Source organism: Vicia villosa, unplaced genomic scaffold (assembly GCF_029867415.1).
Source record: "Vicia villosa cultivar HV-30 ecotype Madison, WI unplaced genomic scaffold, Vvil1.0 ctg.000024F_1_1, whole genome shotgun sequence".
Taxonomy (NCBI): domain Eukaryota; kingdom Viridiplantae; phylum Streptophyta; class Magnoliopsida; order Fabales; family Fabaceae; genus Vicia; species Vicia villosa.
The window spans coordinates 2,268,732-2,327,008 of NW_026704956.1; the positions used below are offsets into that span (position 1 = coordinate 2,268,732).

Sequence of the window (58,277 nt, forward strand, 5' to 3'; positions counted from 1 at the left end):
AACCAATGTCTCTTTTCCTTGGTACTTTTCTTACCAATGTGAAGCCCCAAAAGTATTTCATGTTTGCTTGTTTGGTTTCTTCATCCTTAATTCTTACCACTTCAACTCGCGATATTTCTTCCTTCATTTGTTTTTTCCTCTCCTCAAAAGAGATAACCTCCTTATCCGTTAATTTCTTCTTCTGTGAGAACCTATCCTTAATGAATTTGATACATTTTGGCTTTAACTCCAAACCTTCTAAAAATGGGATGGTGATTTGCAAACGGCTAAACGTTTCCATTGGTCGAAAGCAATGACTCTCCTTCCCTTCTTTATTAGGAACTAGTGGAGGAAGTAATTCCAATGAGAGTTTATGCTCATTTGCATTACTACTCTTCTTCAACTCTAAGTCCATCATATTCTCTTTTGAAAAAGTTTCAGCTTTTGAAGTTTCTAACTCATTCAGGACTTCTTTGATTATATCCTCCTTTTTTGTTCCTTCGACTAACACATCATCTACTTTTTTTTGGAGATCTTGGATAAGGTAGCTTCATTGAGAGCTCATACTCAACTTCTATATTTTTCTTGATGTTTACATACTCTATGTTATCCTTTTCAACAACATCTTCCTTGTCATCAACTTCCTCCTCCACTCTCTTCTTTCCAACATCCTCACCAATCACTTTTACACTCCTTATAGAAGTAGCATTGCAAGTTTCTACATAAGTCGTAGGGTTTTGAAAAGTTGAGACTTGACTTACGTTTTGCTCGGTGAAGAATTTGGTAAGTTGAATATCTTGCGTTTCCCGGTTTTGTTGAATGGTTAAAGAGAATTGCATGAATTCATTCATGGTTTCCTCTAACTCAGATGGTTCACTTTGATAACCTTGGTTATAATGTGAAAGCCCTTGTTGTTGATTTGTCATTGACATTTGTATGAACTGATTCATGGTCTCTTCCAACTTAGATTGTCCTCCTTGTTGTTGTGGCGACGGTTGAGTGTAAGGTTGAAAGGCTTGTTGTTGATATTCATGGTTAGCCATATGATACTCCATCGTATCTTCCGGTGTGCCCCATCCGCTATCATAAAACTCATTAACTTGAGGTGTGAACTGTGACACACTTTGAAGGAGATACTCCATTTGTTGGAATAGGATCTCGTTTTGAGCATGAAGTGCAGCATTTATATTTGGGTCGAACATTCCGACACCAAAAATCTACACAACTTAGCAAACAAGTGAAATAACAGGATAAAAAAAAAAAAAAAACAATTAAAAGACTATTGCAATAACAAAATCTAAAATAAAGTAGCTAACTAAAAATCTAAAAAAAAGGAACTAAACTAAAAATCTAAAATTAAGTGACTAAACAAAAAATCTAAAAATAAGTAAATAACTAAAATTAATATAACTAAAAATAAGGAAATAACTCAAAATAAAAAACTATTGCAATGCGTGCAATATTGACACCAATCCCCGGCAACGGCGCCAATTTGTTGAAAGTATTTATGGGTAAATATTTTCGGTAATATATCGTATCCACAGGGATTGGTTAATATCACTGCCGTTCTATAGTTGTTTATTTTGAGTTAAGAAATTTGGTTTGGTTTGTTTTATACTAATAGTAATATCAAAAGCAAATAATAAAATAAAAGCAAGTAAAGGACTTTGTGTTAACAATTAAAGAAAGATGTTGAGTCTTTAGGGTTCATCAACCTAATCCTATACAATTATCAATTAATTCTCAATAGAACAATCCTTTGAATCATTATCTTCACTTATCCTCAAATAAGATTCCATGTCTGCAAATCAAATTAGATAACTTTTACCGGTATGAGATTCGATCTCTCCAAATCACAATAACGATAATAGTAATTAAGAACGATAATTATGAAAACCCAATTACAATTCCATCTCTGCAAATTGCAATTGAATCAATATAGTAACCTAGGGCAAAAGTTAAATCCTTTCTTTCGATCAAAGATTCAACAATGATGTAAATTAAAAGCAAGGTTTCTTATTGATAATAAATTCAAACAATTGTTCACAGGAATTAATCAATGGTAATGTATATTCATAGGTTAACTACTACCTTAGACTCAACAAGAGGGATTTAGCTCTCCATAGACATGAAGAACATACAAGAATCAATGGAGGAATTCATCTTCATCAATAGAATGTCTTCGATTGGTAAAGAATCCACCTTCAATTGTTGTTCTCAGCTTCAGAATCAGATAGCTCTCCTAATTTCGCTCCCACACAAGTCTCTCTCACCACTTGGAAAACTAGGGCTTTAAAACAGAACTTTTGGGCTTTTAACGCCGAGGCCGCGGCGCGGCAACGGGCTGGCGCGGCGCGCCCCTCAAACAGAAGTATTTTCGCGGCGCGCCTAGGAACTCTCGCGGCGCGCCCTTTGTACTTTCCATCTTTTTCTTCAGCCTTTGAGACTTCCAGCTTTCTTTCCTCCTCATGTTCTTCTTAAGTTCTTATTCAGCTCAAAACCTGCAACAATAACACCCACAAGTGATTCGATTTGCTTTACGCACGAACTAAACTTATTCAGTTCAATTCTTAATAAAAACCTATGGATTCATCACATTTTTGCATTGGTTTAGATAAGAAATCACTTATATTAACACATGAATTTACCATTAATTTACTCCTATCACAGATCTCTTGAGAAACCAGAGATATGGACGACGAAGAAACAAGGCGGAAACGATGGTTAACTAATTCGACCGTTAGAGATTTTTTCTTTTTTTCTCTCAGTTATAAATAAGAGAGGGTAGAGGACGATGAAATTGAAAAGAGAGCGTAGATTTGTGGAAACTGTTGGAATTAGAAGTTGAGTGCATTTCCTATTTGGTAGTATAAGGAGGTTACAACTTGTTAAATTGAGAACTTGATATGAAATTATGAGAATTGTAGGAATCAGAAGTCAATTCTTACAGACGGCGCTACTGTTCTGCTCGGGAACATGAAATGATTGTATCAGCTTCACAAAGGAACCATATATGATGAGAATTTGATGATAATGGTCTTGAGCGGTGACCTCGGTCTCTTTTACGACGGCGCAGGTTAGACCTGCATGGTTAGCACTTTAACGCCTAAATCAGGTCAATATTCAATAAGGGTAAAGAGAAATTGGAGATCGGAGATTATGTACCTTCTCATTGCATGTGAAATATTTTTATATTTAGGCCGAGTAGATTGAGGCTTTGATGTATTGAGCCTTGGGTTATTAGGATTTTGGCGGTCCAAATACATCCTATTAAGCATCATGTATCCTCCTCAATATGGTTTCTTTTAAAATATGTTTTGAATTATATTCAAGATCATGTACATGTGAAAAATAGGAAATGGCAAAGTCATTTCTTTCTAGTATGACAATTGATTATGTTATAAAATCAAAGACTCTATATCCTTTTGGATCGACTAATGTACCAGAAAACTAATACTATCCTAGTTCTAATTCAAGGAAATACTTAAACATTCATGAGAACTTCAACTTTTGCACTAAAGATAACATAGGATATTCTCAAAATCACTTAATCTCTTTATAAAACTGATGAAGACAAGTAGAAAAGTTTAAATAATGGAACACTAGAATTCAAAGATGCATATGATTGCTATAGTAATGAACATAAAAAAGTTAGTTGGTCCAACACCATTTGGAAACCTTATATTTTGCATGTAAAATCTACCATCTTTTGGAGACTCGTACATAATATTATTTTCACATATGATAATCTTAGAAGGATAGGAATTACTTCGGCTTTTAGATGTTCCATATGCACTTAAGACTTGGAACTTCCTTAACACCTCTTCTTGAACTGCAGTCATACATTGAAATTCTAGACATGGTTGGAATCCTTGTTATACATGCATCTTGATTGAACTACCTTTGTGAGCGCGTACAATATTTCTAACCGAGGATGAAGTCCACAACTCAAGAATCTTATTGTTGCAATCATCGCTTTTATCATGTGGAAAATTCGGTATACAAGAAATCAATTGAGATTCAATGATGCTTAGATAAACTTTGGCATGGAACTGAGAGATTTTTAAATTTTAATTTATAGTGTAACTACCTCACTCAAAGGACATATGTAGTCATTGGTGCATGAATTCACTACACTTTGATGTAAAATTATGGTCCTCCAGCCCCATTAAGCAATCAATTGAAAATGTCCACAACTTCGTTAGGTTAAATGTAACACATATGTGGTGTCTCGAGGGAATCATGAACTTGTAACCTTTGGAGAAGTTTTTCTTGATTCATTGGGCACATGCGTAGGCGCATTCTCAAAAAACTTGGGTATTACTATCTCTTTTTCAGCTGAATTTTCAAGTATCATTCTGGTTATAAAGCATGCTTCTAAGAGAAGGTGTAATCAACTTTAGCTTGAAAGTGATTTTCTTCTTACCATGCGAGTATTCACCGATTCTACCATTGTCCTCCAGAGGCTTTTATCAAAATGAAAAAAAAAAGTCTTCATACTATTAGATCCTTTCACTTTAAGACGTCTCACATGTAATAGTGGCGCTGATTGTATAAAAAAGTTAAGAGGTGTAAATTGGGTGTGGTTTGGCTAGCGGTTACGTGGTGTCTTTGGTTAGTTAGAAACGGTGTGTGCTTCCGGAATGATGGTTGGAGCGTTAACAATATTGTTTGGAACATAAAACTAACGATGTGGAGATGGTCTTTTTGTGGGAATATTACTAATTCCAATTATAATTTTTACGATTTTTGTAAGGATCCATTGTTGTTCCTTTCGTAAGGGTAATTGGTTTGTAATTTTCCTTTTTGTCGGGGTTTCCCGTTATCCATTATAATCGGGTTTGAGAATCCCTAGTTCTCCATTATATATATTCCTTGTTTATGAAAAAAAAAACATTAAATATGAGATTTGGTAGAACTCCATTGAATGATGGTTCAGGTTTCTTGTCACTCATATTTTCCTTTATATTTTTCTTTCTTTCATTTATGCAATGTTATCTTAAAATATAATAATATTTTGATAATTTTACTCATTTATTAACATGCATGAATATCTACAAGTAAAATTATTATTATAGACTCCTTTGCTTTTCAATCTCTTAATTTAATTGTTTGTCCTTTCCTTCCTAAAGATTGAGTTGCCCTTTACTCTATTTCAAACTCATTAACTTTGATTATAAAAGAGGAAAAAGAAAAAGATATCCATCAATATCGAAAAATATTATAATTTAAACCAATCACAATTATATATTTTATCAAATTACATTGATATTTTGAAATTAGTTATATGACATAATTAAATCATAATTTTTTATTGGATGATATTGTAAAATTATTTTACACATTAGTAATTAACGACACAATTTTATATGTTTTACGTAAATTTTCTTTTAATTATTTTTCCATATTATTCTTATTATAAAAAAGACAAAAAAAATATTACTAGAATATAAAAAAAGAAATATGTACACATACAATGTTTTTAAAGAATACCTATATAAAATAAAATAAACACATTCAATAATATTTCTATTATTATTATTACTATTATTATTTGTTTTTAGTTTCACTGAAAATATATATATATATATATATATATATATATATATATATATATATATATATATATATATATATATATATATATATATATATATATATATATATATATATATATATATATATATATATATATATATATATATGATGCATACGTCAATGAATTTAAAAAAAAAAAAATCATATTTTGAGATAGAATAATTTGAAATAAACTATATATTTAAATATTTCACATAAATAAATAAAAAATAATAATAATATTATTGTTATAAAATTAATCTATCAAATATTACCATATTCCCATTACCATAAATATAAATCAAAAGTATTAATTAAAAAATAATACAAATACTATTTATTAAATGATAAAATCTTAAAAAATATTGTATTAAAAGTTTAAAAGATTCTTTCTAGTTTTCTTTTTTTAAAATGAAATTACTTATTGTGTAGCAGAAAAAGAGTAATTAATACTTTAATATTATTACATTCCAACTTTTCTAATACTATGGATTCCATAGAAATGGTATATCGTTTTGAGTTGAGGTGGAGAAAACATCTTATATTCTTTTATTTTATTTTTTTATTATTAGTATTATCTGAGAGATAATTCAGCAAGATAGGATGACACATTGACACTACCAATCTCAAGAGATTTGTTACTAATCCTTCTGTCCAAATTCATTAATTAACCATAAATTATAATTAATTAACCAAAAAATATCATTAATTACCAAGTAATAAAGAACCGGTCAACCTAAGAAAAAACAAACAACTGCAAACGACAGCTATAGCCACTTAGAGCCACAGCTCAACAACAATAATAACAATCTCAATATAAAAACCAAACACTACTCAGATCACAATTCACGTAACCACATACATCGCGTAACTTTCATTCATCTTTCATTTTTCAACGTTACTTTGTCAACAACAAATGACCACCCAACCCCACCGGCGCGTCGTCTCCGGCGACGTTGAAGGTCGCGAGGACATTGCCATGTCCAGCGACGAGCATGAGGAGGTTTCAGTTGAGAAAGGGTTTGAGGGAAAATCAGTGCCTGCATGGCAGAGACAGGTTACGGTTAGGGCTGTGTTCGTGAGTTTGGTTTTGTCGGTGATGTTTACGTTCATTGTGATGAAGCTTAATCTTACCACTGGGATTATTCCTTCTCTCAATGTTTCCGCTGGGTTGTTGGGATTCTTCTTTGTGAAAACTTGGACTAAATTGCTTGGGAAAGCTGGTATGCTTAATCAGCCGTTTACCAGACAGGAGAATACTGTTATTCAGACTTGTGTTGTTGCTTCAAGTGGCATTGCTTTTAGTGGTAATTACCTGATCTAAAGTTTTCATTTTTATTCATCGTCTTTGAATTCAATTCAATTGAGGTTACTGGATTTCTGTTTTTTCGGATTTGCATGTGTTTGTTTCTGGTTTTTTGGGATTTGCATGTGTTTGTTTCTGGTTTTTTTGGGATTTGCATGTGTTTGATTACTTGTTCAGTGTATCACAGGGTGGGTCCCACTCTGAGGATAGTGACCATCATCAAATTCAAATCGTGTGTTTGTGCTTGGTGGTCCCTTTACTTTTCTGCTGCTTGTTGAAAAGTGTATAATATATGTTAATTTACTGTTTTGCCTCTGAGGAATGTTTGCAAATTTAACCTTATACTAGTACGAGCAAGCATGTTTTTAAATTGCGGATGTTTCGATTACGGGAACTGTTGTTGCTGCGATGCGTATTGCTGCTATTGTGGCGTGAATTTTTCTAAGAAAAGTGTTTGAAATACAATGTTAAGGTTTTTTGAAATAAATTGAGTGTTGGGGTTCAGAAATTTTGAGATGAAAATGTGTGATGTGAATTCTAATGCGGTTGCACATGTGGTCCACCGCAATTGCGCTTGCGGGGCGCAAGTACTAGCTTGGTGGACGGTGATTTTTCATGATTTTAAAATGACAATTATTTTAGTTCAATGTGGATTTTCTTCATTAGAATTAGTAGAGCCTTCGTTTTTACTTGAACTGCTGACCTTATTTGATTTGTTTGTGTAGGTGGGTTTGGTAGCTACTTGTTTGCAATGAGTCCAACTATTGCAAAACAAATTCCAGAATCAGGAAGTCCTATTGATACTAAAATTCCTGGCTTAGGATGGATGATTGCATTTCTATTTGTTGTTAGCTTTCTTGGCCTCTTTTCGGTGGTTCCACTCCGAAAGGTACACTAACTAGTTGCATCAAATAAGTATAATGTAAAGAACAATTATTGTAGCTGACTTTGTGATATCTTACGGTTCGATCAAATTAAGCTATTTGGTTATTATATGTTGAATTGACATTTTGTTTTTACGTTGGTTGTTGTAGATTATGATTATTGACTTCAAATTGACGTATCCAAGTGGTACTGCAACCGCTCATCTTATCAATAGTTTCCATACATCAGAAGGTGCCAAACTAGCAAAGAAACAAGTACAAGCACTTGGAAAATTCTTCTCATTTAGCTTTGCATGGGGTTTCTTCCAATGGTTTTTCACTGCCGGCGAGGCTTGTGGATTTGCAAGCTTCCCTACGTTTGGCTTAGAAGCCTATCAAAATATGTATGTCACTCTCCTTTATTTTAACATTCATAACGAAGCAACAAAAAAGGACTTAATTCTGTTACTTGAATAATACGCTATAAGATATAAAAATTGGCCAAAACTGAAACTTCTTGCTTCTTAACAGGTTTTATTTTGATTTTTCTGCAACCTATGTGGGGGTTGGGATGATATGTCCGTATATAATCAATATATCTCTTCTGGTTGGCGGAATTCTTTCATGGGCTGTCATGTGGCCTCTCATTGATGCTAAGAAAGGAGATTGGTACGCTGCCGATCTCAAAAAAAGCAGCTTACATGGTCTTCAAGGTTACAAAGTAAGTTCACTTAGACATTTCTATTTCTATTTTATTTTAAATTGTAGGCTTACACTGTCAATCAATAAAAATCTACTATATTGCAACATTATCTACGTTTGTAAGTGCGTTTTGAAATGATGTTATGATGTGGAAAAATGATGATTTTTCATTGGATATTAGCTCAAAATTGATTTACATTGACAATTTATTCCTTCGGTTTTCTAATTTGAATATCCTTTGAACAACAGGTTTTCATTGCCATAGCAATGATTCTTGGTGATGGTTTATACAATTTTGTGAAAGTTCTAGGCCGCACTCTTATGGGTTTGTATAATCAGTGGAACGTAAAAGACAAAGGAGTACAATCCAATGATCCAAATGATCTTCTCTCTCAAATAGTTTCGTACGACGACAGGCGAAGAACCGAGATGTTTCTCCGAGATCAAATTCCATCATGGTTTGCAATCACAGGCTATGTCATAGTTGCAATCGTCTCAGTCGTCACTATCCCCCACATTTTCTATCAACTAAAGTGGTATTACATAATTTGCATTTACATCGTTGCACCAGCACTAGCCTTTTGCAATGCCTATGGTTGCGGACTAACAGATTGGTCCCTTGCGTCGACCTACGGAAAATTGGCCATCTTCACTATCGGTGCTTGGGCTGGGGCTAATAACGGCGGAGTCCTAGCAGGTTTAGCAGCATGTGGTGTCATGATGAACATTGTTTCCACCGCTTCCGATCTTATGCAAGACTTCAAAACAGGTTACATGACACTGGCTTCCCCAAGATCCATGTTTGTGAGCCAAGTTATTGGAACGACTATGGGATGTGTTGTTTCACCATGTGTTTTCTGGCTTTTCTACAAAGCTTTTCCTTCTCTTGGTCAACCAGGTTCAACATACCCTGCACCTTACGCTCAAGTTTACCGAAACATGGCAATATTAGGTGTTGACGGATTCTCAGCATTACCCAAAAACTGCCTCTCAATTTGCTATGGATTTTTCGCTGCAGCCATACTGATTAATCTTGCCCGTGACTTAGTTGGAAAGAAATATGCCAAGTTCATTCCTGTACCTATGGCCATGGCTATACCGTTTTACATTGGAAGCTATTTCGCAATTGACATGTGTGTTGGAAGCTTGATATTGTTCATTTGGCAGAAACTCGATAGGGCTAAAGCCGATGCATTTGGATCCGCTGTTGCTTCGGGGTTGATTTGTGGAGACGGAATTTGGACACTTCCTAGCTCTTTTCTTGCTCTTGCTGGAGTGCAGCCACCTATTTGCATGAAATTCTTGTCTAGAGCAGAGAATGTTAAGGTTGATGGATTCTTAACTGGTTGAAGATGAAATCATTCATGCTGGTGTTTTTTATTTAAAAGTAAGATCTTCATGGAAATATTTTGTACAAAGTTATTTTTATTTCAACATGTTTTTACTTTGTACTTATACCTCACTATGCTCCCTTGAACTATGGTAATTTATATGCATGGAGTTGGGTGATAATCACTTTTACTGAAAGCTCTTATGTTGTCTCTATATACACTGTTCAGAAATCGTAATTTAAAGAGTCAATTATAAATTTGATGCAAAATGTGTGATAAGTTAATTAAGGGTTTGTGTGATTTCAATGTCTCAAAAGCAATAGAAGAAGACAGACGGTGACATAACAAGAAATTGTAGTAATTATTTTTTAAATTAGTCATGATTATTAGAAAAACAGTTACATGTTCAAACAAAATTATACATTTGATTTGGTGTAATTTCCTTAGGGAAGAAGAACGCTTAGAAATGAGTTAGTATACAAGATATAGTAATAAGAAATTAAATATCAACCAAGAGAAGCAAGATTGTTGTGAAAGTATTTAATTAAAGGAATGATATTGAATTTGAATAAATTTTATCATCTGTGATGAAAATGACTTCAATTTGACTTATGTTTGGATTAACAACAATTAGCTTAAATCCATAAATTAGACAACTTGATGTGAAAATAATATTAAATTATAGTGATAGGAGGAAAAGATCTATATCTATTAAATTATGGTGATAGGAGGAAAAGATCTCTATCGAGAAATTGGTAGCTTCAAAGTTCAAGAAAAAAACTCCGCAACAACGGTATAATTTTTTTTAAGGTAATACTAATAAGTTAAAGAATCCATTTATAAAAAATTTGTATTAAAAAAAATAAAAAATAATTTTTATATTTTATTTAAATTAATGAACAATTTTCAAGATAATATTGCTAACATTACCTTCTTTTTTTTTTTTAATTCATTTATGGAAAAGAATGATTATAGTAAGTACTAGTAAAACTATTGCAAGCCATTGTGTGTTTGTGAAAAAATTCCAAGATTATTTTTTTTTTTTGTTATATGTTCACAACATGTTGATTGTTTGTCAGAAGATTCAAAGATTATTGAAAGAGTTAAGTATATCATTTCCAAAGGACTTTTATCATGCACATCAAATATTTGGCATGAGAATTTCTTGTGACAGAAAGAATGCTAAAATGTGTTGACCAATTGACTCTAAATAAAAAATTGGGGTGAATTGTGATATTTAAATTTTGATTTTTATTTTAAAAACCTTAGATTTTTAAAAATAGATAAATGGTAACGAATACATGAGATAAAGAGAGAAATGCAACGAAAAGAAAATAAAAGAATGAAAGTAAAAGCAATAAGGGATAAAAAGAATGCACCAAAAATTTATATAGATTTGACTTAATCACTTGACCTACTCTTGTTTCCAAGAGTTTCCTCTTGAAAATTCCATTAAAATCAACTTTGAGATTTTACAGGATCAACTCAAACAATCTTCAATAAGACATGGAGATTTTGCATAGGATCAACTCACAAACGTTCTAGCAATAAACATAACTTTTACACATTCTTAGATAAAAAACCTTCTAACAATAACTATAACTTTTACTTATGCTAAACTCAAGAACCTTCACCCAAATCTTTTTTTTTTTTTTAAATTTACCTTGTAACTTTCAAGTCTTTTACTAAATATATTACACAGGATAATCACACTCTTGAATTAAACAAATTTTAGCACCACACCTATACAACACAACTCTCTAAAAGAACGTTTTACACTTTTGCCACTAAGACAACTCTAGTGAAAAAAAGTTTTTTAGAAAAAAAAAAGATAGTAGAAAGAATGATATAAATGTTTGTATTCAAAAAGTTGTTATGAAATGAGGAGAACCCTTTTGACAATTGTCACCAATAATTTTTTGAGTCATTAACACCAAATGTCATTTGACTTTTGGAATTGTGATCTTTTATATTGTTCAACAATTGTCATCATCAAAATCAAATATCATTTATACCTTCACAACACATACATCCACAAACTATGATTGTCTCAACATAATTACATTGAGAAGGAGTTAGAGAGGATTTACATGAGCTATTCAAAACCTCTAAATACTCCACTTGCTAGTCATTTCAAATTGAGTTTTGAACAATGTCCTACAAGTGAAGAATACAAATAAAATATGAAGAAGTTTTCTTATGCATTTGTAGTTAGTAGATTCTTGTATATTATTGTATGCACAATGACAAATATGGCTCATGTTGTTGGCGTTGTTAGTTGGTTTCTCTTTAATCCTGGTAAAGATTATTGACAAGCAGTAAAGTGGATTTTAAAATACCTTAAAGGTACTTCTAGATGGATGGATACACAAATATATGTTTCTTTTGGTTGAAAATATATATGCTGAAGAAGTCTCACATCGCTTATTTTTTTGAAGGAAGAGAGAGTCCAAGGCTATATAAAGGATTCAAGTTTTTCTTTACAAGATGCACCAGTCAAAAGCAATTTAGGCTTGTATTTGACTTCCTTTGTTCTCTTATGTTCTTGGAGGGTGTGGGTGTACTGGGGGCCTGGGGTATTTGAGGGTATATTATGTGCTGTAACAATTTCCACATAGTTTTATTCTCTGGTTTTCTATTGACAACGGTCGTGGTTTTTTCTCCGGGTTTGGAGTTTCCACGTTAATCTATTGTGTTGTTATTCTGTTCCTCTTTTTTGTCTATGTTTGTTATTTTTCCCGACAACTGGTATCATAGATTTTGGTTCGATCTAGAGATAGGAGTTCTTAGTATGCTATGTGGTTGCAGCTTTGTCTGATCTTCCACATCAGAAAAGAAGGGTGGTGTTGTGAAAGAGTTGTTGAACTGCAGTCGTAAGTTCCGCTGTGCAGTTTGGATTCGAGAAAATTGATGGACAAATTATTTTTTGACTTGTGGAAAGTTCAAGTCAAAGATGCCTCGATAAAATCAAGATTCCACAAGGTGCAAGATTATGCCGGTGGTTGAAAAGCTTTCTGCAAACAACGAATTTACACCATAAAGTTTCAACCTAGTTTTCGGCATGTTAAATTCTTGGAGTGGTTTAACTTCAAGTGGAATTTATTCTTCATGATAAAGTATATGATTGTCTGCGATGACAATGTGAAATTCTTGGAGTGGTTTAGCTTCAAGTGAAATATATTTTTCATGAGAGAGTATGATAGTTTTCAAAACTTTGATCGTCGGTCAAGACAATGTGAAAATTCTTGGAGTGATGTAGCTTCAAGTAACTATACTCTTTATGGTGAAGTATGATTGTCGGTGAAGACAATAAAAGTTGTATTATTTTTAATCAAGGTGGAGATTGTTAAGATTGATTAAAAATATACATGTTGATAATCTTTATGGTGGAGTATGATTGTCGGTAAAGACAATGAAAGTTAATGTATTATTTTCAATCAAGGTGGAGATTGTTGGGTTTTGTTGAAAATATAAATGTTGAAGAAGTCCCCCATTGCTTATTTTTATGAAGGAAGAGGGAGTCCAAGGCTATATAAAGGATTCAAGTTTTTCCTTACAAGATGCACCAGTAAAAAGCACTTTAAGCTTATATTTGACTTTCTTTGTTCTCTTATGCTCTTGTATTAGAGTGTTATGAGATGTAGTTAAATATTTGTTTTGGAGGGTGTGGGTGTACTGGGGGCCTAAGGTATTTGAGGGTATATTATGTGTTGTAACAATTTTCACATAGTGTTATTCTCTGGTTGTCTATTGACAACCGTCATGGTTGTTTTCTCCGATTTTGGAGTTTCCACGTTAATCTCTTGTGTTGTTATCGTGTATCTCTTGTGACAATAACTCCAAGAAATCTACTTCTAGTTGCATGATGACTTTTGTACGGTAAAAGTGTCTTGACAATCAAGACTACAAAAGTGTGTTGCTTTATCTACTATTGAGACTGAGAAGATTGTGGTATTTTGTAACAGTCAGAGTGTATTTCCTCTTGGTAGGATACCAACGTTTCATTCCATGATCAAAACATAATGAAGTTTGATAAGTGCCAAATTGTACATGTTGCATATTATTTAATTTATGCGTAAATGCATACGTTTTCTTTATATTTGTATATGTTACGTATTATTTGAGTTTCCAATACATTTATGCACCGTTTGAATATTTTCAATTATTTTAGAGGTAATGATGCATATTGGATTTGGGGATTTTTGCTCATTTCAATCTTTATATTTCTCATTTCAACACATTTTAAGTTATGGTTTTGGGGATTTTTGCTCCCAATTCCATCACTAACTTTCTTAGGCTAGATTAGGCTTAGGAAATCAACAATGAATGATGTATCTTGATGATTAGGAGTGGGATGTGCATTTTTGTTGGAGAAATCGACATTTATGTTTATTTCTCTTCTCTCTTATCTTTGTATTTTTCATTTGTTGAGGATTGTATGTAGTTTATTTGTCTTGTAAGTATATGTATTGATTATGGCATTGTATAAAATCTCTTTTACAAATCTTTATCGATGTTTATCCTTATTTTGGTTTTATTGCTAGGATTTGAGTTGTTATAGACATATAATTCTCTAATCTTGTTCTTGGATGAATATCTGTTAGGTTCTAAACTCTAGACGTAGATTTAGGCTTAATATTCATCGAGAGTATCGACGCTTAAGGCTCTGTGTTGTTTAGTTGTGTGAGACATCCACAAGGAAATAATACGACTGTTATCTCAACTCTGTTTTAGACATAACCTCTATTGTGAGCGATACGTGATGATATTGATGAGTAATTTAGGTTGCGTACAATTGATCAGTAGGTGTAAGTATTTGACAGGTATATGAACTTCAATCCCGAGATTTCTCTTCTCTCCGAAGAATGTATTTATTTTGCGTTTCCGCATTCTACTTTTATATCATTTAAACCCAAAATGGTGTCGTTGCTAGGGATTGGTGTTTTGTGTTAGAATTGCATCGCAATGGTTTCTATGATTTTGAGCTTTGTATATATTGTATATTGTATATGTTCACTTGTATATTTTCACTTGTATATGTTTGCTTGTATATGTTTACACATGAGTATACATTGTTGGTGAATATTAGCTAAACAAATTGAAATTGGACCAGTTCTTAAATTCAAATCTTCACTTTTCAACTTGCGTATCAAACATTCACCAAATCTTTAAGTATGTTTATAGTTGTATTTGTTTCATATTTGTATATATGTGTTTGTTTTCATAATTGTATATTTATGTTTTTCTTTTATATCCGTGCAAGTGTTTTATATATTTGTACCTGTAACGTTTGTTAAGTGTGTGGCTATGACACTTTCTTTAGGTTTGCGTGGTGAAACATCACCATGGCATGACGCGAGGAAGTTAGTTTTCGTGCACAATAAAGACGTCGAGCTAATGACGTAAAACAAACGCTTATTAGAAGGCAAGTTTGTCGGCACAATGAATTCCTTCTTTGTGAATGTGAGTTACTAATATTATACCTATCATATCTTTAGTTAGAGCTAAACAATTGTGACTCTACTGTGAATTTGCCAATGAACCATACTTTATAATTTTATAGGCGAATGTAACTCACGTGAAATCAATTTCAATTCAAAGGAATCTTCAATGTCTTTCGTGAAGATATCCAATAGTAAAAATTATGTTTTATTTGAATATAGATTATTGACTTAAATAATCTTTTAGTTTCCGTAAGTTGATGAATTTTTGTTTTTCGTCGTTGTATTTTTTTTGGATAAATTTTTTAAATGTTAAATTTTATTTGATTTTAATCTCTAAAATTAAAATTCGTAAAAAAAAAATACACATATTTTTGTTTAAATTTTCCTACAAATTTTAACAGACTAAAAAAAATTAAACTAATATTAACAAAAATTAAAAATTCACCAACTTACATAAACAAATGATTATTTAAGTCTAGATTATTTATTTAACTAAAAAATCCAAAATTAAAAATTGTGAGATGTGGGTCATTCGTTATTTAGTATTGGGACATTCCTCTGGAAGCTGATTTTCAATGGTTTTTCTCACGTTCTCCTCCATGATATATAGGAGTAACTAAAGAGACACGTTTTCAAGTGCTCGCTTTTTAGAGAATAGTAAAAGTACGCTTGCAGGGCTGAACATTCATGATAGATGGATTGAAGAGGCGGCAAGGATTTTGAATTGTAAGAAAGGCTCGCTACCTTTCAAATACCTAGGCCTCCCCATTGGTGCTAATGCAAACAGACTTGAAACTTGGAAGCCGGTAATAGAGGCTGTTAGAGGAAGGTTGTCAAACTGGAGAAACAGATATATCTCTTTCGGTGGTCGTGTAGTGCTCATCAAATCTGTCCTTCACGCGCTTCCGGTTTACTTCCTCTCGTTCTTCAATGCTCCGACAGGTATTATTTCTAAATTAGAATCGATATTTAAACAGTTTTTATGGGGAGGGTGTGAGAACACTAGAAAAATTAACTGGGTCAATTGGGAGAAAGTGTGTCATTCATACGAGGAGGGGGGTTTGGGAATTAGAAGCCTGAAATTGTTTAATGTGGCCTTACTAGGAAAGTGGAAATGGAAAATTAAAACAGAAAGAGTTGGGTTATGGATAAAAGCGCTGAAGAATAGATATGGGGAGGCAGAGGTTGTGAGAGGCGATGTTGGGAGTAGAGATTCAAGCTGGTGGAAAAAGATTTGTGAGATAGACATAGGAGCATGGGAAAATTCAACTTATTATTCTGTTTCAGAAATGTTTAAGGCTTTAAATGTTGCTGAATCGGATCCATCCCCTTTTTCCTGGCCCAAGCTTTGGCATAAAGCAGTACCATCAAAGATTTCTTGCTTTGGCTGGAGGCTATTCCAGAATAGCCTAGCGACCAAAGACAACCTACTTAGGAGGAATGTCATAGGGCAAGGGTCCGCAAGATGTATAGGGGGCTGTGAAGCGGATGAATCTATACCTCACTTGTTCTTTGAGTGCAAATTTTTTTCAGGTATTTGGCTCTTAATCTGCAAATGGCTTAAGATATCTACAGCTTTACACAGAGAAAGTAGGGAACATTTCGCCCAATTTGAAGGCCTGATCGGAGGTGACTTGGAAGTTGCGTCGAAAGTCAGAGTCATATGGTTCGCCGGAATATGGAGCATATGGAAAGCCAGGAATGCCAAAATTTTCAGCAACAAAGACACGGCCCAGGAAAAGGTGTTCGAAGACACTATAGATCTTTCATGGAGGTGGTTGTCATCAATTAACATGGACGTACAATTCAATTATGCGCAATGGAGATCAAATCCTAGGATTTGCCTCGGGCTCTGATTTTCCAGAGGATAACAAGTTTGGCGCTGGTGTGGAACTGGTTCGATTATGGTTCTGCTTGTCGTGGAGTTTTCGTCCGTGTAGAGCTTCCGGTCGTGATCCTGTCTATTCTGTCGTTTTTTCAGCTTCTGCATTGTATCACTTGTCATAAGAGGCTGCATTGCAGTATGCTGTGGTGGCTGAAGATTCTGGACGGTGTTTATCTTTCAGTTCGGCGTTGTTTCGAAGTGTCTTGGCCTCGGCAATATATCAGGTCTCGTCAGTAGTACTGGTGATCAGGTTTTAATTTTAGGTGCTGGATAGTTTATTTTGGGGCAAGGATGTTCTGCTGCCATTGATTTTTGGTGTTGTCTACAGGGTTTTTCATAGTTGCTTTAGTACAATCTTAGTTTTTCTGTTATTAGGCTTCTGTCAAAGTCATTTCATAATATTGGCTGGGTGGTACTGGTTTGTTTTATGTATTATTCCTTGTTTGGACTCTGGCATGTCTCATGCCTTTAAATTAATGTTATGTCCTTTTCTTTGCTGTTTCAAAAAAAAAAATTAGATACATAAATGTAGACAACTGCCAAGACTAGAGATAAACCCTGGAATTAATGTCTTGTCCTTTTTAGCACTCAACAACTAGACACATTCAATAAGCCAATAAATAAAATAAAATATAAACCTTTGAAAACCCAAACAAAAACCGACATAACTTTGCATTGCAACGTCTAAAAACCCAACGCTAATACCAATGAAATACAAGTACTACTAATGTTTTGTTTTATTTTCCCTCTTTTTCTGCCATTTGTTTCCACTTCCATCACATCACATCACTCTATCTAATTTATATTTATTTTATTATTACAAGCATTTAAAACTAAAGAAGTGGAAGAGACACACTAGCTCAACAACCACACACTTCTTAATGGAATTAGAACAAGCAAAACAAGAGTTGAAAATGCTTGAAACCCTTTACCCAAATCAACATAACTATCTCAAACATGAACTTAGAACCTTCATCATTCAACATTCCTATTCACACCCTCTTCCACAATACCACACCTCCCTCGCTTTCTTAGACACAGAAGGTTTCTTTTTATTCTCCTTTTTCATCTTCTTGTTGTTATTAGTATTGTGCTGTTAGATATGTTTTTTTTTTTTTTTTGAGGTTGTTCTTTTCTACAATACAGAATCTACCAACTTGGAGCAAACAAAGGGTTTAAAACTTGGTTTACCAGACATAGAAGAAGTAAAGGAGAAGAAGGATATTGAAAGTTCTGAGCTTGAACCTCCCAAGAGTGTTGTTATCAAGCATAGCAGCAGGCAGAACAAGAGAAAAGATAGGGTTGATTTGGTTCTTGAAAGGGCACAAAATTGTCTTAAAAAAATTCGACATTTTAAAACATCCTTATTTTCTCATTCTTGATTTTACTTTGTTAATATCAGTGAATAGTTTATTAGAATGCTATTTTGGGTGTTTTTTTTTTTTTTTGTTGTGGCATTATGTAAGCGACAAATTAAGATGTCAATTTGTTCATGTGAACGTTGAAAAGGTGCAACATGAAAAAAGTTATCTTTTTGGTTAGACAAGGTATAATGGAAGAACAAGAAGGGTCAGTTTTAGCCTTTATTAAACTAAATGCTGATCTGTTCCTTTATTATAGTTGGGTTAAGTATACGTTATTTTCATCATTGCTTTATTTTCTACATATTCTACATGTATAATTTTATATTCTCTGTCATCATTGAGATTATTTCTTTGCATAACCCGGGTGGATACATACAGGAAAGTGTTTTATAGCTTAATTGGACTTCCAAATTGGATTTTAAAGTCAATTCTATCTGTTGGGTAACACCTCAATTACAAGATGAACAATGGTGAATAATGAAGAAATAGAGAGAATTAGGATAAAAATATAACTTTATATTATTAATGATTGAATATCGGTATTTAAATCATCATATAAAATAATATAATTATCTAACTAATGAAAAAATCCAAAATTTCCATAGACCTCTATTTGGTACATTTGGTGTAATCGGATATGGTGAAATCATTGTCTCAAAAAATACAAAAAAATTGAAAGAGGTGTAACTAGTTACACATTTGGTGTAATTGGCTACGCTAAATTTTTATTTGGTTTTCGCTTAAGTAGAAGTGTTTCTAACAAAAGGAACATATAGAATTTAAGTTCAACAAAAGGAGAAGTGTTTCTAACATAGAGGTAAAAGTTGGAGATCGGTTTAAATATTTTGGGTTTGTAATACAAAATAATAGAGAAATAGAAGGGGTGTAAACCATTGAATTCATGTTGAGTGGTTGAAATGGAGAAGGACATCGGGTGTTTTATGTGATGCAAAGATATCAATAAAATTGAAGCGAAAGTTTTATCGGACTACCGTAAGACCTGGGATTTTTTATGAGACATAATGTTTGGAAATTAAGAATCAACACGGGAATAAAGTAAGTGTTGTAGAGATTAGGATGTTGTGGTGGATGTGTGGTGAGACTCGACAACATAAAATTAGAAATGAAAATATTAGAGGGAGTGTGGGGTAATTAGGGAAAAGATGGTGGAAAATAGACTTAGGTAATTAGAGAATGTAGAGAGAAGGCTGGTAGATTATGCAGTAAAGAGGGTAGACCAGGTGGAGAGAGGGCAAACAATTAGAGAAAGAGAAAGACCTAGAAAGACTATAAAAAAGTTATTAAGAAAGATCTAAAGATAAATGATTTGGATAAAATCATGGTCCTCGATAGAATATTATGGAGAAAGTTAATCCATGTAGTCAACCCCACTTAGTAGAAAATGACTTTGTTGTTGTTGTTGTATTTTAGCGCTGCTGAAGGGGGTGTAATCAATTACACATCTGCTGTAACCAGTTACACTGTCTTGAATTACACTATTTTATCAACACACCATATTGATTCAAGTCCTTCAAGTCTTTCATACTCATGTAATTCTTTAACCTCCTGAACACTTCAATTGTTATTCATTTGGTTAGCAAATCAGCCACTTGTTCTTCACTTTTAAAATACCATGATAACTCACATTTTGTGAGTTGTTACAAGACTTAATACTTGAATAATTTTTTTTATTTTCATCATTAAGTAGTTTAATCATTTTCATTTTGATGTTTTAGAGTAGTTTAAGAAAGAGCACAATAGGTGCTCTCTTTTGTTAGTTTTTTATGTGTTTGTTGCTTGTGTAAAGTTAACTTCTGATAAGGCTTAACACAACATTTTGGATCAACAATTTTTACTATTCTAAATTATCAACATCAAATATTCCAAATTATAGACGAGACGCATTTGGGGACAGGTTAAGGGTGGATACAAGTATTCTCATTACCCATCTCATACCCATATTTTAAAACCGGGAAAAACTCAAACCCAAACCCAAATCCATTCAAAATGGGTTTTCCCCGTCAAATTTGGGGTCTGTTTGTTCCAACTTAAAAAAAATGGATTTTTTCTTTGTATTTTTGAAAATAGATTTTCCAAAATCGTTTTTCAAAATTATATTCGTTTTTTCTAAAATGAAACACTATATTTGACATCCTATAACATAAACATAATCATTAAAAACTGAAATTTTGTGAAAATCGTAATTTTTTTAAAAAAGTTGTATTTCAAAAATGATTTTTATAAAAATCTATTTGAAATAGCTTTAAAATTAAGTGATTTTTTGAAATTTTGATATCCAAATTTGTTTCCCATAAATAGATGAAATACCTAAAATCACATTTTAAGAATAACTATTTAAACCAAATTTTCATTTAAAACTTTTATAAAAAATTTCTTTGTAAATTTTTTTTACACAAAATTTTGTAATACTATAAAAATCATTTTTAAAAAAAGCCTTAACAAACGGGCCCTTAGAGCAGGTTTGAGCGGGTACCACATGTATGAGTATCGTTGACATGTCTAGTTGAAACTCATCACAAATGAAGTTTCAACACTTGATGCTAATTTGGAAGCGTCTCACACATATTTTATTGCGTTATTGGAGAAATACCAAGAAGTCAAGGAAGACAATACCTTAGATGTACCGAATATGAATTTGGTTGATATGGATGCTCGTTTAGAAACACAATCCATCAACAATGACGAAGAAGATGAGGAACCCTTCCCTTAGAGGCATGACGAAGAAGAGGAGCACTTCCCTTACCACCATGGCGTTATCCTTGCCGTCAGACTCACTTTCGATCGGAGTTGCTACCTTCTTGTTCACCATGATGGACAGATGACTTGAACGCGAGGATATCAATCTAGCTGAATGTTGTACTGGTGGCCCATGTCAGTTTTACTGGCCCCACGGTGGGCGCCAAATGTAGTTGCTAGAAGTATAAGATGTGACAACCCGTTGCGGTGTAGGGTTGTCGGAGGTTTTTGGGATTGTTGTGATGTTAGAGTAAGCTCACGCGAGGATGGTGACAAACTCTGTGTGTGGTGTTTTGCGTAATGAATTGGATGATCCCCTCCGTCTCATGGTTGAGGTATTTATAATAACCTCATGGCCATGAGTCTTAGACCTCACAAAGAAAGATTCAACACCTCTCATTCCTAAGAGCGTGGAAAAGAGTAGTTATTCCCCCTGTTTCTTTGGGGAACATGATGCCTCCATCGGACTTGTTTTACCATACCGTTATAAATTGGGACATATCACCTCTCCATTTTCACAGAAAGACGATCATCTAGGAATGAGCACCATAATCAAATGATAGATGATTGCTTCAGTATATGAATGGCTAAAAAACTGGTGTGTGCGACATGTTACTGTCACCTCTCCTTAGTGAACCTTCTACAGCACCTCTTACGAGTCTCATACAAATATATCAATTTGCAAACTAAGTTATACATTATTTTAATTGATTGGGATCTATTCTCTCAAAAACGTAAAAAAAAAAAAATCATTTACACTCGAGTCTAGACTAGTAGCATAGCATAGCACGTCAACAAAAATAACAAGTTCATCCTTATAACTCACTTTATTTTTTTTATTTTAAATAATGTGACGGGTAACTTCGGTGCTTCAACGTATCAATATTCTTGTCTTTCAAAACTTGCTACTGTTTCAAGCCATTAATGGTATCCCACCAACCTTTTGCATAGAAATGGTGGCATTTCCAAACTTGTTGGGTTGTATGCTTCATATGGATGAAGCACACTGCCTGTTTGATCAAATGACTAAGAGGGATATATTTGCATTTTCATGGATATGCCCAGTTGGGCCTTTATAATGGTGCCATTGCACTTTACATTCCAAATGGTGTTGATGCTTCTCTCATTTACATCATTCACCACACACAGGTACACTCCATGCGTTTGTTTCTTGAATCATTCGATTCATGTTTTGTACCACATGTTTCTTGTTAGAGTTGTTCAAATAGTATTTTAATAGAATTATATTTATGCCTTGTTGCTTACACAGTTACACTCCCCAATTTACTTGGGCGCGTTGGAAATTCAAGTTTGAGATTGAAGTGCCGAGGACAAAGTCAACAGTTTTTTATGCCAAAGTCAACGATATTTTGTTGAAGAATACATAAGGTGAAAAGAAAAAACGCATAAATCTAATGAGCAAAAAATGCTAACAATTCTTTAGAATGAACAATTATATATATCATATAGCTATACATAGTATGAGCAAGAAGGGGCTCAAAGAATAGAATCAAAGTACAAGTAGAACTGTATGTGTGTCAAAGGGCTGATAGAACACCTAATCCTCCATCCCTTTATTATTCAAAATCTAAATCATCATAAGGAAACCATAAAAGAACAAAACAAGTATTAATATTACAACTATCACACATACACTAGTACTAATGAATTCATAGCCTGAGCTTGAACTTACAACTACTGTCTGAAATGCTAATATCATTATCGGCACCAAGGCTATCCACTACAACCTCACACCTAACATGAAACTTTACTCTAAACAGCTTCAACTTACCAAACTTAACCCTCACATTCTGATTCACCTTAATATTCAGAGGCAAATTACCTTTCTCTTGCAGCTGCTGCTGCAAAGTACTTACTAAACCAGTCGCATCCTGTGTTTGACCCGTTAAAGGCAGATTAAGCACGGTTATATTCCGATGACCCTGATAGAAATTCGGCAAAGACCCTTCACACAATTCTGTTTCTTTATACAAAGCACTTATATTGCTTCCACCTACATAGTATATTCCAATCTTCTTGTTTGGATTTCTAGCAGTTACTGTTACATCGAAGGTAACAAAAAGATTGTTATTATCAGAAAGATTGAACTGTGCTATTCTCAATCTGTCTACTGAGTATTTAGGAAGCTTTGGCCTAAAAGCAAGGTAGAGAATCCCGATGGTGATGGATATTGCAATAATAAGAATCAGCAATATGGTGAAGGTATAGCACAGGAACCTGCAGCAGCAACTTCTTTTCTTCTTTGGTGGCTGGGAGTGCCTCACTGGAAAGTGACGTTTCGGAATTGGTGGATCGCGGTTATCAGATTTTGAAGTGTTTCGAGGATACAAAGGAATTGTTGGTTTGGTTTGTGACTCCAAGTCATTAGCAGGGTGAATTCTCTGATTATCAGTCATCATATTTTTTTATCAGAAAAGTTGCTCAAGAAAAAGTATGTATGAGATGATCAATGCAAATGTTTGACAGTTTATTGTTATATAGGTGAATTAGTATTCAATGGTGTGTAGCAACAAAGTGGGTGAGAACATGAATACGTATAGGATAGAAGGAAGGAGCAGGTCAATGCATATATGGATGCTTGAAGCTTTCTCATGTATGACTTTAATGGGTTAGAGGGTCACTATCAAGTTTTATTTTGTATCATAAAAGAGATATGATCATCAATCAATTGGGCCAAATATATTTTAAAGTTGATTAATGAAAATATGGAATTCTATCGAAATAACTGTATTTAACTATTTTAAGCTTGGAATCGAAATACTAGTAATCCTATTCCTTACATATCGTTGATGCATTTTCTGTGGAACTCATTTATCTATTCTATAAAATAGAGATATTTGAAACATTTGAATAAATGTGTTAAGTGCAAGTGTTGGATAATAAAATGTGTTGAATAAATGTCTTGATTGAAAAAGTTTATTTAATTCTCAATGCAATTTCTTTTCTCATCCTTTATGGTGTGGTTGACACGTCTGAAAATCTAAAAAAAAAAAAATTTTTTTTTAGAGATATATCTCCTTACATACCATAAATCTCTTTATTTTTCGTAAATTAAGCTTCCACCCATTTTTATCAAAAATTGGTTCGGAGATTTATCTGTGAATATTTTTAAAGGCAATTCGAAAATGCATCTCCGAAAATTTCCCTACATGCATCTTAGACAAAAATATTATCTAAGTTTGCATTTTTTAAAAATCCAAAATCATTATAATCCGACTAACACAGCCATAATTTGAATCAAACATTAATAAATACGAATATTATAGAACAAGGTAATTCATTAATTAAAAATATACCATAATATTATAAACATTATTCTCAAAATATGAAAAATAATACTAAAACATTCCAAAATACAAAAAAAAAAAAAAAAAAAAAACCTACTGCGTATGTCTAATCCTAACTCTCTGGCTCCTCCTCTGCTGCCGGTAACCCAAGGTATTCCGTGCCTCAGTAAGAATGGAACATGCTAGGGCAACTGCATCATCGTCACCTTTCTCAAACAGCTCAAACTTTATGCCCTCACATGTAATCTGCATAATATTCTGATAGATCGGCAACACATCAACGACATGGTCATCTCTGACTCACTCATTCTCCAAGATCTCCTTTGAGCAGGCCTAGGTGGATGTCCAGAAGCGTCTAGTGTCATGACAGGTGTGACACACACACACTATAAAAACAAGTCATGTAATCATCCACATAAGACCAATGACTTGTGGCTGACATGCTCCGATACTCCTCTTATACTAGATGACTCACGTATGTCATCAAGATGTCTGCAGGAGATGTTATTAGGAGCAGAGTCGAAGGGGGATCTCAGAACGATCTGCACATATCCAAATTGGCGCATGCATCACTCTGGCAGATACATGCACATCAGATTCCTCCCACATGTCAGCCATGTAGTGTAATTTGAAATGGGATCGAAGGAAACAGTGTCCCGATGAATGGTGTATAGTGTCCAGTCGATGTGATCATGTTGAGTCTTGTCAATATACACACGCAACAACCGCACAACATCATTTCGTCTGCGCAGGCAATCGTGCAAGCATCTGGTCAATTCTGAGTATACTTTAGCCCAGGAACAAACCCGTGTATGCGGTGAAAGTGGGATAGGATCCATTGTGAAAATGGATAAGAAAAAAACATTAATAACAAGTGTAAAAAGTGCTTTTAAAATCAATAGTGGTTGTGGAAATTACAGTCGTGGAATGGATACTTCATGCATAAATATAGAGAGTAAACAAGGCAGTGCCTAGTAGGTTAAAGGTTGGTTGCCTAATAATCATATTTGACGAAGAAGGGGCATCAATAACCAAGTTCTTGGCATTTATTTCTTTAGCCTGGTCCAACACTCTAAATGTGATTCTCAGGGGGATGAATCCCCTTACTAGTACTCGTTCTCCAGAAAATCCATCCAATGATCCTTTAAAGAGCTTCAAGTCTTCTAGGCCGAGGCAAAGTATTTTGAATGCTTCCCAATATAGTATATCTGCGGAGCTCCCTTGATCAACAAGTTCTCTCTTAATTTCCCAATCCTCACACTTGACGGTAATGACCATGGAGTCATTGTTATGAGGGATGACAACTGCATCCTTCTCTGAGAAGGCGATCATGGCTTCTGATGTACCTTCAGTCTTGACTTCATGGATATTTTCTACACTCAAAATTTGGTGAGTGTATTCTTCGGCCAGAACTGGTTTCCCTGCCCTCGGTGAACCCTACTACTATGGTATTAAGTGTGTGGCGCACAGTTTTACTAGGGCTTCCACCATTCTCTCTCCCTCGCGTGTTAGACTTATCTGACAGATGAGAGGAGTCACCTTTTCACATATTTCTTGAGGTGCCCTTCATGTATTAATCTCTCAATTTCCTTTTTGAGCTAGTAGCAATATTTGGTGTGATGCCCTTTGACTCTATGGAATTTGTATCATATTCTTGGTTCAAATCCCATCACGTCTTCCTTGGGATAAGGCGGTGTAAGGATGTTGTACAAGAGGAGTACCTCGCGCCAGATATGTTCCTGGTGAGTATTCAGTGGCGTGAAGTTCTGCGTCTCCTTACCTACCCTTTTGAACGCAGTCTTGTCCTTTATGGGGCGAGGTATAGTTGTTCTTCCTTTGGTGGTACGAGCCCTCAAAGTTGGGAACGTGCTCCTTAACATCATGCGCCTTCTTTTTGGCATTTTTTCCTCGCCCTTTATGTAACACTCTACTCTGGTGCCCACTTTTGACAATGAGAACACTGGCTTCTGGGCAAGGGACTCGCTGAAGTGTCTTAACTTAAGTCCATTTTAGAACTCCCCCAAAAACATATATTGGTTTGGTGGAACAAACTTGATGGTGGATCTGTTAAAGCGAGTGAGATAGTCTCTCAGTTATTCTGACAGGACCTAACGAATATTAAACATGTTAGTGGTAGGCATCTTCTAGTGGTGAATGGCGGCGAACTAATGAACTAGTTTTCTTACCAATTCTTGATAGTTGTTGATGGAGGCACGAGGTACACCCATGTACCATATTAAGGTCACGTCCATGATTGTGCCAGATGATAGTTTACACTTCAAGGGTTCAGGGCTCCTATGATGGCCATCTGTATATTAATGGAGGCGGCATGCTCGTAGGAATCAACGTCAAAGTCACCACGATTCGTCCCAAAACCGTGGTGACACTTCTAAACTCATGCGCTAACAATTGTTTTTTGTTTTTTTATTAAAAGTTTTAAGGTTATAGTTACGGTTAATTATCTAACTATGGTGATATAACCCAACTTTCCTGGGTTTGATCCTCAGGTTCCTCATATAGTTAATCCCTTTTACGTTAATGCGTGCCTATTTAATTTTATTTATATTTAATTAAAATAATAATAGGTATATCACTACGGCTCCTTTATAAAATCGTTGTTACACAATGACGCTTCTTTATATATGTTAAACACTTAGTATCCATTTTTCCAGTGAAAAAGAAACAAACCCTAACACCGACATTGTCGACATCGTCGAAAAGAACACAAGAACAGTCATACTCATTATTGTTGTTCAGTTTCGTACATGAAATCTAAAGGTTTTACTATGTCTTCTTCCACTGTAAAATCTAGATATAGAAATTTATGTGGTTGTGATCGTCATATGGTTTCCTACCAATGCAAGAAGGGACATAATAAAGGAAGGCTTTTTTGGAGATGTCCATTTTGGAGGAGTGATGAAACATGTAATTTGTTCATATGAGATGAAGACATGGGAGGAAAATTGGGAAATGAAGATGAGAGTAATATGAAGTCAGAGTTGGAAGTTGTGGGCTATTTGAAGGTTAAGTATGAAGAGTCAAAAAATAAGAACAAGAACTTGAAGAACAAACTAAAGTCAGAGAGATTTTCTGGAAATTTGAAGTTGTTGTGTTTTCTTATCTCCTTCGTGTTTCATTTTTACTTTGTTATGAAATGTAATAGTTGAAATAGGGTTTGAAATTTAAAATTTTTACACTGATTCTTATCTTCTTTATGTTTAACATTTACTTTGTTATAAAATGTTATCGTTGAAGATGCAGTGAACTTGACAAAAATGCGACTAAAAGACGGTTTCTTACGAGTAAGTTCATCACAAACTGTTGAATATTCAATTACAATTATATGTTTGTTAGTTTATCTAATTTGTAGTTTGAGATGATAGTTTAAGTTGATAACCTTAAGACAGTTAAACCGAAAGACTAAAACTTCATTACATAATCAAAAACCATAATCATATCTAAACCCTCTCGCTGAGATAAAATTAGACCAATCATATGCGGCCTTATCATCATCAGAATCAAAAAAATTAATTATTTGCCTCAACCTTCTTCTTCTTTTTTTCTCCTCACCCTGGGAGCTCTCATCAGTCTAAACACACCACCTTCTTCATCAACATCTTGAATCAGATGCTGGTTTTGCACCACAACACCATCTACAGCAACATCTTGAGGCTCAAGCTGGTTTGCACCACAACATCCTCTACAACAACATTTGAATTCTCATCATTGTTGGTAGCTTGAGCAGGATAACACATGTTGATTCCCTTGAATGAAGTTGTTTTTGTGTTTTGGTTCTTTCACTTTTACATTTTTCCTTCTGATTCTTCATCTTCTTCTCTTGGAAGTTTAAAAACCAAATATGCTCATTATTGTTTCTTTAATTATATATGCTTTCTATTCTCTTTGGAAGTTAGAAAGATTACATACCTCAAGCTATTCAAATTTATTGTGCACTTATAATACAAGTTTTGATAACAATTCAAAAATGGTTTAGTGTTGATCCTCGTATGATACAATTGACATTTATTCACATATAATATCACAACAGTTATTAGGAATAACCGTTGTTAAAAAGCGCACACTTTTCTATTTACTACGACGGTCACTAGACCGTGATTGAAAGTGCCGTATATACTACCACACGCTACATAACAACGTTTGGTCCTGCGTGATTATATATCTTTCTCAACCGCTGTTAAATTCCTTTCCGTAGTAGTGAATCATTGCATCCATCAAACTTGGCCAGGAGGGGTTAGAAACCCTCAGGGATATCCGCCTCACATAACTCGTCTGAGAGTTATTGGGGATCTAACAACTCTATCTCCTCTAGGAGATTGAATTCTTGTTGGCACTATCTGATGTTGTGGATGTCATCCTCTAGTGTTTGGTTATGAAGCTTCAACTCGTGCATGGTGGCACGCATCTCCGCCAGGGTGTCGGTGTCACCGCTAGCGCTGGTACCTTTTGGCATAGGGGGTGAAACTCTCCTATTGACCATAGATAAAGGTGGGCAGCTATAGGAGTGAAGGAATCAACTGCTATTGACCATGGCCCACGACGGTGAGAAGCCATGTATGATGGTGTTTTATGGTGGTTTTAGGAGTCCTGCTCACGTGAGGTGAGAGGCTCTGTAGATGACCGGTGGTGCTTGGGAACAAGCATATGAAGTATGGTCAGTGGTGTGTTATTACCTTTCTAAGCACTATATTTTATAGTGTAAAGAATGTTCTCCCACTCTCCCATTGGGGAGAAGAGTATTTTTAAAGGCTCTTTGGACCTAGGGTTTGAATAACCTAAAGTGGCGACAACCGCTCCCTTCTTTTCGGGGAAAGATATTTACCACCTATCTTTTAGGAGTTAGTGGAAACTCTCTCTTTTTTAACCAACATTCTTACACGTCATGGATACCTCGAGCTAAGTCTCCAAGTCATCGCCTGGGAAATACGATTCTTGGGCGAAGGCATCTTAATTTGGGCTCTCCAAAAATAATCTTTATATATACAAAAAAATGTGAACTATTATTTTTCTTTTAAGCCTCTCTTTCCAAAATCCTTTATTTCATTTAGGTGTGGCAAAACAGCCCCGACCCGCCGAGAATGTCCGTTTTTCCCATACTTTTTAGCGGGTCGGTCAAAAGTTAGTCCTTCACCCATTAAGGTGTCCATCCCATTTCGTTTTTTTTTGCAGACTATTGTGAGTACAAAGATTTATATAATTTTTTTCATTTGTAGATTTAAAAAGTTCAATGTCCACGAGTTTGTCCCGTCTGTACCATTTTTTCCAGAACGGATCTTGACGAATCTGACATGTCTGTTTGCCACCCCTAATTTCTTTTCCTTAAACTCGCAAACAAACAATAAAATTTGCAGTTTTTTTATTTGGTTTTTGTGAAAATTTTATGTAAATAACCAAATTTTTAAGTTTTAATACTAAACTAACCAACTTTCTCCCATAATTCCCAATATAACCATATTTCAAAAAAAAAATAATGGATTAAAGAGGAGACACTAATTCAATTGATGCTTCCTATATATATTTTTAATTTTTCCTAGTTACCTATGGATTTTTTTGCAGATTTGGTAATACTTGCGGATTTACCTAGGTAATTGCCCACAGACAGAAACTTAAAATTATGCAAGTACATCCGCTGGTAATACCAAATATGCAAGAAAATTCGTAGATAGATGAAAGAAATTTAAAAAAAATATAAGATTGACACCTTCTTTTTAATATTTTTTTTTTGAAATATAATTATATTAGATATTAGGGAAAAAAGTTGGTTAGTTTAGTATTAAAATTTAAAAACTTGGTTATTTGAAAAAAAATTCAAAAATTCCAGTCTTTATTCCCTATTTACATTAAAAATATACATATATTCTATACTCCTTACTCTCTTTTTTTCCCATTTGTCACAGTCATAGTCATGACTTTGTCTCTAGACGGAGGCGTTATTGTTAAGTTATTAGCATATGGTAGTTGTTGTATATGGAGTTGAAGTAGCAAGCATCCGTGTAACCTCTAAAACCTGTGCATAAAATAGTTGATGTATTTTATTGTAGAGTGGTTTTTTGTTCATGTTTTTATATATTCATCCATTGGAGATAAATTTAATCGAGTTCTCTGACATGCTATATCTTGAAATATAGCACATTTGATAATTATAGCTGATCCTGTCTTTTATCATACAATATATAACTTGATGGTGACCCTTTTAACCATTCAATTCAAACATAGGAAAGCTTCAAAGCCTTCCTTCTATCCTATACGTATTCATGTTCCCACCCACTTTGTTGCTTCACAGGATTGAATACTAATTCACCTATATAACAATTAACTCTGTCAAACATTTGAATTGATCATCTCATACATACTTTTTCTTGAGATAACAAAATATGATGACTGATCATCAGAGAATTCACCCTGCTAATGATTTGGAGTCACAAACCAAACCAACGATTCCTTTGTATCCTCGAAACATTTCAAAGTCCGATAGACGTGACCCTTTGCAATATGAATATTTCAGTCCACCTATTCCGAAACGTAAGTTTCAAGTGAGGTACTCCCTGCCACCAAAGAGGAAAAGAAGTTGCTGCTGCAGGTTCCTATGCTATACCTTCACCATATTGCTGATTCTCATTATTGCAATATCCATCACCCTTGGATCACTCTACCTTGCTTTTAGGCCAAAGCTTCCTAAATACTCAGTAGACAGATTGAGAATAGCACAGTTCAATCTTTCTGATAATAACAATCTTTTTGTCACCTTCGATGTAACAGTAACTGCTAGAAACCCAAACAAGAAGATTGGAATATACTATGTAAGTGGAAGTAATATAAGTGCATGGTATAAAGAAACAGAATTATGTGAAGGGTCTTTGCCGAATTTCTATCAGGGTCATCGGAATATAACCGTGCTTAATCTGCCTTTAACTGGTCAAACAAATGATGCAAGTGGTTTAGTAAATACTTTGCAGCAGCAGCTGCAAGAGAAAGGTAATTTACCTCTGAATATTAAGGTGAATCAGAATGTGAGGGTTAAATTTGGTAAGTTGAAGCTGTTTAGAGTCAAGTTTCATGTTAGATGTGAGGTTGTGGTGGATAGCCTCGGCGCTGATAACGATATTAGCATTTCAGACAGTAGTTGTAAGTTCAAGCTCAGACTATGAATTCATTAGTACTAGTGTATGTGTCATAGTTGTAATATTAATACTTGTTTTGCTCTTTTATGGTTTCCTTATGATGATTTAGATTTTGAATAATAAAGGGATGGAGGATTAGGTGTTGTATTCCATCAGCCCTTTGAAACGCATACGGTTCTTCTTGTACTTTAATTTTATTTCTTCCATCCCAAGTATTGCTAGTTTTTTTACAACTCAATTGAACATAATTAATAACAAAGCAAATAATTATACACTAGTAGTATAATAGTAACAAGTTGGTACTGATGCAAAATACTTGCATTCTGTCCAACTTTTGTATTATAGACATTTTACATTTTTTCAAGAAAATGTCACCTATACATAATAACTATAAATTAAAAAAGTATGATAATCATTTAATACATAAGCTAGAATAGAGATGCATAGAGGATCCAATGTGAGAGTTACATTAGATTCACACTACCATCATCTTATGCTCCATGTACAATTGTACCGGCAATACAGAACCGTGTCAGAACTATGGCATTGGAGTTGATCTTACACTTCACAATATTGATCCGATTTCGCTGTTGGTGCATCCTTCACTAGTGAATTAACCCATGATTCCTGGCTTAATAATACATCTTGATCATCAGCATTTTGCGCAACCATTGTTGAATTGCTAAGTTGGTTTCGAAAGCTGAAAGAATTAGACTTTTTCATCTTATTCAGTTCATCGCCACGGATGGACCAGTCTAATTTTCCATCAGGGGAGCTCCAACCGGAGAAGTTAGTATATGGCTCCATAGTAACCGAGGTAGCAGAAGGAAGCTTGGAACTAAAGTTCTCCATGCTGCTGCGCTCGATAAAGCTCTGGCTCCGCTTCGCCACGACATCATTTTTTGAATTGGTAAGGTCAGAAGAAAATCCCCAAAGTTGCTGAGTCACATTCGGATGCACATGAGTTGATGTTGGAGATTGTATCTGAGAACCGAGAATGTCTTCGAGGTTAGCAGGATTCACACCTGCAAGCCTATTTGAAGGGAATGAAAGACCTGTCATCTCTTCAATCATTAGCTTCTGCATAAGGCGATTTTCGAGCTCGAGAAATTCAGTATCATATCTAGCATTCAGTGCAGTTTTCAATCTGCTTCCCGGCAACTGAAGTGTAGGAACTGCAGCATGAGACTGACTCGGCCACATGGTTCCACCTGCAGGAGGTGACACTGCAGATGGAGTCAAAGGCGGTGTCGACATGGATTGTGTCGAACTGGACGGGGAGCTCAATGTGAAATAATCCATGGAAGAAGCACTAGGTGAATTTGAATAGGATATAGGTGAAGGCAAAGCAGAACCAGTAGAAGCATACAACGGGCGAAGCTCCTCGGGTTTGTGTGCAAAAAAGCAGACTCTTCGTGTGCATTCGGTCTCATCCTTACAAAGCCTTGTTCTGTATTGAGCAGGATGAAGCCAGCACTCAAAAATACCATGCGCATATTCACAAGCATCCCCTTTACTGCATGAACCCTTCCGAAACTCCGGACAAGGGACACAGGTGTAATGATATATCATCGGATCACGGCGCCTTGCGTTTTCCCCTGGATGAACAAAGGGACACTCAGTCCAATCATGAGAATAAGCCCTCGAACAAGTCTTCACTTTGAATATATACATCCTAAATTCATCCGTACTATATATTCCATTATTTATGTCGGGTAGCGATAGATCAATCGGATAATCTTTCTTCTCAATCCGAGGTGCACCGATATCTTCTTGCTGCTTCTCCATTTGGAAACCTACTTCCTTAACGAAATCATCGTCGACATCAATGTCATCAGTACCTTCTAGTATTGCTTGTAGTTTCCTCTTCCTTGAACCAGAGATACTATTAGGCATCATGACAATCAAGTCAATGCACCGCTTTCCGTTCGCATCAACAGAATTAACATCTGCAGATGCATCAAGCAGAAGCTTGATAACCTCAGCAGAAGCAGCAGAACAACCAGAAACAGCACAATGAAGAGCAGTAGCCCTATCCGATCCGCACGCTTGGTTAACATTGACACGACCAGTTTCAAGAATATAAGACAATACACCCTTGCTTCCAAACAAGGAAGCAATCATGAGAGGTGTCCTCTCTTCATATCTCATTTCCTTTGAGCCAATCCTCCTTCCATACCACAACCCTACCTCATTGACATCATGATTGTCTTTTTCAACAGCCTCTTTGAAAGCTATAACATCATCTGTGGCTGAAAGCTCAAGCAAATCACAAGTCTCATGCTGCAGTTCTTCTTGTCTTTCATATTCATGATCCCTAATCAAACCAGTTTGAGAGGGTTTTCTGTTCGAGCCGTTGCACTTGCACATGACTTTTATTACTATAAAGAATATGCAAAATGAAAAGAGAAAATATTTAATATGAATGATACTTGAGCAGAGAGATTTTGCATATTTAAAGCATAGAAAACTCAGTTTAATAGAGACAGATTCTGCTAAATTTGTTACAAAATAATCCATCTCTAGAAAACTTGCAACAAGTATTGGTTAAATTTTTAAATGTTTTAACATCTTAGTTTATGCACAACAATAATTCTAAAAATAACCACAAACCTTAGTAACAGAAAAAAGAAAAAGAAAACGAGAAATTGTTACACACCCTTATTAACCAAATAGCGAAAACAAATCGTTCTTGTTCTAATGTGAAACAGAAACCATATTATTTTATACATGCCTATGGTTCCAAAGTGAAACAACACTTGACAGTGTCAATGATTATTTGAACATATGAAAGAAAAAATTTGGTGTTACTAAATTGTCTTTTGTGTATGAGTATATTTAAAATTGATATCAATTTTTTATATTTTGATGAAATATTAGTAGTTTTAATTAAAAATGTATTTCAAAATCACTAATAAATATTCTAGCAAGTAAAAGGAGTACTTATATTTATGGACAACTTGTCCCTCTCTAAAATATGCTAACATATAAGGAGAGAATGAATATAATAAAAATCAATTTTGGGTGATAAAATGCATTTTAAGTGAAACAAAATTGACTCGACTACCTATTTTTAAATGATACGACCTCCTTGTTGTATTAAAAATGTCAAAACCATCATACCTCATTTATTATTTTACTTGTGAGTCTATTTGGCATGTGTTGTGTATATTTCTAAATATATCTATAACATTTTTTGAAGTTACAAAATATGGTTACTAAGATAGAAAATATAGCTCCTCTGAAATATTTGATGCACAAAAATAAAATTTTCTTTCAAAGAATACAATCAATAACTTTCTCACTTAAGTCATTTTACAAGTTCTTATAATTGATTGTGGGAAAATTAAAAGTATGGATCGAGATGAATTTCTAAATTGGTAGAGTTCATTCATGATAACAGTTGGTCTTTCCCTTCTACATAGTATCCAAAGTTCTCGATAATTCAAACGCATTAAAGAAGTTTTTGGGATCGTTTCATGGAAAGCAACTTAATGGAAAAATACTTCTGGAAGTTTGAAAAACAACCTGTCGAAGAGGAAATCGATTATCCAGTTTGGGGAAATCGATTTTCTGAAGCTTGTTCAGTTTTCCATTTTTTTTTTCAGTTGGGGAAATCGATTACCATTTTTTAGGAAATTGATTTCCATCGTGATTTTTAGTTGCTTTTTGGGCATGTTTGGTTTCAGCTTATATTTTGTATCCTATAAATATCCCTCATGTAACATGGTTTGAGACTAATGCCATTTGTGATAATTTTTCCTCAATTACTCTCTCTCTCTCTCTCTCTCTCTCTCTCTCTCTCTCTCTCACACACACACACACACACACACTCAATATCTCAACTAACTCCATCTTCTCCAATTCTCCATTTTTCTCCATTGATTCACATACAAGCTTTGTGCTTAATCCAATATTTGGTATCAAAGCCTTGGTTATGATCCTTAATCTGCTGCAAATATGACTACCGTCTCCAATGATCGAGTTCCCACCAATCTTCCAACCCTTGATTCGAAGAACTATGATAAATGGTGCAAACAAATGAAGATGTTATTTGGTTATCAAGATGTTCTTGAAGTGCTTAACATTGGTGTCACACCACTTGGGGGCAGAAGCTACTGATGCACAGAAGGCTACACAAGGAAGAAAATAAAGAGATTACAAGGCACTCTTCTTGATTCACTCTTGTGTTGATGGTGACAACTTTGAAAAAGTGGAGATTACGATTCGGCAAAGCAAGCTTGGGAGATCTTGAAGAAAGCTTATGATGGGGCTGATAAGGCAAATGTGGTGAGGTTACAAACTCACAAGTTTCAGTTTGAATTGGTTCAAATGGAAGAGAATGAGACTATTAACGAATACGTAACGCGCATTACACGTTTGGTGAATCAAATCAAATCTTGCGGAGAAACCATTGTGGAGCAGAATGTTGTGTCGAAGATCTTGCATTCTTTAACGTCAAGATTCTATAACACTGTAAGGGCAATCAAAGGACCTTTTGCCATTGAAAAAGGAGGAGCTTCAAAGCTCGCTTAAGGCTCATGAACAAAGGATGGATGAACGAGGAAATGATAAAGCCAAAGTGGAAGTTACGTTGCAAAAACGGTTCAATGAGAAGAGTAAACGATTGAAAGAAAAATGGACTTCAAAAGGGAAGTCAAATTTCCAGAATTTTGGTGAAAAAGATTCATAAAATTCAAAGGTTTCGATTGGGGAAAAAGGGGAGAGCAACTCCAAAGGAAGTGACCAAGGCAACAACATCGAGAGAAGTGACAAAAATAATGTGAAATGTTACAATTGTCATAGATACGGTCATTTTGCAAGAGATTGTAACGCAAAACAAAGGGAAAATGAAAATAATGAGGCTAAGGTTGCTCGAAAATAAGTGGATGATGATAACACGCTTCTTGTAATGATCAAAGAGGAGAATTATGGCAGTACTGATTTGCTGGACAGCAGCAGTAGCAGCTGCAAGTTTATGGGCAGCAGCTGCAATAGTTCGAAAATGATTGGCTCCCTGTCCCTGTCTTTGAGGAAAATGATTGGATCGAGGTGGACATCTCCAGGCTTCCCCCTGCTCTCCCTTGGACTGGCTTGATCTGAAGCGGGCTGCGCCGGCTACACATGAAAGCGTGTATTTTTTTTATTATGGGTATTCGAATATTGTATTCAGACGTACAAAGCGTTTCTGACAACTCCCATGGATTCTTAAGACGTACGAGACACTGTGGGGAATTGATTATTGTAGTCGGGCGTACAAAGAGTTTCCGACAGCACCCTTAAATTTTGAAGATGCGCAAGGCGCTGTGGGAATTGATTGTTGTAGACAGGCATACTAAGTGTTTCCGACAGCACCCCTGAGTTTCATGTGGGCAAATAATCCAGGGGTGTTGATTGTTGTACTAGAACGTGAAAAGCGTCGCTGACACAACCCCAGGATCTTTAAGTCGGGCATTAACTGCATTGGTTGTTCCCTAGTTTGTTGCTACATGCATTCACGTTTTGGTGCTTTAAAGAGGAGACAAGATAGAAAGCAGAACATCAAAAGTATAATAGAGAATATATAATTTATTTACAAATATATTAATTAAATCTTGAGGTCGGTCGCAAGTATATATTGAGAACTTGACCCTTGACAAGTGGCCCGGGTGGCTTGATGGACGAAAAATCTAAAGGGTCGGGCCCTTGACTTAGGATGTGTTTGGCCTCTGTTGTACGTGTACGACTCTAGTATATGGGTCAATGTGGACGAGCCTTTTTGCACTAGGAGCCCCTCCGAGGTCTTCAGGATGCTTGTGTGTTAGGGGGTACATGACCCTTTTTCCCATGAATCTACAGCGACCACTTCAACTAGAAACCTCATGAAGCGGACTGCATCCTTGAAGCTCTTCCCGAGAGGGTAGCTTGAAAGGACATGCTTGATTAATATGGAAGGATTAACCAATAGCGTCATGCATATATTTTCTAGTGCTCATTCATATTTATAAGTTGTTTCTAAGGTCGTGCTACACATTTTTTCCTTTTGGGTGACGCCGGGTTGCTATGTGCATACAGCTGGTCTGAAGCTTGGAGCTACCTTCTATTCCCCTATTTGCTGGACATGGAGCACGATTCAACCCTCAATTTTTTCCGCGACCTAATACTAGTCGATGATCACCTGTGAATTTCGACTAGAGTGAAAGAATGGGGTTTTTTACCAACCCAAGTCTTAATTGGGCCCAATTATTCGAAACTCTGTAGATCTGTCTGCGCCTGTCAGCTTACCTTTACGATGGCTCATAATCGTCGTGAATGGCCAGTTATAGCTAGATCAAGGCTTGTTGGATCTAGATGGGTCAGATCTGAGATTTTGGCTTTTGAGATTTCGATTTCCTCTCCTTAGACAATTTTAGAGTTCATATATGAGTATTGAAGGTGGAATCGTTGAAATCGAAAGTTGATTCCTACAGACGGTGCCATTGTTCTGTTGCGGAACCAGAAATGGTGATAATTGCAAAACCTACGGCGGAGCGAAGCTTCCGAGGCATATGATGTGACGACATCGGGGATTGTAGGTTGCGATCATGATGTTTCTTGACCTAGAAGTATCGATCTTGAGCGATGTCATTAATCGGTGTTTGTTGTCTTCGATACGATGGACTTAAGGGAGGTACATGCACGGTTAGCACTCCAACTCACAAGTCAATTTAGAGTTCAAGATAATGAAGGATTTAATAAATCAAATATATATAAATTATAGCATATTATATTATAAGGTAATCAAGAATAGTTAGGCAATAATTAGAACAGTGTACCTTTAGAATTTAAGAGATGGTTGTCAGAGAGAATAAGTATGAGAGAATTACTACCCTCATTACGGTCTAGGGTTTTTAGAGTATGTTAATCGTCTAATGGGGTAACGCTTAAATAACTAAATAGCTAAGGGCATGGACCTCTCATTCGGCTTAACTAAATGGTCCAACCCATCACGATCCATTCAGGCACAACAATTAATCTAACTGATTATGTCAATCCATTTTATTCATCAATAATTAGTGTTTAATAATAATTGATTATGTCAATCTATTTTATTAATTAAATAATTAATCTAACAGATAATGGTAGTTAAAGTGGAGATTAGAGAATGTGTACTTGAAAATCCTTTACAAAAGTATTTATATCATGAGCTTGAAGGGGCTAGTTGGATAATGAGTCTCGTGTTATTGAGCTTTTGACAAGCTCGGAACTGTGGTCCCAAGCCTCTGACCAACACGGATATATATATATATATATATATATATATATATATATATATATATATATATATATATATATATATATATATATATATATATAATGAGAGTGTATCCGGTGAGAACTGATATCTATTTTAAGAAACAAGAACTAATGATATTAACCTTCTGATTTAATTAACGCTTCAGATTTCTTTATTCCATATAAAGAGCATCTTCCTGAATTTTTTCCATTATACTTAACATTTAAAAATTGTATAAATAGAGAATCTTATCATAATTATTTTATATTTATTATATTAATATTTGGTGTAAATAAAGACTAATATTTTTCTTATGCTAATGCTTGGTATAAATAAAGTCTAATATTTTTTATTTAAAAAAATTAAATAAAAACTAAATGTTTAGTTTACCAATATCTAATAAGCACCATAACTAACATATTATTATTAGAATAGTAAAATTTATTTAAAATGCTAGTAACTTAAAAATATGTAAAAGTAATTTTTTTCAATTTGCTGATAAATAAATCAACTCAATTAAAATATAGGTGATAATTTTAAATTCTTATCAAATTAATATATACGTAATAAATCAATAATTTTTATTTTAAACGGTCACAATAGTTGAAGATAAAAAATAAAATATTTATTAACTTGAAAATAAATGAATCAACAAAATTAAAATATATGTAATCATTTACATTTTTTAATATTTTAGACCAAATAAAAATATAAGTAATAAATCGATAATATATTTTTATTTAAAATGGTCACAATAGTAAAACAATCAAAAATAAAAAGTTGCTTTTATTTATAATAGATTTATACTTGAAAATTATTGATCAATATATTAGAACGTTATACTTTTATTCATCAAAATAAATTATTGATCAATATATTTATTATATGTAATTAGTAAAATTACACTAAGTCTAAAACATATATTAAAGACTATGTATATAGACTATTCAAAAATAAACAGTGAATATAATTATATCTATTTTAAAGTATAAAATAAATATATTATAAATAATTTGGAATGTTCATTTGATTAAAACCACAATATTGATTTACATCTATATATATTTATTCGATTAAAAATATTAAAGAATGTAAGATTATTATCTAAATATTAATTTCGTTTTATTTATTTATTTGCAATTTCGGAAAAAGTTTATATTTTCAAATTCTACAATTGTGAGTATTTAATATAAATTTCACTATAGTGACAATATTATAATAATTATAACGCGTTTTGGATATTGACAAACTATAAATTTAAATATTATTATTTATTAAATTTTTTAAAAATAAAATGAATCGAAAAATATTAATCTTTATTTATATCAAATATCAATACAACAAATAGAAAAATAATTATGATAAGATTTTCCATTTATGGAATTTATAAATATTAAGTATAATAGAAAAATTCAGTAAGATGCTCTTTATATAAAATAAAAAAATTTGAAGCGTTAATTAAATCAGAAGATTAATATCGTTAGTTCTCGTTTATCACAACATATATCAGTTCTCACCAGATTCGATATATATATATATATATATATATATATATATATATATATATATATATATATATATATATATATATATATATATATATATATATATATATATAAGAGATGTATCAAATGAGAACTTTGGTTATTATGAAAACGGAGAACTTTTAATAACAACCGTACGATTATGCATTTATGTGATATGTATTTAAATCAGAATCTATCTTAATTATTGTCTCTTAAAATTTGACTGACATCGGAGACATTAAAGTTAAATTGTACTGTTATTATTAAAAGTATAACAACAATAATCCATTGAACTTGTGGACAGGAAAAAAACCCTTTTAAATTTAACTTCATTGAAAAGGATAAATTGCTAAGTTGTTGAAAAACTATTGCGAAACGATTCATAAATTGAATTAACTGATGCAGTTAAAGGTATGGAGATTTGTTGGGTTGATATCATCAGTAGTTGGATTGCTTTGTTATGCTTTCAGCTCTTCCTTCATACATATATTTGGTGAATGGGACTTTTTGAAGTTATCTCTTTACACCATTTTCAGTTTCATCATTTGTGTAATTATTTTGTTTGCAAGAACATGGCGAGACTCAAGAAGTCTTCGATTCAAAGCTCATTCAGCATTTATGGTATTGGTAGTTACCTCTTTCTATTCTTTTTTCTCTGATAAAGTTATAACTGGAAAACCTGATGCATATAGTTCAATTTCATATGCTGCCTTTGCTCTCATGTCACTCAGTTTATCAAGGCTAATTCAGTGTGGATTTGAAGTGGATCTTATGTACTTTTATCTAGGATGTTTAATTGTACAACTCATGAAGTTTAATTTATTGTTAGCTATTGTTGGAATCTGTTACAGTTACGGTCTTATTATTCTTCGGTTTTCTTTCGCTTCCTTAAATGCTACGTCAGAAAATCAGTCTTTTGGACCTGACGAACAACTAGTAGTTATTCAAGTCGATTCACAACGACGAGAAAATACCAATAGTGGTTGCATCCTGCAACACTTTCATACAGGTTCGGAACGGTTGTTGCAACAATTCCGAACATGTTTGAAAGGGTTACAGAAAAATAATTCAAACACTGACAAAATGCTTTTGGAAAAGGTGAAATGTAACTATAAATTGGTAGTGACCGACCATAACTTCATAATTGATGCGCTTTCACATGAAAAAGTTAATAACCTTCAAGAAACTGCAAAATTAATGGTTGATGCTGGATTTGAGAAAGAGTGCTATGAGGTTTACAAAAGTTTTCGAAAGGAATGGTTGGAAGACTTATTAAAGAATAAGTTATTAAGATTGGGAAAGATGGGATTTCAAGATTACTTAATTGGAAGATGGATTAAAACTTCGGAGGTTGCTCTTACAGTATTGTTTCCCGGTGAGCGCCGACTCTATAGCTGTGTCTTCTCGGATTCAACATTTGCATCCTCTGATCTCTATTTCTCAGAGTTATGTCGCGATGCAACCATTGAGCTTCTGAATTTTGCAGATTCGTTTGCAAATCAAAGCCCTTCAGCGTGGCGTTTGTTTAAAATCCTCGACTTGTTAGAGACTCTGTGTGGTCTAATTCCTGAATTTGAATCATTATTTCATGATTCGTTAGTGAATGAAGCAATAAAAATCAAGAATAGATTGGTTGAAATATGTGGAATCATTTTCATGAAATTTGGGGATATGATATTCCTTACTTTGGATGCGGAGTTTCATTGTTGGGTTGATGGTTGTGTTCATCCAATGACCTGCGCGGCCACTGGCTACATTGTTATGGCTTTTTGGTCAAGAAAGAAGCTGGAGCAAATTTTAAGATCACACTCCATGGTTGTTACTGATGGAGCGGGAACATCTTTATTCTATTCGCATATGGAGTTAATAATGGAGCAATTTGAGAGAAAACTGAAAACTAAGTCACAGGCTTATGACCCTGCTTTGCACTATTTTTTCATGATAAATAATCTATGTCATGTTAAGTGCAAATTGGAAACCTTTTGTGATGATAGGTTTTGTATAAACACGGGGAAATACTTTGAACTCTATTGTAGAAGCTCTTGGATAAGGTGATCGATTTTTTGAATATTGATATAAAAGAATCAGTGGAGCCTAATTCTGAAATAAATTTAATGAAAGACAAACTCAATTTGTTCAATCAGAAGTTTAAGGAGATGTGTGGAACTCAATCTACATGGCGTGTTTTTGATGAGCAACTAAGAAAGCAAGTAATAATTTTCATAGAAAGCATTTTGTTGCCAGCATATGAGAACTTCATTGGTATCTTTCAGAATGTTGTTGGTAAAAATGCGGACGAATATGGAATATCTCACATTCAAGATCAACTCAATCAGTTGTTTTTACTACACGATTTTGATTTTTGTCCAAGGATCGTATGAAAATCAGTTAGTTAGTTGGTAAAGATTTGTTAGTGTTCGTGATAGTTAGTGCTTCATAAATAATGTCGGGCTTGTTGTATTGTAATTAAAATAACAGTGTGTGCTATTTATATTCTATTATCAATTATGGGTAGTTTGGTTAGTTATTTGTTTGTAACTGACGTGTGTAGTTACTAGTTAGTAACACAAGCATTGCAGTAGTTGTGAATAAAATTTATGATCATTTTTTTTCAACACCTAATTTCTAATGTCTTAACAATGTTTGTTTTATTTGTGAAATAAGATGAGTGACCTTTTTGTTTTTGATAAGCAATGGAATTTTATTAAACATAAACAAAGTACAAGGGGTACTCGCCCGATTACAGCAGTATCATCCTAACAATGATTCTAAAGGATTTTGGCACCAGAAATAAAAATTAGTTGGGCCCTTCATTTTTGCACCTATAATCTGCCAATGCCACGAAGAAAGCCATATCTGCTCAAAAACCTCTACGGCAATTGCCTCCTCGTTTTTGAAGATTACTGCATTACGCCTACACCAAATCACCCAAATGGCTGCCAACCACAACAATAGCTTCTACTTCACCGGAACTTTTCTTTCGACCGAAGCAGAGAAAAAATTCAAATGATCAATAAGCGAGGCTGCTTGAACTGTTTCAATGCCCATCCATGAACACACATGCTGCCATACAGTATTTGCAAAAGGACATAACACAAACAGATGTAGAACCGATTCACTATCACCATTACACAGAGCACACGAGTTTAACATATTATTAGACAAGATTCCCCTTTTATCCAATTGGTCCCTTGTAGCAATTATGTCCTGAATGCATTTCCAACCAAACACTTGCACTTTCGAAGGAACCTGCGTTCTCCATATCTGGTTGGCCGCTTCCAATGCCGCTGCATTTAAAGTTGGTTGGCTAACCACCCGTCTGAGCACCCCATATCCACCACCAGCCGTATACTAAATTTTCCCTTGAGGAAGCCAAATGAATTCATCTTTCCTTTCAGAATTTAGGGCAATGAATCGCAGTATGTTGTTTAGCTCAACCAATTTCTCCTCAGCCTGAACCTCAAGAAAATCCACCTGGACCCCTATGTTCCACACCCATTCTGAATTCACTTCACTCCCCATCTCGTATACCGTAGCATCCTGATTCGTAGCTACCTCGAATAGCTTTGAAAAAAGACTGCAAAAAGACTCTCCCCTAATCCATCTTGTCTTCTAGAACAATGCTTTCATCCCATTTCCGAACCTGCAAGAAATAGATTCCAAAAACCAACTTGAATCGGCAGCCACAACAGAACCCACAGTCATTACATCCCTCCACCACAGTGAAGAGTTTTTAATATTTGTTTGATTCAACCCCCCGAATACGCATTTCTCCAATGTCCCGTATCTATGCACTAGTAACCTCCACCATATAACATCCTCCTCAATGAGAAACCTCCACTTCCATTTGCATAACAACGATTCGTTGGCTGATAGCAAGCACCTTATCCCTAACCCTCCCTCCATCTTACTCTTACATATTTTGTCCCATCCGACCCATACAATCCCGAATCTCTCCTCCCCGTTACCCCAAAGGAAGTCCCTCTGTATACGAATAAGATCCTTTAACACACCCTTTGGGATTTTGAAGAATGAAAGATAGAAAATTGGAATGGAATTCAGCACTGAATTTATCAGTGTTACCCTCCCCCCATAGATAAGAACCTAATCTTCCATAGACACAGCCTTGTTTTCATCTTCTTGATCACTGGCGCCTGTCGCGTGAAAATCGGGATGAGACACCGGATGCCTTCTCTGGGCTCGAGTGCTCGAGAAAATGATTTTGTTTTTTTGTCACGACCAAAATTTTTATTATTTCCAAAGTAGGAAAAGGAAAAAAGTTGCAATAACCTTAAAAGATATGTAAAGCAAATAACACAAAATTAAAAGCAATGCAAAAGTGGGGGAGAGATTCCGGGTAAGAGGGTTGGTTATACGAAGGGAAGGTATTAGCACCCAACGTATCTATAGTACTCTATAGGTTTCTTTGTTATGTTTGTCTGTATATCTCATTCTATGCTATTGGGGAGGTTCTTTTGTGAGATAGGTGGGACCTAAGGTGTTTGTTTGATTATGCTCGCAAAGATCATCGCAATCTTCTGCATACATATCCTTTAGAGGGAATCAGAGCATCTGTAGCTCGGGGTCTACGGGTGCTAAGGTTTGAGTGGTTTGAGGGAGATAGAAGTTTTGCTCACCAAGGATACGACCTTGTGCCTACGTATTCTCAAAGGGATGTTGAGAAAGTCAGAGCAATCGTAGTTCCCACTTATGCTAGTGGAAGCAAAGGATAAGAGACTAATGTCATCTAAATTCTCGATGTATCTAATCTATATCACCACATACATCTGTTTGTTTTTGTTTGAAATCTTTTCATTATAAGCCCTGGGCTGTGCCACTTATGGTGCTTAGAATGATAAAGATGTTTTTGTTTAGCCAGCCTTGTGGCAAAAACAAGTTTGATTAGCCAGCCTTGTGGCAAAAACTTTTGATAAGTCAGCCTTGTGACAAAAAGTTTTGATTAATCAGCCAGCCTTGTGGCAAGAGTTTTGATAAGCCAGCCTTGTGGTAAAAACTTTGATTAATCAGCCAGCCTTGTGGCAAAAGGTTTGATTGATTAGCCAGCCTTGTGGCAAAAAAAGAAATTTGATTAATTGATTGTGATGATATAGAAGAGATACTCCTATCATAGAGATGATAAATGTCTAATCTCCTAGGGTATTTGATTTGGATTATGGGGATGCTTATAAGAAGCCCGTGGGTCCTTGTACGAAGCCCAAGAGGAGGCTATCCGAGGGTCCTTGCATTGTAAGCCCAAGAGGAGGCTATGGGAGGGACAATCGAGGGTCCTTGCATTGTAAGCCCAAGAGGAGGCTATGGGAGGGACAAGTCGTTTGTATGAAGCCCAAGAGGAGGCATGGTATAGTTGGTTTGAGCTTTTAGAGCGATTTCACCGAGAAACCATTCTCTATGTCCTAACCTGAACTAGGGAGATTCTTTGCACGAAGCCCAATAGGAGGCTATGGGGAACCTAGTGTTATACTAAGTTGAACAAGGATATATAACATGATCACAAATATGAACAAGTACGAACAAATATGAACAAGTACATGAACAAATATGAACAAGTATGAACAGTTATATATGACAAGATGTGTGTGTACAATGGAGTTTATGAAGGAAATATACCTGTAAGGATGATCCGTTTATGTACACGGGGCTCGGGACTTATACTCGGGGAGAGGCCCATCATGGCTATGTAAATATATATTTACAAAAGGGCTTGGGACTTATACCTTAAAGGAGGCCCACGAAGATTTTGAAGAAAACCCTAATTTTTGATTTTGTTATTCGAGGGTTTAAATCAAATTGATCGCGGTATAAAAAGATAGGTGTATATACAATGAAAAACCTAATTTTATACAAAGGAACGGGACTTATACCATAAGGGATGCCCATGTTTTATTTTATAAAACATGGTTGATTAATTTGTTAAAAAACGCGAGGTTTCGTCGTTTGAAAAACTTTGATCGTTTTATTGAAAAACAGTTTGAATTTTGACAAAAGTCAACTTAATTAAGATAAAAACAAATTTTATGCTTAATTAAGACCTAAGAGATTAGGGTTTGATCACAAAAATAATTACAAGTGATTAAGTTTGAAAATCAAGTGAAAAACAATATTTAAAGTATTAAAAAACACTTAAAAATATGTCACTTTAAACCTAATAAAAATGTATTAAATAAATATTATTTTTGTGATTTTTTTGGATATTCATAAAATATGTATATTAAATAAAGAGTGCACAAAAAATGAAGTGAAAATGAAGTAATTTGATTGGTTAATTAATTGATTGAAGTTGTAAAGAAAAATGAAGAAAAATAGTGGTTAAAAAAAGGTTTTGGTCCCTAAGGGTGTTGAACCCACGACCTGGACGTCACCACTCAAAACAAAAGCCAACTGAGCCACGCTTGTGGCTTGTAACATACACGCGTTGAATTAATTATATTTAAAATCAAGAATTTGAATTTTTCAAACCAAATCTGGCACCAAGAACACAACCCTAACTGATTTTTGAAAATCTTTGAAACTGGATTATTTTGATCAAGTGAAGGGTCTATCTCACTCGTTTTTTCACAAGGATCATGATGGTACCATTTAATTTCATTTATTTTCACTCTAAGATCATCAATTTTCTGGAAATCGTGAAGAACCCTAATTCTATGATTCAATCTGAAATTGTGTATGATTGATGAATTATGAAATTGATTGAGGGCTAATGATCAGTGATAGTGCAGAAACAATATGGCAAAGCATTATTTCATTTATGATGCATGGTTCATGGAGTTTGAAGTTCAAGAGCACTTACCTTAAAAATGGCAAAACTGAGAATCGAATTCTGCAAATGAGAAGTTCCAGTTGTTGTTTCTTGATCTGGACAGCTTCAATGATGATTATGGAACATGTTTGAATGCTTTGAATGAACTGAATTCATCTGGATCACTCCATGGAACCCGATCTGCAGTAGGGCCAAGTATGAATTGAGCTTGATGATTCTGAGGTTACAGGCCATATGTGATGGATTGGATAGTTCATATGTGATATATGGATGATGTTTGAAGTGTTAGTTTGGACATAAATGAGCTTGAATGAAATTTGGCATGATAAGGCTCAATTTTGGTTCATGTGGAAGTGAGGTAGTGATTTTGATATTTGGGTGTTTTTGGGGTGTATGAGTGGATCAAACACATCTCATATGATGTTTATGAGTTGTTGGAACCACCATCTTGGCCAGAACTTCAATGGTTTGGAGGTTGGGTTTTCTACCTCTTTGAAAACTATGAAACTTGCAATTCAAGAAAAGAAAGAGAAAACCTATTTTTTAGAGGTTTTGGTGTGATTTTGAATGGAGTTTGGACCTTTATTTATAGGCCAAAAGTTCTGAATGCAAGACTATACAAGTTGATCTTTCTTTGGTGACTTGGCTTAAGAGATAAAATGGAATCTTTCACATTAAATGCAAATGGTTAAAATGACTAACCATGGTTAAAATCTTCTATGCTTCTTATCTCTTTCCAATCTGATCATAAACCAGAAATATCTCCCAATTATTGCTTGTTTATGTCATTGCTTGCATCATAAGGTAAAATAGTTCATAACTTTGTGAAAAATGACTTGAAATTTTAAGTGAAATGATCACTAATGGCAAAATTCAAAACCATAGCTATGCTCCATATTTTTTCATGCTCTTGGACATTTTGGAAAGATCTTGTTATGTACTTCAAAACCCTAGTTGAAAGTTTCTTCAAGACCTTTAAGGAAATGGGTGAAAAAGATCCATGAACTTTGAAGAAAATGAGGTTTTAAGTGAATTTTTCAAAAGATACCAACTTTGAAGCTCCATATCTCTTAAATGGTTGATCTTATGGAAAAAAATTATATGTGACAAAGTTGTTCATTGGATCAAAATCTACAACTTTCATGTTGGAAGTTTTTTTCAGTTTGTAGGTGAAATTTTGAGATATTCCCTTCCAAAGTTTGGAAAAAACCATTGAAAACACTTAGAAATTTTTCTAAGTATGAAAAGTCAAACTTTTGACTTTTTGATTCTTGATTGTTTTTCTTGATTTTCCTTGATCAAATGACTTCAACATATCATATATTGATGATTTAAAACTTCAAAAGTCATGGTTGACCAAAATTTCCAAAAAGTCAATGGTGATCTTGGACAGTTGACTTTTTCGGACGAATCGCGTTTCTGGAGATTTCAAATGAACCAAGCTATCCTCACCAAATGAATGGTATGAATGGATCACATTGAGTTATTGGAGGACCTTGAGCCATGGTTTAAGTTGTGGCACCATGTCCTGATTAAAAAGTCAGTTGTTCAGATGAATTAGGTCAAAACCCTAATTGTCGATCAGATGAAATTGATGACTGTGGATCTTGAATTGAGATACAATTTCCATTGGACATTGTCATAGGGATTATTTGAAGATGATTGAACACTTTTATTGATGCCCTGGAGCCTTTTAGGGTTTCCCAAATGTGATCCTTGATTTCAGTCCCTGATAGTTCAAAACCCTAGTCTGATGACTTGAAATTTCACTGTTGATCAATCCTTGTGTGAGAGATGTCTTGAGCCAATAGATTAGGTCAATATGATGCACTTGGGGTCTTTAGGTCATGTCCCAAGCCATTAGATCAAATCTTGAGCAAAAGTCAGGAGTATGCTGTCTTCAGTCAAAACCCTAATTTGGTTGATTCAAAGCCTTTGAGCTTGTTGAAATGAATCTTTGAGGACCAAATGTTGATTGTTGATGAAGATATTTCATTTGAGACGAAGGGAGAACAAAACCCTAATTGGTTGTTGCTTGTACTGATGAGTGATTTCTTGATTAAACTCTGCTGAGCACAAGTAACAAACACAAGCTATGCAATTTGTTAGAGATGCAAATGATGCATATGCAGATGATATGAGGTGGTATCTTAGGTCGAAAATTGGGGTATGACAGATGCCCCTATTTAAGTTTCTTCAACCTGAGATATTAAGATTGAAAATCTTCGTTTTGATAGGGTGGAAGAGACTTAAATATCAGAAGACGCAAATTTTGGACCTAAGATACCAAAGTTGCGAATGATGCAAGGATATCTTTACCGAGGGGATATCAAGAACTGACTCCACTGGGGACAAGAGATCGGGAAGGATGTCTCAATCCATTTTAGGAAGAGAATCCGTTTTTTTTCTCGGGAAAGCAAGTGTATGCTTCACCGAGGAATGATAGCTTTGTAAGAAAAGCTTACCTATCGACATTACCGACTATCAGCACAGTGATAAACTTGTTAAATAATGCGAAGGTGAAGGGTATGAAACTGTATTACCGACTATCAGCACGGTGATAGACTTGACATGGTAAAAAGAGTTTCAAAGGTTCGGTTAATATTACCGACTATCTGCATTGTGATAGACATGATAAAGAGTAATATAACCAGAACAAAAGATTACCGACTACCAGACTCGTGATAGCGGTTCTGAAGACATGATCAATTATCAGCCGAGTGATAAAATGATCCTGGAGACTTTGCTAGGGAAATTACTGGTTATTCAGCCTTGTGAACAGTAATAAGGCCCTGATTGTCACATGGTCTTCATGATTGATTTCCTAGAGAGGAAAAGTCTTTTGGAAGAGGCATAAGCTGCTCAGATGATGAGGCTATTGCTTATGGCTCAATTTTCACGACTCTATTTTGAGAATCGGAATATGAATCTCTGGTAAAGACAAGGTTCTAACCAAGAATGAATTGGAAAGAAACAGTCAAACAAGATTTTATACCCATGAGGAATGAACTCGAATGGGGATTTTCTCTTTCGTTTTGAGAGGAGAAACTAAAGCAACCTTCTTCCACGAGGAATGATCTCAGTGGGGAACTGGAGAAAGAAGGTGTTCTTTTCTGATTATGGGTGGCAACCTACTGGAGAGATGACACGCCCATACTTTTTCCTTTGGGATAAATACATCCTAAAACAAGTAATTTTGAAACAAACATTGAAAAATGTTCTTCAACACGGTGCAGATAACACGGGTGATGAATGGTGCTGCATGCTTTAGACTTCTCTGGGGAAGATAAGCCTATTTTCTTATTGAGATGGAAGAACTTCTTCACTGGGGATAAAAGAACTTCCCTACCGCGAGGGGCGATTGGCCTGGGATAAGAATACTGTTGTCTCATCATCTCTTTTGAGGAAAAGAATAGCTCTGAAGGATAATCCTTTATTCATCCTATGGAGACAGCTGTTGATGTTTCCTTCTGTTGTTCACAACTCAAAGGAAAGTTTTGCTTTTATTTTGAAAAAGAAAAGTAAATTCATTTAAAACTTTTTTTTCTTTTTTTCTTTCAAAAGTGAATAACACAATTAAAGCGTCATTTTGCAAGCTAAAAGAAATTAGAGATTGCAAACAAATGGGCACCAGGCTCAAATTTATTTAATAGGATGGTAATCAGCTAAAGGCGTGATTCCATAGAGTATTTACAAAAGTTGGAAATAGTAAATATGCGGAAAAGGCTACATTGAAAGCAATAACCACTATTCTCCCTAACAACTTTGAGTTCCAACTGTGCTTGTCGCTTCAGGTTGGCGATGATTTGTTCGAAGATCCTTTGATGAAAAAGACTCTTCAGGTGACGAAGTACGGACTGATGCAGTTACTTTGTCATATATCCTTAATTTTTGCCTAGATTGCCCTTTCAGGTTTTCAATCTACCAGGATGAATTTTTTTTCTGTTTATTGTCTCTAATTTTTGCCTGGACCGCCCTTTCGGGTTTTCAGTCCACCGAGACGCTCATTTTTGCCTAAGTCGCCCTTTGCGGGTTTTCGACTTACCGAGCTGTTCTTTTGTCTTTTTTAGACAAAGTATTTCTTGACTGCATCAGCATTCACAGGATGTGGGAGTTCATCACCATCCATGGTTCCAAGAGTCATGGCGCGGCCAGAAAATGTTCTTTTGACAACATACGGGCCTTCGTAATTAGGAGACCATTTGCCCCTAGAATCTGGTTGAAAATACAAGATCTTTTTAAGCACGAGGTTGCCTTCTTAAAATTCACGAGGTCGAACCTTTTTGTTGAAGGCTTGTTTCATCCTTGCTTGGTATAACTGTCCATGGCATAGAGCAGTCATACGTTTTTCTTCGATTAAGTTCAACTGATCGTATCTGCTTTGACACCATTCAGTCTCTGACAACTTAGTCTCCATGAGGACTCTCATTGATGGGATTTCAACTTCTACGGGGAGCACAGCTTCCATGCCGTATACTAGAGAAAAGGGAGTTGCCCCTGTTGAAGTACGCACTGAAGTACGGTACCCATGTAAAGCAAATGGCATCATTTCGTGCCAGTCTTTGTAAGTGATGACCATTTTCTGGACGATCTTCTTAATGTTCTTGTTGGCGGCTTCAGCGGTGCCGTTCATTTTTGGTCTGTAAGGAGAAGAGTTATGATGCTCAATCTTGAATTCCTCACACAATTATTTCATCATTTTGTTGTTCAAGTTTGAACCATTGTCAGTAATGATCTTACTTGGAACACCATATTGGCAAATGAGGTTGTTCTTGATGAACCTCACAACCACTTGTCTTGTAACGTTGGCGTAAGATGCTGCTTCGACCCATTTGGTGAAGTAATCAATTGCCACCAAGATGAAACGATGACCGTTTGAAGCTTTCGGTTCGATCATTCTGATCATGTCGATACCCCACATGGAAAAAGGCCATGGAGATGAGAGAACGTTGAGTAGAGTCGGTGGCACATGGATCTTATCTGCGTAGATATGGCACTTGTGACATCTCTTCACGTGTTTATAACAATCTGATTCCATTGTCAACCAATAGTATCCTGCTCTTAAGATCTTCTTGGACATTACATGCCCATTTGAATGGGTTCCAAAGGACACTTCATGCACTTCATGCATTAACATGTCTGCTTCGTGTCTATCCACGCATCTGAGCAAAACCATGTCGAAGTTTCTTTTGTATAACACATCTCCGTTCAGGAAAAAACTGCCAGAAAGCCTCCTTAGAGTTTTCTTATCTTTGTTTGATGCCCCAAGCAGGTACTCTTGAGTTTGAAGGAAGCGTTTGATGTCGTGAAACCACGGTTTATCATCGATGACTGCTTCAATTGCAAACACATAGGTGGGCCTTTCAAGGCGCATAATTCTGACTTTAGGCATATCATTCCAATGACTGACTTTGAACATGGAAGATAGAGTAGCCAAGGCGTCTGCCATTCGATTCTAATCTCGAGGTATATGATGCAATTCAACCTTGTTGAAGAAAGTCAACAGACGTCTTGCATAATCTCTGTAAGGAATCAAGCCAGGGTGGTAAGTTTCCCACTTGTCTTTGATTTGGTTGATCACGAGAGCTGAATCTCCATATATGTCTAGGATCTTGATCCTTAAGTCAATGGCTTCTTCGAGACCCATGATACAAGCTTCATATTCTGCGACGTTGTTGGTGCAATCAAATAGTAATCTGGCGGAGAATGGGATATGAGTACCTTTGGGAGTGATGATGACTGCCCTAATTCCATTGCCAAAAGCGTTAACTGCTCCATCGAAAATTAGCCCCATCTTGATCCAGGATTAGGACCTTCTTCAGGTAACGGTTCGTCACAATCTTTCATCTTCAAGTACATGACATCTTCGTCAGGAAAGTCAAACTTGAGAGATTAATATTCATTAATTGGCTGATGCGCCAAGTGATCGGCGAGAATACTTCCTTTGACCGCTTTTTGGGCACGGTACTCGATGTCATACTCGGATAATAGCATTTGCCATCGGGCAATCCTTCATGTTAAGGCAGGCTTTTCAAAGACGTACTTGATTGGATCCATTTTGGAGATTAACCAAGTAGTATTGTTGATCATGTATTGGCGGAGACGTTTTGAAGCCCAAGCCAAAGCGCAACATGTTTTTTCGAGCATGGAGTAACGAGACTCACAGTCTGTAAATTTCTTACTCAGGTAATAGATGGCATGCTCCTTCTTACTGGTTTCATCTTGTTGTCCAAGCACACAACCCATGGATTCTTCTAACACGGTAAGGTACATGATTAATGGTCTTCCTTCAACTGGAGGAATCAATATTGGTGGTTCTAACAGGTATTCCTTGATACTGTCGAACGCTTTCTGGAAATCTTCAGTCCATACAACCCCTTGATCTTTGCGGAGAAGCTTGAAAATTGGCCCACAAGTAGCAGTCATCTGAGAGATAAATCTGGAGATATAGTTCAATCGTCCAAGAAATCCTCTTACTTGCTTTTCAGTTTTTGGTGCAGGCATCTCTTGAATAGCTCTGAATTTGTCGGGATCTACTTCAATACCTCTTTGGCTGACAATGAAACCCAAGAGTTTTCCAGATCTAACCCCAAAAGTACATTTGTTAGGATTCAAGCAAAGCTGATATTTCCTTAGTCGTTGAAACAACTTCAAAAGGTATTCAATATGTTCTTCTTCTGTGCTGGACTTGGCTATCATGTCGTCCACATAAACTTCAATTTCTTTATGCATCATGTCATGAAAGAGAGTAGTCATTGCCCTTTGGTAAGTTGCGCCTGCATTCTTTAATCCAAATGGCATCACTTTGTAGCAAAAGGTACCCCATAAGGTGATGAAAGATGTCTTCTCCATGTCTTCGGGAGCCATCTTGATCTGATTATAACCGGAGAACCCGTCCATGAAAGAAAAGACGTTGAACTTAGCGGTGTTATCAACCAGCATGTCAATATGAGGTAATGGAAAGTCATCTTTCGGACTGGCTTTGTTCAAGTCACGGTAGTCAACACACATTCTGACTTTGCCATCTTTCTTCGGAGCTGGCACTATGTTGGCCAACCATTGAGGATACTCAGAAGTGACGAGAAAACCTGCATCGAGTTGCTTTTGAACTTCCATTTTGATCTTGTTAGCCATATCAGGGTGAGTCCTTCGCAATTTCTGTTTAACTGGCGGACATTCTGGCTTCAATGGCAAGTAATGCTGAACAATACTAGTATCCAACCCAGGCATGTCTTGGTAGGACCAGGCAAACACGTCAACATATTCTTTGAGAAGATCTATCTGCTTACTCTTGATATCAGCATCAAGCAGCGATCCAATGGTCACTTCTTTTTTGTCTTCTTCAGAACCCAAATTGATTCTTTCTAAAGGCTCTTTGTGAGGCAGAATGGCTCTTTCCTCGTGCTTAAGTAATCGAGAGATCTCGTCCGGGATCTCTTCTTCTTCCTCTTCTTCGGCTTCGAACACAGGAAACTCAAAGTTGGGAGAGGGCATAGGGGTTATTGCATTCAATGGGTTTATCAATAGTAAATCTGCACATATGATTTATATTTGTTTTTTAGAAAATTTATGAATGCAAGAGTGTATGCAGATTTTTTGAAAAGTTTTTTTTTTGGTTTTTTAGGATTACCATTTCCAGAAAAAGCAAAAATAAAACACATAATGTAGGGAATTCAAAATGACACTTTATTTATGATTCATTTTTTAAACAAAGCCCTAAACACAAACTCATTTGTCTTGGGCAGGACAAAGAGGGAAACTTTTAAAAACAAAGCCCTATACACAAACTTATTTGGGCACAACAAAACATTTAAAAGCAAAGCCCTATAAAACATCTCTCTGCTTTGGGCCAGGCAGGAGGTCAAAATAACAGCGAGGTGATTACTTTGAGCGGCGAACAACATTCGGAACGTCGACAACTTTCCAGTAGCAACGAACTCCTCTGTGTATTATGTATTCAGGAAAAATTTTCTCAGAATCTTCTTCAGTGATGACATTGACCGCTGGGTCGAGCAGGATTTGAAGGTCCTGGTTTGTCACCCTTGTTCTTTATAGAGTTGAGATGGTCTCTTTCTACTTCTTGAAGAGCATAAGATGAGTCACAATCTTCAGGATCTTCAGGATGTAATTCCCAATCTTCAGGATGAAGAGACCCGTTGTCAGAGACACTTTCCAAGTCAACTGCGGGGCCATCTTCCCCTTCATCTTCAAAAATGGCGTTTATGTGAGAATAAACGTCTTCAGGATTATCAATCTTGGTAGATGCATTGAAGTTGAAATTTTCAGTAATTTCAGGCTGCTGTGCAAATTGAGAGTATTTGTAGGCCTCTTCTGGTTGATTGTTATATTCAAAGGGATCTCCCCATCCAGTTGGTTGGATGTCTTCAATCGCAATCTTTGAACTTTTAGGTGCAGTATATCTCACCATATAATCAAAACTTGCCACTTGGTTGTCCCAAGGTGTCCCAAATCTCTGCAGGAACAGGCGGAGTTTCATTAGCACTTGTTTTGACTTTGCCTCTGGGTTTCTCTGAAGGAGGATAGAACGGTGCATACGGTTCTTCCTGAGATATGTATCCCGAGTAATTGAGATAACATTTCCATTCTTCTTCAGTATCGGGCAGACCTTCTTCGATGCATTCTTCGATAAGGACATTAACCTCTTGAGGAATTGGGTTAAGGAATCCTCTACTATGGAACGTTTCTTTGATCGGACGAAGGGTTTCATCCTTCTTGGTGCAGTTCGAAAACATCGGTGAACATCCGAGTCCTGCTCTGGTTTCATTGTTGGTAGGGATCACAACTTTCCCCCAGCCAGTGGTAGTTCCATCTTTTACTACCTTCACTGCCTCTTTGTAAGAAGAGATTGATGTTTTCTTTTTGGAAGATTCGTCTTCTAAAGAGAGACCTTGGAACTGCGTTCCTTCCATATTATCAGCACTTATGAAAGAGAAATTGGATAAATGGCTCACCATCAAGGCTTGCTCCCCACTTATTGTTACCAATTTTCCATTTGTTACAAATTTTAACTTTTGATGGAGCGTAGAAGTTACTGCCCCTGCTTCATGGATCCATGGTCGTCCTAACAAACAGCTATAAGCAGCTTGAATGTCCATGACCTGGAAGGTGATTTGAAATGTATGTGGACCAATTGTCATGGGAAGGTTGACTTCGCCGATAACAGATTTTCGCGATCCATCAAATGCTTTGACTACTACACCACTGAACTTCATAGGCATTCCTTGGTAAGATAAACGAGCAAGAGTCGTCTTCAGTATCACATTCAAGGAAGATCCGGTGTCTACCAGCACGTTGGACAAAGAGTCTGACTGACAGTTCATAGAAATATGCAGAGCAAGATTCTGATTTCTACCCTCCTCGGGGAGTTCTTCATCACAGAAGCTTAAATTGTTGCAAGCTGTTATGTTGTCTATTCTCCCATCAAAATGGTCGACAGTCACATCATGATCCACAAAAGCTTGATCTAATACTCTCATCAAGGTTTCCCTATGGGCTTCTGAGTTTAAAAGCAATGAAAGTATTAAGATCTTTGAAGGAGCCTGCATAAGCTAATCCACAATCTTGTATTCGTTTCTTTTTATAAGCTTCAGAATTTCATCAAAGTCAGGATTGACATTAGTTCCACTGGATTGGCCAACATCAGTGCTTGTATTACTGATAGGAGTTTCCACAGGATTCCCACTGGTGTATCGACAGGATTTTGCCTGGTTGCAGGAGCAATAGGCTGCTTTGGAGGCAATGAAGTGTACATACGTCCACTTCTTGTTACTCGACTCACATCGGCAATATTCACGACAGATGAAAGAGTAGGTATGGGAACTTCTTGTCCATTCTTTATCATTGTTGCGTTGTAGTTGTAGGGAACTGCCTTATCAGAGTCATAGGGAACAGGTCCAGGCAGACAAATGATCAAAGGAACAACAGGAACCCTCGGCTTGTTGTAGGTAACTTCTATGCGCTCAGGCATGTTGAAATGAGGAACAATGACGTTAACTTTAGGAATTTCCGAGTTGATATCTGAGACTAAATGCTCATGCGGATAACATCCTATCATGTTAACTTCATCTTCATTCCTATTTTTGAAGATTTGAATAGTACCATCATCTAGCAAAACTTGAAGATCTCTTCTCACAGTCGAACATCCATGAGGATCTATACAACATACGCTACAGGAACCATAGTGATGTTGGCGAAAGTCTCGCATTTGACAGAGAGTGGCGTGCATTTGTACCAAATTTGCTCTTGAGAAATTGATGTCATAGATTCGGTATGGACCAGGACATCCATACACCATGTTTACAACATGCCCTCCATGATTGGGCAGCGGATTTGCTTGCACATTTGGATTCAAATTTCTGAAAGAGAGGAGATTTGATCTAACCAACCTCTGAACTTCATGTTTCAAAGTTATGCAATGCTCAAGATCATGGCCAGGTGCTCCTTGATGATAAGGGCATGAGACCTCAGCTTTGGACCACCATGGGAGTTTCTCAGGTACTGGTGGTGGTGTTTTAGTTTGAAAAAGACCTCTTTCAATCAAGGCAGGGTACAACTCTGTGTAGGTCATTGGAATCGGATCAAACTGTGGAGCTCTTTGCACACGATTCTGATTGTTGTTAAACTGTTGAGCCTGTTGTCGAGGCTGTTGTTGTTGAAACTGCGGGGTAAATCCTGGATTCGGTGTTGTATTAACGGCTGGCGCGATAGCAGCTACCTGTTGTTGACGATTGACATTTCCTCTTGGCCTCCCTTGGGATACCATGTCAACACTTTGTTCTTTCTTCTTTGGGAAACCACTTTCGAACTTTTTGGTTCCGCTTGAAGATCCACCTTCTTTAATTAGACGTCCGGTTCGGACTCCTTCTTCTAGACGCATCCCCATGTTTACCATTTTGGTGAAATCACTTGGAGCACTAGCAATCATGCGTTCATAATAAAACGGGCCAAGAGTATTCAAGAAGATCTTTGTCATCTCTTTCTCTTTTAACAGTGGATTAATCTGAGCAGCAGCTTCATGGTCTTTTTGAGCCATGGACCGGAGC

General features: G+C 35.5%; 6 protein-coding genes and 1 pseudogene across 6 annotated transcripts; 4 read left to right on the top strand and 3 right to left on the bottom strand.

Moving 5' to 3' along the window:
• The first annotated feature begins 6,349 nt into the window (after nt 1-6,349).
• On the top strand, nt 6,350-9,972 carry LOC131622067 (probable metal-nicotianamine transporter YSL7). Its single transcript, XM_058893109.1, has 5 exons — nt 6,350-6,863; nt 7,588-7,751; nt 7,897-8,129; nt 8,257-8,446; nt 8,677-9,972. The coding sequence occupies exons 1-5, from the start codon at nt 6,473-6,475 to the stop codon at nt 9,775-9,777; spliced, it is 2,079 nt and encodes a 692-aa protein (XP_058749092.1). The 5' UTR covers nt 6,350-6,472; the 3' UTR covers nt 9,778-9,972.
• Nucleotides 9,973-17,831: 7,859 nt separating this feature from the next.
• LOC131622068 (uncharacterized) lies at nt 17,832-18,943 on the top strand. Its single transcript, XM_058893111.1, has 2 exons — nt 17,832-18,131; nt 18,234-18,943. The coding sequence occupies exons 1-2, from the start codon at nt 17,969-17,971 to the stop codon at nt 18,467-18,469; spliced, it is 399 nt and encodes a 132-aa protein (XP_058749094.1). The 5' UTR covers nt 17,832-17,968; the 3' UTR covers nt 18,470-18,943.
• A 3,686-nt stretch (nt 18,944-22,629) lies between these two features.
• On the bottom strand, nt 22,630-23,793 carry LOC131622069 (NDR1/HIN1-like protein 6). The gene has a single exon (XM_058893112.1). It carries the CDS (start codon nt 23,626-23,628, stop codon nt 22,879-22,881), a length of 750 nt encoding a protein of 249 aa, XP_058749095.1. The 5' UTR covers nt 23,629-23,793; the 3' UTR covers nt 22,630-22,878.
• A 7,005-nt stretch (nt 23,794-30,798) lies between these two features.
• Nucleotides 30,799-31,903, top strand: LOC131622070 (NDR1/HIN1-like protein 6). The gene has a single exon (XM_058893113.1). It carries the CDS (start codon nt 30,909-30,911, stop codon nt 31,680-31,682), a length of 774 nt encoding a protein of 257 aa, XP_058749096.1. The 5' UTR covers nt 30,799-30,908; the 3' UTR covers nt 31,683-31,903.
• Nucleotides 31,904-32,213: 310 nt separating this feature from the next.
• LOC131622123 (zinc finger CCCH domain-containing protein 66-like) lies at nt 32,214-34,025 on the bottom strand. The gene has a single exon (XM_058893168.1). The coding sequence runs from the start codon at nt 34,023-34,025 to the stop codon at nt 32,214-32,216; it is 1,812 nt and encodes a 603-aa protein (XP_058749151.1).
• A 3,901-nt stretch (nt 34,026-37,926) lies between these two features.
• On the top strand, nt 37,927-42,817 carry LOC131622124 (uncharacterized; annotated as a pseudogene).
• A 577-nt stretch (nt 42,818-43,394) lies between these two features.
• LOC131622125 (uncharacterized) lies at nt 43,395-43,958 on the bottom strand. The gene is made up of 2 exons (XM_058893169.1): nt 43,875-43,958; nt 43,395-43,787 (listed from the first exon to the last, which is right to left on the bottom strand). Exons 1-2 carry the CDS (start codon nt 43,956-43,958, stop codon nt 43,395-43,397), a joined length of 477 nt encoding a protein of 158 aa, XP_058749152.1.
• Nucleotides 43,959-58,277: the final 14,319 nt, after the last annotated feature.

What these genes read in the sequence shown, in the direction of transcription:
- LOC131622069 (XM_058893112.1), bottom strand. Translation starts at nt 23,628, where the DNA reads ATGATGACTGATAATCAGAGAATTCACCCTGCTAATGACTTGGAGTCA.
- LOC131622125 (XM_058893169.1), bottom strand. Translation starts at nt 43,958, where the DNA reads ATGGGGAGTGAAGTGAATTCAGAATGGGTGTGGAACATAGGGGTCCAG. An exon ending in TTCAGGCTGAGGAGAAATTG is followed by an intron (nt 43,788 to 43,874) that starts GTTGAGCTAAAC and finishes GGGAAAATTTAG; the next exon opens with TATACGGCTGGTGGTGGATA.
- LOC131622123 (XM_058893168.1), bottom strand. Translation starts at nt 34,025, where the DNA reads ATGTGCAAGTGCAACGGCTCGAACAGAAAACCCTCTCAAACTGGTTTG.
- LOC131622070 (XM_058893113.1), top strand. Translation starts at nt 30,909, where the DNA reads ATGATGACTGATCATCAGAGAATTCACCCTGCTAATGATTTGGAGTCA.
- LOC131622067 (XM_058893109.1), top strand. Translation starts at nt 6,473, where the DNA reads ATGACCACCCAACCCCACCGGCGCGTCGTCTCCGGCGACGTTGAAGGT. An exon ending in AAGTGGCATTGCTTTTAGTG is followed by an intron (nt 6,864 to 7,587) that starts GTAATTACCTGA and finishes TTGTTTGTGTAG; the next exon opens with GTGGGTTTGGTAGCTACTTG. An exon ending in ATGGTCTTCAAGGTTACAAA is followed by an intron (nt 8,447 to 8,676) that starts GTAAGTTCACTT and finishes TTTGAACAACAG; the next exon opens with GTTTTCATTGCCATAGCAAT.
- LOC131622068 (XM_058893111.1), top strand. Translation starts at nt 17,969, where the DNA reads ATGGAATTAGAACAAGCAAAACAAGAGTTGAAAATGCTTGAAACCCTT. An exon ending in CGCTTTCTTAGACACAGAAG is followed by an intron (nt 18,132 to 18,233) that starts GTTTCTTTTTAT and finishes TCTACAATACAG; the next exon opens with AATCTACCAACTTGGAGCAA.